This window comes from Agelaius phoeniceus, chromosome 14 (assembly GCF_051311805.1).
Source record: "Agelaius phoeniceus isolate bAgePho1 chromosome 14, bAgePho1.hap1, whole genome shotgun sequence".
In the NCBI taxonomy this organism is placed as follows: Eukaryota; Metazoa; Chordata; class Aves; order Passeriformes; family Icteridae; genus Agelaius; species Agelaius phoeniceus.
Genome location: NC_135278.1, coordinates 15,326,456 through 15,395,561, shown reverse-complemented (window position 1 = coordinate 15,395,561; position 69,106 = coordinate 15,326,456). Strand labels below are relative to the sequence as shown.

At 54.9% G+C, this 69,106-nt stretch overlaps 1 protein-coding gene across 1 annotated transcript; it reads left to right on the top strand.

Annotated features, from left to right (window-relative positions):
* Nucleotides 1-24,535: 24,535 nt before the first annotated feature.
* EFNB1 (ephrin B1) lies at nucleotides 24,536-68,309 on the top strand. Its single transcript, XM_054641400.2, has 5 exons — nucleotides 24,536-24,748; nucleotides 52,995-53,272; nucleotides 65,499-65,591; nucleotides 66,524-66,652; nucleotides 67,550-68,309. Exons 1-5 carry the CDS (start codon nucleotides 24,633-24,635, stop codon nucleotides 67,936-67,938), a joined length of 1,005 nt encoding a protein of 334 aa, XP_054497375.1. The 5' UTR covers nucleotides 24,536-24,632; the 3' UTR covers nucleotides 67,939-68,309.
* Nucleotides 68,310-69,106: the final 797 nt, after the last annotated feature.

The window sequence follows — 69,106 nt, the reverse complement described above, 5'->3', positions numbered from 1 at the left end:
GCCCAGGCAGGACCTTGGGAGTGGCTTTTGGTGGTGGCAGTGCCGGGGCAGGGAATGGGCAGGGAACAGGCAGGGAACAGGCAGAAACCAGGCAGAGAATGGGCATGGATGCCATGAGCCACAGACTTTTGGGAAATCCAGAGTCCTTCCTTTGGAGGGGACATGGGAAGCCCCAGCCCTGCCAGAAAGCAGCAGGGACAGCCCTGGACCTTTTCCAGCAGAGAAGGGATCCAGGAAAGGCAAGGCCGAGGGCAGGAGCCTGCGGAATGGGAGCTGCAAAGGTTTTTTCAGCCCTGAGGAGCAGAACCCGCCTGGAGGCAGGAGAAAGGACAGGAAACAGAATAGGCTGAGGCAAGGGTAGGGAACAAAGTCCTCCAGCACTTCAGAGGGAGAAGCTCTGCCAGGGAATTTGTGCCTCCACGAGAAAGCCACAGGCAAGAAAAGGGAAGGTGGGAAGGACACTGCAGAGGAGAGGGAGGATTTTCTGTGGCTGATTACTTTGGAGCCAGCATCCCTGTGAAGGAAATGCCAGGGGCGAGGGGCTGATGCTGCAGAGGAGAATCCCAAAATCATCAGCCCCAGGGGCCACCAGCCTCTCCAGGAGTGCAGGAGGATGGAGCAGCTCCTCTGCCAGAGCAAAGGGATTGGGCTGGGAAGTGGCCAAGGAAAAACACAATTGTTGAAAATGCCGATTCATCAACTTTGTCAGGAGCAGATCAGCACTATTTGCCTTTTTCACTGCAAAAAAAGAGAGAGAAAACCTCCCCAAATTATTGAACACGTTTTTCTGTCTTGAAAACCCTGAAATTAAACTTAATGACAGGAAAACATATTAAAAATAAATGACCATCGTGACTGAAACAAAAGCTTGGGAAAATACAGGGGGAGCACATTTGGGCTGTCCTGAGCTCCTCTCTGCAGATCTTTTCCCTGCCCCCACAGCATCTTTTAGCTCCTTTTTTTGAGATGTCACATCCCCAATGCCCAGTGTGGCAGCTGGGGATGGATTTGATGGAGAGGAGCCCATCCAAGAGGATGATGAGGACAAGATGGGGTGGCAGGAATCCACAAGGGATCCTGGATGGAGCTGTGAGCTGGGAATTTAACCTGCACCTCTTGACTCACTTCAAGCCAGCATTGAACCCATTCTGTATTCTGCTCCCAGGCTTCCCAGAGAGGTATTGCAAAGTCCTTGAGGCACAACGAGGTGCTAAAGTCATAATAAATAAGGTTTTAATTAAGCTCGAGGTCCCCAAAAAAGACCTTGGTGAAAGATGGGAGCAAATCCCACCGAGGGAATCTCAGCCCTACAAAGAGTGAGGCTGTGTGAGACCTGTAATGGCTCTACCAGAAGGGCTCTCCCTTGGACAGAAAGTGAGAAAAGATGCCTTAATTGCTAATCCAGAGGAATTCGGAGCCACAGGCACAATGTCCCCTCCCCAGTGCTGGGAGGATCAGCAGGGAATTCCTGGAATGATTAATCATGGGACAAACTCATTACAAACATACCGAGGTGAACCCAAAGACTGGAGGCTCCTCTGGAAAAGGGATTTTAGCAGGGGAGAGGAAGGGGCTGGAGCAGCTCCCAGCAGTGACTGCTCTGGGTGACCACGGTGGCCCCAAGGAAGGGCAGGGGTGGCATTTCCTGGCTGCTGTGGGGAAGGGCTGCTCCTAAGGGAAGATCCCCACTGGAACTCACTGTCCTGGGGGCTGGAGCAGGGAGTTCAGGATCTGGGGAGCTGTTGGATGCTCCACTGGCTGTGCAGAGTGACCACAGGACATCCCTGAGAGCAGGACATGAGTCCCTCATCCTTCTGTCCTGTGCGAGGGAGGGCACATCCCTGCAGGACCCAGGGAAGGGATGTGCTGGGGGGGTGAGGGCAGCGAGAGGGGCAGGAAACTCCAGTGCGAGCCTGCTGGGAAATCCAAGAATTATTTATGTTAGAAAGGATCTCCAGGATCATCGAGTCCAACCATAAACCCAGCACTGCCAAATCAGCCTCTTTGGGGAGCTGAAGGTGTCTGGAGAGCTGGGGGGCAGAATGAGGACCCCTAAATGCCACAACCCTGCAGCTGGGAAGTGGCCAGGGCTGGAAGGGAGGGCAGGACAGGCAGGGCTGGCAGGACAGGTAGGGCTGGCAGGGCTGGCAGGACAGGCAAGGCTGGCAGGGCTGGCAGGGCTGGCAGGGCTGGCAGGACAGTGGGCAGCATCCTGCCCCCCAGCCCGCTTGCTCAGCAGCATCAGTGCAGCCCCAGGTCATGTTTTCCCATCTCCACAGCGCAGCTGGGAGCCTGGGGAAGCTCCCAAAGCCCCGGGCCGTGTCTGGAAGCACTCGCTCAGCCGGAGCCCGGAGGATGGGGAGGGACGGGCGATGAGTGGAGCCGTTTGTGTGCTGGGGACGCTTTTCCTGACAGGAGCCGCTCGGGGGCAGATCCCGGTGTCCCGGGGATTCCTCCGGCTGCCAGGCCGATCAAAAACCCCTCACACCTCCAGGGGAGACGGCGGCGTGGCCATGGCCCGGCCCCGGGCAGCCGTGCAGGGCTCCTGTGGCTCTGGGGGTGTTCTGGTGCAGAGCTGGGGGATGTTCCTGTGGCTGGATTTTCTCCTGAGCTGGTGGGAGCAGCTGGTGAAGCTGTGGCCGCTCCTGTCCGGCTGCTCCGGCGTTCTGGAAAAGCCCCGTGGGGTGTCCCAGGAGAGGAGACCGGAGGGAAGGAGTGGTGGGATGCCCTGCATTCACTGAGGGGTGGGATGTCCCGACATTGAGATGGTTCGGGGGTGGGATGTCCCCACATGGAGGTGCCTTTGGGAGGCTGGGATGTCCCGACATTGAGATGGCTTTGGGGGTGGGATGTCCCCACATGGAGGTGCCTTTGGGAGCTGTGGTTTCCACACATTTCCCTGGATCGGGACAGTTGTGCCCCCGTGCGCTGACCCGGGGAGGCTCCGAGCGGCGCTGGGAGGGGCAGCGCAGGTCCCGATCAAAGCCGGGTCCCTCCCGCCGAGCCCCCAGCGCTGCCCCGGCCCCGGCATCTGCCCGGTAATGGCTTTCAGGTGTCCCACCGGGAACCGGGCAGGGAGGTTCAAAGGGAGAGGTTCAAAGGGAGAGCGGGGGCTCCTGAGCGAGCCCAGGGTGCGGCAGGGCCGGGGGCTGCAGGGGACAGGGACAGGTGGGGGTGTGACACCGGTCTGCCCGCCCTCCTTGTGGCACCCAAAGGCTGATGATGAAACCTCCTTTTTGCCATGGAAGAGCTTGGGTGGGGAAAAATTCAAATATGAATATTTTGGAGTTTTTGTTTTCCCCAATTTCACAAAAAAAAAAAAAAAAAAAGTCCTATTCCCTGCCCTCCCGATTTTGATAAAACACGATTTTCCTCATCTCATTTATGTGTAGGGGAAGTGTTGGCCATTTTCTGGCCAGTCTCACTCCCTGTTTTCCCTCCTCCCGTTTTTCCTTATCGCGGCTGGGTCTGTTCCCCACGTGCCAGGGCTGTGACATTGCCCCGAGGTGGCAGAACCCACACCAAGAGTGAGAAAAAGGAGGACATGAAAGTGGTTTTATCTCCCGGGATAGACATTAACGCCTTTCACCCCACCTAATGATGCTGTGGAGAGGAAAAACACAAGGAAAGAGCCCAGGAAAGGGGGATCCAGAGCTGCCGGGGGGAGGATGTGGATACCCAGGATGGGTTTGGGTGCTGCTGGATGGCGCTGGTCCCACTTTCCTGGCGGAGACTTTGGCATCCAGGGGCGATGGAGCTGATTTGGCAGCGAACACCTGCGGGGCTGGGCCAGGGAAAACAAAGGTGAGGTGTGGGATGGAGGGCGAGGGGTTCGCGGGGTCGGCCGGCTCCTTATCTCCCGCACTGTTTACTCCAGGATTAACCCGAGCCTGCAAGATGCGAAAGTCCAAGGAAAAGCAAGGCTGGGGTGGGATGATCGGGGGCCTCTCCCCCTTCCCCCGGCGGGATGGCCGCGCTCTCCAGGAGGGCTGGGGTTTAAAGTCCAGGCGATTGCAGGGTGATTTACGACTCATTATTCTCTGGTGCAAGAGCTGGTTAATGAGCAATCAGGGGTTGGGCAGGCGCGGGGGAAGGGGGGAATTGCGAGGCATTCCCCTGGGGAAGGGGCTTCTCTCCCTGGGGCTTCTCTCCCCGGGAAGGGAGCAGGGAACAGCGCTGGAAAGGCCGGGGAAAATCATTCCCAGTCCCCTCAGCTCAAGGACAGGGCAAAGAATTCCTGGATCTTTTCCATGTTTTACACACCCCCTGCCACCGTGTTTAGCTGTTTCCCCATTACTTTCCAATCATGCCAGTTATCAGGAGCCCATTTATCTGATAATCTGGGACTTGGAATTATTCCATGTTTTTGTAGTAGGTGATAACACTTCCCATCCTGCTGACTCCATCAATTTGTCTGGAATGGTGGGGACGGGCGCAGGAAGCATTCCTGGAGAAAAGTCTCCCAAACCGGGCCAGAACCAGCTGGATTATGGTAAAACCTGGAAGAGAGGGAGACAGCTCTGCTTCTCTCCTTGCTCACAGCCAGCCAGCCATTCCTGCCCAGCGAGGGCATCCCACTCCCAGCGGGGCCTTGGAAGAGTCAGGATGGAACAAGAGGATTCCCTGCACCCCGTGCCCTCGGGGCTTTGCCTGCCCTTCCCCACAGAGTGCGGCACAAACATCAGCAGATAAAAAATCCCACAAGTGAACCCCAGGGCAGGGAGGGAGGGGAATGGGAAGCTGAGCCAGACCAGCAATGCCTCGGGAAGGCGCCGCAGGGAATGGCTGTGCCTGGAGCATCCCAAATCCCTGCCAAAGCCCGGGCAGGAGTGGGGCAAGGCAGCCCCTGGCTGACCCCAGCCCTCCTCCAAGGATGGTGCATCCACCTCACTGGAAGGTTCTGGAGCTCCCATGCGCATTCCCAAAGCTTTGATTCCTGTCCGGAGCGGTCCCGCGGGCCAGTCTGTCCCAGCAGGGCAGGGACAGCCGGTCTGTGGCTCGGGGACAGGGCCCAGCATCAATCACTGCCCCGGGAGGGCTCCGACGATGTGCTGCCCACGGGTCACCGCCCGCGGCCAAAGGGCACTGCCCGAGGCTCTGGCTTTGCTCTGGGATAACAACAGCCCCTGCTCGGCTCATCCCACCTGCAGGGAGCGTGTCCATGGGGCTGGGACAGCCCCGGGGCTCCCAGCCCGGAGCGGGGGTGGGATCAGTGCCAGGAGGGATTCCCAGGGGGATTCACAGAGCTCCGGTCACAGGAGCCACCGAGCAGCCAGGGGGGATTCCCTGCCTGGGGTGCCTGCAGGGGATGCTCTGCTGGAGGTGTGGGATGCTCTCCCATCAGGAGTGCTCCCCTGTTCTTGTGGGATGCTCTCCCATCAGGAGTTTTGCCCTGTCCATGTGGGATGCTCTCCCCTCAGGAGTGCTCCCCTGTCCATGTGGGATGCTCTCCCATCAGGAGTTTCCCCCTGTCCATGAGGGATGCTCTCCCCTCAGGAGTTTCCCCCTGTTCTTGTGGGATGCTCTCCAGCCTGTCAGACACAGCTGGTGGGGCATAAGTTGCTTTTGGAGATGCTGAGCAAGTTCTCCCATCTTTCCCTTGCATCCCTGACTCCATTAAAGCACTTTTCAGCTCCAAGGTCAGCACAAACCCTCAGCTTCACTCTGTGTCTCAGCTGCAGCAACCCCAGCCCTGCAGCCACAACCAAAGGGTCTGTCCCAGTCCCTGGGGTGACAGTGGGGACACCAGAGCTGCTGCCACCACAGCAGCAAGTGGCTGCTCTGGGGAGAGGCAGGAAAAGCAAAGCCCAAATCCCAGATCCAGAGGCGCTGGGGGAGACCCAGCTCCTCCCTCCCAACCCCTCCTGTTTTGTCTGGGCTGCAGCTGTGGGGAACCAGCAGAAAGTGGCAGAGCAGGGACAGAGGGCCCAAATCTGATTTAAGTCGGTGCATTAGGCCAGGGATTATTTGGCTCAGGGGCTGCTGGCTGTGAGCAGGATCCCAGGGAAAAGCTTGGTTTGGGATGTGGGGAAGAGCTGCCACTCCCCAGGCCCGGGTCAGATACACTGTAATTAATATCAGCCAGGAATTAGGAGGGATTTGGAGGCAGAATGGCCTGAGACTAAGCCAAACAGCAACGTGATCTCAGCTTTGTCAGAAATCCCCTTCCTGAAGGACTGGTGCTCCCTCACAGCAGCGGGGCTGGGAGGCTGCCAGGAACTGTCCCCCCTGTCCCTGGTCATCCAGGGACCCTGCACAGGCCTGGGATCCCCCCCATCCTGCACCCACAGCCCCAGGCATCACCCACAGCGTCAGGAAAGGCTCAGAGCTCTCACATGGTGCTTCAGAAGCTTTTCTTAGTGGCCTCTCTGAAGTCCCCTCTGAGGAGGGCAGAAGAATCCTCTTCCTCCCCAGGGATCAGATATCAGGGAGTTAAGCAAGAAACAGGATCCAAATCCTCCAGTTCCTCTCCAAGCTGCCTCTTACACAATTGGGTGCCCCCAGGATGGTCCCTCTGTCACCCCTCACCTGTGACCCTGTGTCAGGTGACAGCTGGAGCATGGGAGGGTGGTGGCTCTTCTGTGGGATCACAGAGCTGGCGCTACTTTTGGGAACTTTTGGGCTATTTTGCCATCCAGGACATTGCAGAGAGCCCAGGCTGCAGGTCCAGAGGCAGGAGAGGAGAAGGAGGAGGAGGAAGGTGGGCGCTGGGGCTGCTTTACCCAGAGAAATCCTCATGTTTGACCCACCCACACTTTTGGGATCACTGTGGCATTACACCAGAGCAGGAGGAGAGGCCCTTCCTGCTCCCCCAGCCCTTGGCCCTGCTGCTGCTCCAGGGGCATCACACCCCAAACTCCTGCAAGATGGAGCTGCAGGATCAAATTCCAGGCCCGATTTCCACATCCTGCTCCTTGCACGTGCCCAGGTGCTCTCCCCAGAGCCCAGCAGCCCCAGCTCTCCCTGCCCTGGATTCTCCCAGTCCTTCCTCTCCACACATTTGGCCCAGGCTCTCTTTCCCTATGCCAAAGTCAACACAGCCATGGCCACAGCCCGGTGGTGGCAGTCCCCAGCAGCCCATGGACAGGTAGGAAATAAATAATGTCAGGAGATAAACAGAGCAAACACGGCCTGGGCTGCTGCGTTTCAGGCAATGTTTGCAGACCAGGTGTGTCCACCCCACCCTCCTGAGTCACCCTGAGCAGGGTGTGGCAGTGGGGTGGTGCCCTGGGGGCTCCCCAAAGCTCTGCTGGGGGTGCAGCCCCTGCTTTCCCCCACCTCTTCTCCTCTGTGCCCTTAGAGGGGCACCCAGAGCACCCCCAGGTCTGTGCAGGGAGCGTTGCCCCCTCAGCAGACCCCTCTGGTCCTTTCCATGGATCACCCTCACCAGGGTGGATGTCAGGAAAACTGGGGGCCCCACAGCACCCTGAGGATTCCCCAGGAGGTTGTGGAATCACAGAATGGTCTGGGCTGGAAGGAACCTTAAAGATGATCTTGTTCCAAACCCCTGCCATGGGCAGGGACAGCTTCCACTCGCCCAGGTTGCTCCAAGCCCAGTCCAGTCCAGCCTTGGACACTTCTGGATGCTCCTTCTGGAGCCCCCAGTGCAAGGTGATGTTTGATTCAAAGGAACTTTGTGTTCTTTGAACCAGGAACTGAGTTTCCAGATCATCCAAGAGGTTGAGGAGCATCTTTAGCATCTTTAGGTACCTCAGCTGGCCCTGGTGAACCCACAGCCAGCAGCAGGAGCAGCAGGAGCTGCCAGCATGTCCAGGAGTTGTGCCAGAGCAATCTGGCTTTATCCTGCCTTGCTCCCAGCTTTGCCTTTTCCTTCTCTCCTCACATCTGGCCACATGTGGCTGTGTCACTGCCACACCCTGAGCCTGCAGACTGTGTGCTCCCTGCTTCATGAGGGAAGGGCCTGAAGTGTGGCTCACACCCCAAATCCAGCCCTTGGTGTGGCAGTGACGGATCTCTGCATCCAACGGGGAGCTTGGAACGGGCTGGACCCTCTGGCACAGCCTCCAGGGATGTGCAGAGGGATCCCAGGAGATCCCAAGCTGCCCCATGGTCCTGCTGGGCTGGTGAGGGATGGCTCCTCTCTTCCAGGAGGGGTTTGGATGTGGCAGAGATGCTTCTCCTGCTCCTTCCCAGCTCTGCCTTGGCACAATTCCCACAGAGCTGGTGGGGCTGCCCTGACATCCATGGAGTGACTCTGCTCCACCACAGTCACATCCTGGGATGCTGCACCTCCACTCTCCATCGCGGTGGCTCCAGGGTGTGGCACAGCAAAGGGACACTTCCCTTCCTGCATCCTGGTTTGGGCTGCCTGGACAGGTTGGTATTTCATGGATGCACTGCAAAAGTCATAGCACTTGGGAAAACTCACAAAACAGGGCTGAATTCGTGAAAAAAAAAAAATCATTTGGGAAATTCCTTGAAGCATCATGAAGTGCAAAGGAAAAAAGTCCTGCAAAGCACAATGAAAATTCTTCTAAATCACCAGGACAATTTCTAGAATTCCTCATTTGAAGAATTTCTAGAAAAAGGCGGAAGAATCTGAGAAAAGTCCTTGGCTGAGGTTTCCTGGATGGAGAAGCTTCTCAAAAGTATTTGGAGAATTTCATACCGATATCCTAGACTGAAGAATTTCTTGAGAGCCCTTGTGGGAGTCTTGGAATTCATTGGGATGCTCCTAGACAGGTTGCAGATAAGGAAATGCCAGAAAACTTCCGGGAGAGAGAAAACTCACGGGGAAAATGGAAGACTCTGGGGAAGTTTGTATGTGGAGGAAAAGTCAGGGAAGCTCTAGGGCGTTCCTTGAAATATTTCAGATTGGAGAAGTCTTATGAAGCCCTCGAACATTCCTGGAAATGTTCTAGATACAAGTCATAGGAAATTCCTAGGAAGCCTTGGGTCGCAAGAAAGGAACGTGCCCTCCCCAAATTCACAGGACAAGACCCTATAGCAGCTGTTGTGCTGTGGATCCCAAGAAAGCTCCAGGAATTTCCCAGGAGGTTCCAGGTGAAGGACTCAAACATAGTGCCCACCCTGGCTCTCTGTACTTTCCATCCCAGGTCTGGCAGGATTTGCCTGGAGCTGATCCTGTTCTTCTCACGGATGCAGAGTTGTCCCTGCAGATCTGACCTCAGGGTGGTGAGAAGTCTCCACTGGTGACAATTCCCACAGCTCCATGAAGCCACTTGGTGGGAAAAGCATCAAATCCATTATCCAAGGATCCTGTTGTCAGTTTTCCCATTCCAAACCTCTATAACTTTGAGTTATTTGTCTCTTTATCCCCTTTTCCCCAGCTCATTTTAACTCTCTCCACACAGGTGTTATCCCAAACCCTGGATCAATGTGATCCTTTCCCCGACCATCTCCTTGTTCCCTGGCATGGATCCATCAGAGAGGCAACAGATGAAGGAAAAAAAGGACATTTTTCCTTTTGTTCTCTCTCCTTACTCCAAGAATTCTTAATATTCCACTTGCCTTTTTTGACTCTTGCTAATCATGGGAAGGAGGCTTTCAAAGGGGCTCGGCAGCGTCTCCGAGATCTCGTTAAATCCCAATAATTGCTGATACGGAGCCGCTGCGCGTGGCTGGGTGGGGGAAAAGCTTTTCATGTTCATTACTCTGCAATTATGAGCAGGGAAGTTCATCTGCCATTTTATTGCTCTGCTCCATACGATCATTCCATTCCCCTGCAACTCCTCGGTGCCAGGAGTAATTTGGAGCTGCTCCAAAGTGCTTGGCTCTGCTCTTCCCTCTCCTGCATCATTTTGGGGGGCACCAGAGGAGATTTCTGGCCAAACTCCTATGGGACCTTGTTGAAAGTCTTCTCTCCTGCACAAACAGGCTGTTCCCCAAATCCTGCCATCCTCAACCAGGGATTAAAATTCCCATTTATCCCTGGGCTGCTCTTGCCTCACCAGCCAGGGCTGAGTGACCTTGCAGAGACCTTCTAGAAACCCCAAATATTGCAACCTCTTTGCTCCAAGCCTTGTCCAAGGGCTCAATTACTCTAATTAAGGTCATGTTACAGCATGGCCGGTGTGGACACACCGGCCCCAGGACTGCCAGAGCTCGGTGCTCATCCCACTTTTCTCCTGGAGGCTGGAGACTTGGCAGGTCTCTATCCCAAGCAGTGCATGAGCTGAGTGACCTGGAAATTCGTGGACACCTTCAGCTGCTGGGGCAGGAGGGATGATCCTTAGAACCACAGAAACCCTCTGGGACTGTGCAGTCCAACCATGTCCCAGCACTGCCAAGGCCACCACTGACCATGTCCCCAAGTGCCACGTCCACATGGCTTTTAAATCCCTCCAGGGATGGAGACTCCACCCCTATGGCAGGGCTGGACAACCCTTTCCATGAGGAATTTTCCGTGATAGCCAAGCAAACCTCCCCTGGCAGGACTTGAGGCTGTTACATCCCTTATTCCCTGGGAGCAGAGCCTGACCCCTCTGACTGCCCCTTCCTGTTGTGCAGAGCCCCCTGAGCCTCCTTTTCTGAAAACCGAGCCCCCCCAGCTCTTTCAGCCACTTCTGGTGCTCCAGCCCCTTCCCCAGCTCCATTCCCCATCCTGGACATCCTCCAGCCCCTCCATGCAGCAGCACAAGAGCAGCAGAAGGTGGAGAGGGATTTGGGAAAAGCTCCTTGGACTTGACAAAATCTCTCAAGGTGCTGCTGATGGTCCTGGCTCCTTCGGCCAACACCTGCCAAGGTCGGACAACTGGAAGGAAGGGGGCGGCCAAAGGGCCTCTTTTGATCCAGATTTTCCCCTTTCTTGAGTGAGGAGTTTGATGGGAATTGGTTTAAAGTAAACAGAGGAGTCCTTGCAAGGCTGGCAGGATCCGCCGGGGTTGGCGCTGCCCCGGACAGGGAGGATGAGGCGTGGGATAATTCCCAGCATCCATAGGATGTTAGTGTTCAGACTTCATCAATAAGACTCTTCTCCTGCGGCTCCCCAAAATGTTTATGGAAGAGATACAGGAAGGGAGGAAGATCAAACCTGCTCTGGCGAGGCCTTGCTGGCTTTATCTGTGGTTTATGAGGTGACCAGACCTTGGCGGCTCTGTTTTAACTTGTTTTGATCTGGCCGTGCTTTATGACGATTATTCTGAAATGTTTTGACAGGCACGAGCCTCACCCGTCTGGGCCGCTCTGCTGGGAGTCCTGGGGCAGTGCTCCCACAGCTTTTCCATAAAAACCCAAAAATTCACAGGGGAAGATGATGCCCATCCCGAGGATGTGGCACTTGTGTCCACCTGGGAAGACTTGACTCGCTCATGGCCCTTCCCCCTGCTTGGGGTTTGCTGGTAGTGCCTTTCTGAACTTTGGGAATGGTTTTCCAACAGATGTTTGGGCTCTCATATTGCATTTTTGGTTTTTCCCCCAAAAGTCTCTCTCGTTTGCACACATTTAGTACTTTTAGTTAAAGAATTCCCAGCTGCAAACCACATTTCTTGGAGGATCATTCCTTTGTGTTTCCAGTGAAAATGGGAACATTTCAATAAATCATTCATGGGTTCTTTTTAAGTTTTTTTTTATGGCCAATACTTGGAGCTGCTGGCTGGATTTGAGGACAAGTCAGATGTGCCCGTCTGGAGGGTGGTGGGGTGAGCTGAGCTGGGCTCCCAAGGCCAGGGGAGATGTGGGAAGATGCCGGCGGTTCCCAGGGATCGGCAGGATTACATCAGAGGCAGCATCTTCCACACCTCCTGTTTACTGTCCTTCCAGCCAGGTCTCCATCTCGGAGTCCTCAGGAGCTGGAGCCTGGAAATAATCATGGAATCACAGGAAATAATCATGGAATCTCAGCATGGTCTGGCTTGGAAGTCACCTTAAATTCCATTGTGTCCCACCCCCTGCCATGGGCAGGGACACCTTCCTCTATCCCAGGCTGCTCCAAGCCCTGTCCAACCTGGCCTTGGACACTTCCAGGGATCCAGGGGCAGCCACAGCTTCTCTGGGCAACCTCCAGGCACTGCAAGGGGCTCTGAGCTCTCCCTGGAGCCTTCTCCTCTCCAGCTGAGCACCCCCAGCTCTCCCAGCCTGGCTCCAGAGGGGCTCCAGCCCTCGGAGCAGCTTCATGGGCTCCTCTGGACTCTCTGCAGCAGCTCCAGGTCCTTTTTGTTTTGGGAGGCAGCTCTGCAGGTGGGGTCTCACCTGATCAGGGCAGAATTCCCCCCTCCCTACTTCCCAGCCAGGATCAGCCCAGGCCTTGGGGGGTTCTGGGGTCCCTGGGGGCTGAGCAGGCTCCAGCCTGGTCCTGCTGGGTGTGCCCAGCCCTGCTGTGGAAGCTTGGCATTGGCTTATCCCTCTCCAGGATCCTGATTCCTACTGGGAATTAGGGATGTGCTGCCCTCAGCGTGGTCTCTCCTCTGTTCTCACCTCTGATGGACTAAACCTGCCCCTCTTTGCCCTTTGCCTCTTGGGGCAGCTCAGAGGGATTAGAAGATGAGGGTAAAATTGCCTCCTGCTAATTTATGCAGGATAGGCCCAGGTGGAAGGAGGATGGGCCCAGGTGGAAGGAGGATGGGCAGGCAGCGAGCTGAGGCCGTGTTTGCATCTCTGTGGGTGTTTTCTTCATTAAAATGCTGTGGGAAGAGGTTGCCTCGCCTGCCTCCGTGTTTGCTGCTCCTGAGCTGGAAGCAAGAGCCCTTTGTCAGGGAAGGAGTTTTGGCAGGAAGGGCTTTCCGTGGGCTGCCAAGGGTGTGTGGGCACTGGCCGTGGCTGTGGCTGCTGCCCATGGGTACCAGGGCTTTGGCAGGGGACTTTTGGACAGTGAGGGTTTGATTTGGGCCACCCTGATGGCAAACCTTGGTGTCCCTTTTAATGGCCAAAGCCCTTTCTGTGCCTGTCACCTGCATTTCTGAGCCCATCTCTCTGAGGAGCCCTCCATCCCCCTTATCTGCTGTGGGTGGTTACTGCCAGGAATTATCATCTGCCTCAGAATTGCTTTGATCTGTTGCTCCCGGAAAAGGAAAACACACGTTTTCTCTCTTTATTTTATTTTAAGCATCGTTTATCAGCATAGCAACACCTTTAGGTGAAGGGGCGTGTGGGCAGGGCCCCCAAACCTCTGAGGAAAAGGCTTGGGAGCCCCTGGAAGGATGGGATGGCTCGGGATGGGGGTGGAAGAGACCCCCTGTGCCCCCCAGAGCGAGAGGTTTCACAGAGCCGGGCATCCATCGGGCTCCTGATGCTCTCCCGATGCTCTCCCGATGCTCTCTGTGCCTCCAGGCAGGGTTTGCCAGCCCTGGACGTGCCTTGGAGGCAGCGCTGAGATGGATGCTGCTCACTGAGCTCCTTAATTGCTTTTAGTTGTAGACTTATTAAAGAACAAGATTTAAATAACGTCAGGGGGAGGAAGGAAAAAAACACCTCAATAAAAACAAGCTGAAGGAGAGAGAGGAGAAGCTTCCCGTGGTGCCGAGCGGGAGCTACCCGGGAGGAGTCATCAGCAAAGGCTTCCAGGTTTCCTATTTTTCCTCCAAATCTGCTTTGAGTTTAGGCAAATCCCCGAAGATTGCCCATGAATAGTCATGCGGGAGCTGCCCTTGCCTGTGCTCCAGCCGCTATCCCAAAAACCCCCAGATTCCTGGCAAAAAGGAGATGAGAAAAAGCACCAGCTTTTCCTTGAATATTCCTCATTATTCGGGCAAGGCTTGCAGACACTTGTGCTGAGATCTGATAGGAAAAGATTTGCCCAATTATGGAATGGAAACGGTCCCGGGGGTCGCAGCCAAGGGGGAGGGAGCGGCTGCCGAGGCTCAGCCCGGGCACGACGCCCCTGCCAGGCAGGGAGAGCTGCCCCTGCCCCTCCTGGCACAGCCCCGCGCGTGTGGGCGTCAAACTGAGAGGGGAAAAAATCATCCCGAGCACCTGGGGGAAATCCAGCAGCGAGAAGGAGCCAAAACACGGCGGGAAAGCTTCCCTTGATCACCCCTTGGTGTGCTCAGGGGTCGGGGAATGGGAGATGAGTCCCAGGTTTGCCCTGAGTGATGGAGGCAGATCAGAGGATTCACCCCAAGAAAACACCCAAGGAAGGGTGCTAGGAGAGGGACTCGTTGTGTCTCCTTGGGATGCTGGGATCACGGCAGGAGGTGGGATGAGGGTGCTCAAGGATCCAGCATGAACTGGTGGCTCTTGGCTTGTCCTGGGTCTCTCAGTGGGATGAAGGATTCACTCAGGGCTTGGAATTCACCCCAGATTGCCTCATCTTTGCTTGGTAGGAAAGACCTCTCCCCCAAGGAATTTTCCAGAAGTTACTCTGGATGTGGATGTTGGAATTTCAAATATCAAAGGAACAAAGAGCCCTGGGTCACGCGTTTCTTTCCACTGCATCCGGTAATTCCACCAGCCGTCCCCTTTCCCTGGAATTCAGCTTTTTCAGGAGGAAAATGGCTCAAAGAGGAGAAAAATGGCAAAAAAAAAGGGGGGAGAAGAATGAGATAGTGAATGAGAAGGAAATGGGAGAATGGGATGCTGGCAGGGCAGGAGCTCCTGCACCTCTGGAACCAAATGTTCCGGGTTTGGGGTCTCATTCCTCTGTGCTGAACCCAAAACTGCCTGGTCTGATCCCAGAAATTCTTTCACCCCCTGAAGTGGGGGGGAAAAAAGGAGAGGAGGGATGTCCCGTGGCTCTCAGAGGGGTCCCTTGGCTCTCAGAGGGGTCCCTTGGATGGCCAGGGTGTCCCTGTGGAGCCGGGAACGGCAGCCGGAGCCGGGAATGGCTGCGGGAGCAGGCGGGGAAGGGGCTCGGCCGCACGGGGCCGGTCCCTGCCGTAGCTGCAGCTCGTTAAAGTCTGGCTGGAGGCGAGAGAGATCCCTCGATAAAGATGTGAAGCGAAATCGAGGGTAAGTACAGTAATCTCCCAACTTCCCACCGGGGTGTGAGCGCCCAGGTTGTAAATAGGCTGGAATCAAAGACTCATAAACCATGCAAATTGCTCCGCGTGTGTTTGTCTGTCTCCTTCCCATGTCTTTGCCCCTCACCTCCTTCCTCTGAGTCTCTATCTCTCTATCTCTCCTCTTTCCATGAGCTCTGCTCTGCTCCCGACGAGCCTGTTCGGGCGAGGGAGGGACGCTTTAAAAGGCATTTTTGTGGTTCTGGGCAGCAAGTCAAAAAAAATCTGCTTTTTTTCCCCCCCTGCCACCCTTCCCCCCCCCCTCCCCATTCCAGACTCAGGGACACGTCACCCCAAACCTCCACAGCCATCAAAATAAACATTAATTAAGATATTTCCAGTGATCTTCACTGTCACAAATTACCAGCCCCACAAAAGTAGCGCTGCAACTGCTCAGGATGTTCAGTTTATCCCTTTTTGTGATTGCTGGGAGATAAAAGTGAATTTCTCCACTTTCCTCTTCTGCCTTTCAGCCCATCCTGCTCAGGGAGCCTTCAGCGGCACCACGGGGCTGAAAACATCCCCAAAACCTGCATGGAGTCCGGGTGGGAATCACAGAGCCATGATCCACCTAAAGGGGAGGATTACAGAGCCTTGTGCTGTGTGGGAAGCTGGGATCCTCTCCTGGGTGCTGGGGGGTGGGGATGAGGTGTGGGAATGTGAGGGTGCAGGGATGTGGTGGTGTTGGGATGCTGGGATTACGGGAGAAGGATGGCAGGGAATGCTGGAGGGCAGGGTGAGGGGATGCAGGGGATTGCAGGATCCAGGGAGGCAGGGGCACAGGGATGCAGGGGATTACAGGATCCAGGGATGCAGGGGATTACAGGATGCAGGGGCACAGGGATGCAGGGGATTACAGGATGCAGGGGATTACAGGATCCAGAGATGCAGGGGCACAGGGATGATGGGAAGCACAAGTGCAGGGGTGCAGATGTGCCGGTGTGGGGATGCAGGGGATTAGAGAGGAGACAAGATGCAAGGATGCAGGGGCACAAAAAGGGATTTAGGGGCATGTGGATTTGGGATGCAGGGGCACAGGGACACAGGATTGCAGGGGCTACAAGAGTAGGGGTGTGTGGGTGCAGAACTGAGGATGCAGGGATGCAGAAACGCAGGGATGCAGAAACGCAGGGATGCAGAGTGGGTTCAGGGCACGGGGATACAGGAGTGCAGGGCTGTAGGACTGCAGGAGTGCAGGGCACAGGGGTGCAGCAGTGAGGGGTCCAGGGGGGCTGGATCTCCCTGTCCCGGCTCCTGCAGCCGCCCGGGAAGCAGCGTGGGCCGCCCGGAGCCGGGGCTGGCAGGGCAGGGTGGGGAAGCAGGAAAGGGAGCCCCGCTCCTCCTCCCCTCGGGGAGAGCTGTGGCTCTCGGCGGGAGGCTTGCGAGTACACACAGACTCTCTGGAGCCTCCCATGTAAATCCTGGCAGGACGCAGCCAGCTCTGAGCTCATTCACGTGAGATCACCGGCTGGTTCGGGGCACGGGGTGGGGACGAGCCGGGAGCTCTCGGGACCCTGCCCCGGGGGCTGCTCGCCGCTTGGGAGCTGCGAGAAGAGCTCAGCACATCCAACCCCTCGCCCTACAGGTCCCTCATACAGCAGCACCGTGCCCGTGTGGCCACAGACAGCATTCCCCAACCTCTGCAGACAGCTGGCAGGAACCGGCTGTCACACCCGGGTGCTGGCTCTGATCCTGGGCATGGCTCGTGGGACACTGGGGGTGGCAGGTGTGACACTGGGGATGGCAGGTCTGACCCTAAGGATGGCAGGGCTGGCACTGGGAATGGAAACTTTGGCACTGGGGAACAGGTCTGACACTTGGGATGGGAGTTGTGACCCTGGGAATGGCAGGTCTGACCCTGAGGATGGCAGGGCTGGCACTGGGAATGGAAGGTGTGGCACTGGGGAACAGGTCTGACATTTGGGATGGGAGTTGTGACCCTGGGAATGGCAGCTCTGACCCTGAGGATGGTGAGTTTGACCCTGGGGATGGAAGTTGTGACGCTGAGGATGGAAATTGCGACACTGGAAGTGGATGGTCTCATCACAGGGATGGCAGGTGTGGCATTGGGAATGGAAGATCCGGACTTGGGAATAGCAGGTCTGACGCTGGGAATAGCGGGTCTGACTCTGGGGACAGCAGATCTGGTCCTGGGGACAGCAGATCTGATCCTGGGGACAGCAGCGCTTGGATTTTGCACCCCAGCCGAGGAGCAGAGGCCATGGCAGGTGATGGAGCAGCCCCGGGAGCGCCGATGCCTCGGGCACATCCCTCGGCAGCCGCGTGTCCCGGCACAGCCCCGGGCTCCCGGCACTCCCCCTGGGGCAGGACACAGCCCCGGGTCACCTCCTGCTCCTCTGCCACCTCCACCGCTTTTCCTTTGGTGTTCGAACCCTGCGGGAGCTTCGTCTGCCGCTGCGACTTCCCCCGGCCGCTGCCGCTCCAAAGAAAACAGATCCGTGTGTTTGAAAATCTCAGCTTACACAGCATTCCTCCAGCTTCTGCTCCTTTTTGGGGCTTCTCCTTCTTTCCCTGGCTCGCTGACCTGAAAATGCACTTTGTGCTTTCCCTGGGAGAGGGGGATGAGGAGAGCTCCGGCATAGCTGCATATTAAACCCCTCGGATTTTCCCGAGGTGCCGCCGCCGCTCTCCCGCTCCAACAACTTTTTAATCACTCGCCCCAGATAGACCCGATTACATTTATTTTTTTTCCCCCCTCGAACAAAACCATGGCGTTTCCTGTGCTCCTTTCTGGCTATTTAGGCCCCTTTCATGTCTCCCTGCCTGTGGAAGGACGGCCGGCCCCGCACACCGGGATAGCGGCGGGAATTGCAGCGGGAATTCCAGCGACAAGCTGCTTATCTTCGCTGCCAGGTCATTAACGAGCTGTGCTGCCTTTTGCAGGTCATTAAGAGGGATGTTAAGGAATGACCTCGGCAGTGTCCCCTTGGATATTTGGATATTCCCGCCTCCTCCAGCAAGCTCTGCATGAATGGATATATTGCTACCTCACATATATATATATATATATACCTCATGTATATATATAATTTATATAAACATGTATAAATATACATAAATAATCTATTAAAATGCAAAAATTCCTTTATCATACATAAATACATAAAAAATATATACACACATATAAATATATACTATATATATATATACATACACATATATAATACATATATACCCACATATCTATCTACAAAATTGCATCCATATATATATATATATATATCTACATATATAAAAATATATATATATAGACCCATTAATATATATCTATAGCTGTTTCTTTTCCCACCATATTCCCCCTGTAATCTGTAATGTGCCGTTCAGGGCTGCTCCTTCTCCAGCCAATTTGAGGCATTTTCCTGATATTTTCAACAATAATGGTCAAAGAGCTAAAGGCAGCTCCCTGGCACGGCTCACCCCCCTCACCTTTGCTCTTACAAGAGTGAGCTGATTCCCTTCTGGTGGGGTTTTTGGGATGCATTGCTTGATTTCCTGGGAATATCAGTATGCTCAGGACCTCTCTGTTGCCCTCTCTCCAAGTTTAGGGTGGCACCAGCTGCCTGACAGGGATTTTTCTTGTGGTTTTTGTTGTTCTTTCCCTCTCCCTTTGTCTTTCCCGGGGCACAGCCCAAGCCATGGGTTTGCTGGAGATGGGGAATGATGTGTCCTGTCCCAGAGAGCAGCAGGAATTCGGAGCCGGGAGGGAATTCAGCCTCTCTCACCCATTTCTGTGGCCTCATTCATTGAAGCCAATATTCCTTCCTTCCCAGAGGTCCAGAGGAAAGGGAGCTGCTCCAGTGAGGATGTTTAGGATTAAAACTCTACTCCAGTTCCATTAAAGCTCATGATTAAAGTGCTGGACTCCAGACAATGCTTCCCTGACTTCCCAGCTGCTCCCCCAGCTCCCACTTTCCATCTCCAGCCCAGCCCTTTTCAGCCACCTTTGAATTTTCCCCTTTCTTGCAGGGTTTTATTCTTTCTCTTTATTTTTTTTTAAAACCCCAAATCCATGAGTGGCCACTTCTACAAGTGATAAAAATCTTATTCCCTGCCTTTGGATTTTTTTTTCCAGGCAATTGTAGCTTGCAACACCTTAATTATCGCGGCTCTGAAAACCGGTTAAAGATTTTAATACTTCCTTCCCCAGCCTATTATGCAGCGACTTCTCAGCCCCATAAAATGTTCCTCTGGAGCCCCATGGCCTCGTGCTGCTGCATTTCCCTGCTCTATCCTTTCCCCATGGATTAAACACTCCCAGCTCCCCCTCTCCCTCTCCCCTTGGGGCAGGTGGGAAGCGCCCGGATTTCCAGGTGGAAAATGGGGCTTTTTGTAATTGAAATCCTATGACACAGCCAGCAAAAATGTTGCATCATTTTTAATCAGGCAGCACATCTGCAGAAGGTGCAAGATTCCCGGAGCCTGAGCGCGGGAATGATGGGATAAATCACGGCAAAGGCAAATCCTTGACATCACCTTCATTGCTGGTTTTGATGCTCTGATTTCTCGGCTTCCCTGGCACCCATCCTGCCTGGCTGGCTGGTATTCCATGGGTGCAAGGCTCTTTGGATGTCTCCATGCATCCCAGAAAAAAAAAAAAAATCTTTTTTTCTTTTTTTTGGTTTGGTTTGGTTTTTGTGGGGGTTTTTTGGTGGTTTGTTTTTTGTAAGGTTCTTGTCGTTTGTTTTGTTTTTTTGTTGTGGTTTTGTTGTTGTTTCTTTCTGGTTTGTTCTGTTTTTGCTTTTTGTTTTATAGAAATTTGGGTTAATCACGAATTTTGGTGCCATCTCTGCAGGGCTCCTTGGAAAAGCACTTTCCAGGGAGAGGGGCTGTGCCTCTGCCGGGCTGTTGGGATCCACGTGCCAGCCCGGTGGGATCTCATCCCTTTCATCCTAAAAAACACTTAGGGGGAATATCTCCCTGGTCCCACGGTGCCTGTGGGATGAGAGAAGTTTATTCCCCACCGATGTTTTATTTAGGTGAGTTTTAAATAACTCCAGCGCTTTCCTGGGGGAACCATCCCCTGGATTTCTGCACTAAGCACTTTTTCCTGGTGTTCAGCCGAATCTTTCTTTCTTTTTCTTTCTTTTTTTTTTTTTTTCTTTTCTTTTTTTTTTTTTTTCTTTCCCTCTGTTTTATCCCATTTCTCTCTTTTTTTTTTTTTTTTTTTTTTTTTCAGCTCAGAAATTTTTCTCAGGTAATTTAAATGTGAAGTGGCTGTGGAATACATTGGGCTGCAGCTCATCACTTGATGAGGGGCTGATTGGGCTCGGAGAGACTCTGCCAGCAGGGAGGGAGGTGGGAGAGCCGGGAATTTTGGGAATGATGCCGGGTGTCACCGGTCCAGTCCTTTTAGAATGGAGCAGGTAGGGGAAAATCGCCCAGATGACACCCAAAAATGTTTTAATGAGGTTTCAAGGTGAAGAGAGAGGAGAGGGAAGCCAAGAGTCCAGAATCCATAGGATGTGGGAAGGGCACAGCAGGAATTGTGGGAAGGGGGCATGGATCGGGGACGAGGCAGCTCCTGGGCCCCCAAAAAGGTGAAGAATTTGGGAATTGAACAATGTCCTTTCTTGCCCCTCACCATTTGCAGGTGAGGACTCTGGGGGAGCACCAGGTCTGTGGGTGGCTCTTGGATCCCTCATGGAATGGGAGCCTGGAGCAGCACCCCAGGATGGAGCTGTGGGGGAGCTGAGTCCCCCAAAACTCGTGACATCCACATGGGAATGTCCATGGCAGCCCCAGGAAAAGGGAAGGGAGGTGGAAATCCCAGTAACTCCTTATGGAAGCACAAGGATCATCCACCGTTCCTGGGATTTTGGGCATGGATGGGGTTTGTGGTGCCCTGGACCTGTCCAGAGCCCCCCAGGATATTGGATCCCTTCCTTCTCCCATCTGGAGCCCAGATCCCGGTGTCAGGGGTGCACCTGAGGCAGGGAACCATTTCCCATTTAATTTATTGGGTTTTTTTATCCCTGACCCATCCAAGGAATCGCCCTGGTTGTTTGCCACTGATTCCTTCCCGTGGCTGGGTGGGAAAATCGGGTGCTCCGCTTCCCTGGGCAGGTGTTTCCTGCTGGGACAGCACCAGGAGGGCTGGGAAGGAGTTTTCCCACTCTGCCACCCCTCCAAGGTGTCCCACTGCCCGGGGTGAGCCCTGCTCCAGTTCCATGGGGCCTCTCCCACCTTGAAGTGTTTGCTTTGGTGTCCCTGGCACATTCCAGGAAGGGCAGAGGCCACAATCCCGTGTTTTCCTGGTGTGCCAGGTGTGGCTGTGCCAGGTGTGGAACTCTCCATGGAGAGGTGACCTTTGGAAGCTCCTGCCTGGCTCAGTTGTGCCTGCCTCACCTGCTCCTTCCCCCATCCCAAGGATCCACATCCCCCACTGGGGTGAGCCCACGGGGTCTGACCCCAAAGTGTTCCCAAAGGGATCCTGGAGGGATCCTGTGCCCTCCTGGCCGGGGTGGGGTTGGGAATCGTCCTCCTCCTCCTTTCTAAAGGATTCCCGGGCTCCCGAGCCCCACCTGAGCCGGAGCCGGGAGAGCGGCATCGCCATGGCAACGGGGGCTGCTGTCAGCGCGGGGATGGAGGGGCAGGAGAGCGGGAACGGGCGGGGAACGGGCAGGGAACGGGGCAGGGAACGGGCAGGGAACGGGCAGGGAGAGCGGGAATGGGCAGGGAACTGGCGGGGAACGGGCAGGGAACGGGGCAGGGAACGGGCAGGGAGAGCGGGAATGGGCAGGGAACGGGCAGGGAATGGGGCAGGGAATGGGCAGGGAGAGCGGGAATGGGCAGGGAACTGGCGGGGAACGGGCAGGGAATGGGGCAGGGAACGGGCAGGGAGAGCGGGAACGGGCGGGGAACGGGCAGGGAATGGGGCAGGGAACCGGGAACGGGCAGGGAACGGGCAGGGAGAGCGGGAATGGGCAGGGAACGGGCAGGTGGGGAACGGGCAGGGAATGGGCAGGAAATGGGCAGGGAGAGCCAGGAACAAGCAGGGAGAGAAGGAATGGGCAGGGAATGGGCAGGAGGAGAAGGAATGGGCAGGGAGAGAGGGAATGGGCAGGGAATGGGCAGAGAGAGCCAGAAATGGGCAGGGAAGAAAGGAATGGGCAAGGAAAGGGCAGGGAATGGGCAGGGAAAGAAGGAATGGACAAGGAAAGGGCAGGGAATGGGCAGGAAATGGGCACGAAACTGGCACGGAACGGACAGGGAATGGGCAGGGAATGGGCAGGGAGAGAAGGAAATGGGCAGGGAAGAAAGGAATGGGCAGGGAAAGGGCAGGGAATGGGCAGGGAAAGAAGGAATGGGCAGGGAAAGGGCAGGGAATGGGCAGGGAAAGAAGGAATGGGCAGGGAACAGTTAGGGAGAGGGCAGGGAGCAAGCAGGGATACAAGGCCCCTCTCCCAGGACATAACCAGGTGCTCAAAAATATTGAAAAAAAAAATCACATTTTTGGATGTTTTTCTCATTCCTCAGGTGTTTCCCTCTCCTTTGGATCAGGATGGCTCCAAGAGCCCAAATCCCGCTGCTCCCTGTGCCCAGGGAGCCCCACACCCCATGTGCCACCCCTAGCTTGGGGTTTTCACAGAAAAGATGGAAAAATCACACTTAAACCCTCCAATTTTCATAAATGTTGGTAATATGGAGCCAATTTGACCCCGATTGTATAATTTTTTTTATTATTTTCTCAATAGAAATGGAACAGACTCTGCCATTTTTTTTTAATTTTTGAGCTTTAATTTGAATTATTTTAATAAAAACCGAAGGGACTCGGGGGGGTTTTGGTTTATTTTTGTACTCTAGAGTGACTTTTTTGTTTGTTTTTCAATTTTCTCAACACAAATGAAAGTGATGCCAAAATTTGTTGGTTTATTTTTGTTACAGAAAGGAACTGACTTGAGGGTTTTTTAAAAAATTTCCTTAATAAAAAGTGAACAGACTCAGGAGGGGGTTTTATTTTATTTTGTTTTTATTTTATTAATAGAAATTAAACCAACTCCAAAGGGGTTTATTATTGCTTTTGTAATAGAAAGTGAAATGACTCCAAAGATTTTCTTAACAGGAAGCAAATTAATTCTGGATTTTGGCTCCTCCCTCCTCATGGCCCAAATAAAAAAACATCAAAAATTACAAAAACTCCAAAAATTCCAGAATGCATTAAAAAATTGCCACAGAAATAAAAACCCCACTTTAAATAAAATTTTAAAAGAATCTCAAAAGCCCTCAAAAATAGAAGAAATTTTTAATAGGTGAAAAAAGAAATTAAGGAAGAAAAGCTCCAAACAATTCTGGAAATGAAAAAAAAAATTAAAAAGTTGGAAAAAAGTTCAGAAGACTTAAAAAATCAAGAAAATTTGGAAAAACATTTAAAATCTAAAAAACCCCCTGAAAACCATCCCAAATCTCCCAAACCTACCCCCCCCCAAAAAAAACCCCAAAAACTAAAAACACCAAAGGAAAAAAAAATTTAAAATCAAGAAGATTTAAGAGACTTAAAAAAATGTAAAAACCTTGAAAGAAAAATCTTCAAAGAATTAAAAAGAAAAAAATGGCAAAACCTTCAGAAAAAAAGAAAAAATCAGAAATCTGGAAAGCTACATTAAAAAGTTTAAAGAATCAAAAATTGGAAAAAACTTAAAAACTGTAAAAAAGTGAAAACTCCTCCAAATCTTAAAAAAAAACCGGTAAAAGGAAAAATATTTTTAAACACTTAAAGATGTCTAAAAGTTTCAAAAAAATCTTTAAACAAAGTAAAAAAAAGTCAGAAATGGCTTAAAAAAACCTCAAAAAAGTAAAAAGAATTAAGAAATCTTTTAAAAAACATAAAAAAATTAAAAACTGAAAAATGCTCAAAAAATTCCAAAAAAGTAAAATATTTAAAAAAAACTTTTGAAAAAAGCCCCAAAATATTGAAAGATCTTTACAATACCCTTTGAAAAAAGTAAAAATATTTTTTAAACTTTTAGAGACCCTCCAAAAGGTTGAAGAAGCGGAAAATCTTTTTTTAAAAATGAGGAAAAATGAACAAAAACCCTGGAAAAAATAAAATAAAATAAAATTTGAAAAACTTTATTAATTTTTTAAAATTAAAAATGTAGATAGCCTCCAATCCGCTGGAAAAGCAGCCCCAAAGCGGTGGAATGCCTTTACCCCCTCCCAGCCCGGGATTTTTGGGAATTTTTCGGTCCCGCCGCCGCTCCGGGCGTGGCCGGCGGCGTCCGCTGGGGGGCGCTGCAGGATCGCGGCTGAACGGGAGGGCGAGGCCAAGCGCGGCGCGCAGCGAGGGGGCTGCCGGGCTCGGAGGGGATGGGGCCGGCCGGTGCTGCGCCCATACCGGCGCTCTGCCAGCTCGTCCCCAACGCTGTCGCCTCTTCACCTCCCCCCGGTAACCCGGTAGCAACGGCGGGCAAGCGGGGGGGGGGCATTAAAAAAAGTAAAAATCCTCCGCGCTCCCCTTAAGAACCCACAATGGGCGTGCCCTCCCGCAAGGCCCCCCCCGCTCCGCTCAGCCATTGGCCGCCCGTCCGGGCTGTCCGCGCCGCTGCCTGCGCGGAGGGGTAGAGCGGCTGCCGCGGCGGGCGGCGCCTCAGTCGGTGCGGGGCGGGCGGAGGCGGCGGGTGGGGAGCGGAGCGGGAGGAGGCGGCGGCGGAGCGTGATGGGCGCCTGACGCCCGGCCCGTCCCGCCGCCGAGGGACGATGGCGCGGCCCCGCGGCGGGCGGTGGCTGCTGGGTGTCCTGCTGGCCCTGTGCCGCCTCGCCGCGCCGCTCGCCAAGAGCCTGGAGCCGGTGTCGTGGAGCTCCGCGAACCCCAAGTACGTGCGGCGAGAGAAGGGGGGGGGGTCGGGAGGGACGCGCCTCGCACCCCCCGCGGGGAAAAAGGCACCGAAACCGCGTCCTAAATGCGGATTTAATGGAAACAGCGAGGTTTTTAAGGTAAAATCGCGCCTGGAGGCTGCGGGCGGCGGACGGAGCGACCCCCGGCTGAGGACGGACCCGCGGCGCCGCGCTGCTTTTCGTACCAAAAAAACAAAAATCTCCTTCCCTTTTTTCCCCTCCGTTTTTAACTATGTTTTTACTCCTCGCAGCTTTTCCTCTCTTGAAATCCGTTTTTGTTTTTGAAAACCACGTTTTGTTTCTTGATTTTTAATTTTTTTTTTTCTTTTTTCACGCCTCGTTTTTTTTTTTTTTTCCTCCCCCGGATCGCTGCTTCCCTCCAGCGTTTGGATTTATTACTTTTTTTAAAATGATTGTTATTATTTTTTCTGGGTTTTCTCATCCGAAATCAGCCGCGGAGGAAAGCGAGGGGATTCGTTCCGCCCCCACCTCGGGCTGGGTCCGAACAAAGCGGGCGGTGGGGCTGCTCCGCCTGTAGAGCCACCTAAATTCTATAAATTTATATATTTTTATATACATCTTTGGATATGGACGCGGCTGCCGTGCAGGAACAATATGAAGGGCGAGGAGGAGGAGGAGTGGGGGTGTTTGGTCGCCCCTACGCCGGGGCTGGTGGTCAGGATGGGTCGGTGGCCCTTGCTCAGCTTTATCTTGTAGATCATAGAATGTTTATTTATCTTACTCCTTTCTCCCTTCAAAAAAATTCCTGCTTTTAGCCTGCTGCTATTTTTTTTTCCCCCACCACGCTTCTCAAGGTAAAAAATAACCCAAAAATAATCCAAAGAGTTTTTGAGGGTTGGAAAGAACTGAAACAATTTGGACAACCTTCCTGCCTGGACACGTATTCCAACCAAATGTTTATTTGCTTGGTTTCTCGGTGGGGAAAAAGGAACTTTGCAGGCACACTTTGCGCGTCCCCAGCTCGGGCAGTGCCGGGACGGCGGCTCCGTCACTTCGTTCTCCTCGGTGTGTTTTTCCTTTCCTTTCTTTGGGAGTTGTGTCACTTGGCTGGGAGCAGAGAGAGCCTTTTCCCTCAGGAATTGCCCTGCTGGATTCGTGAGCTTGGTGAGGGGCAGGCAAATTGCTTCCAGAAAATAGAGTTTTTATTTGGGAAAAGGCAGCTGGAGGTGGAGGCAGCTCCGGCTTGGTGCTGGAGGATGCCATGTCACCCCTCTTCCCTTCCTTTTCCCTGGTTTTCCTTAAGCTACTGAGGACTGGGAAGCTGGGAGGAGGCCGTGGCCATTGGCTGGCACAGGGGTGACAATCCAGGACTTCCCCCTGAGCCCTGGAGTGGTGGCCTTGGAGATGGGGTGCCCAGAGAGAACTTGAGGGGTTCCTTCGTTTTCCCAAGCTGGGAGCTTGGTGGTTTTCTGTTCCCAGTTTTTGGGGCTCAGCAGTTTCTGCCTTTGGTTCACGCCTAGTTCAGAGCTCAGAGGTTGTTCAGGTTTGGTTTTCCCCCAGTTTGGCTCTCAGTGGTTGCCCACTCTCAGTTCCCCTTGAATTCAGGGGTTGGAGTTGTCCACCTTGGTTTCCCCCAGCTGAGAGATCTGAATTTGTCTGCCTCCAGTTTTCTCCCAGTTTGGAGCTCGTTGGTTGCCCACTCTCTGTTCTCCCCAAATTCAGATCTTGGTGTTTGTCTGCCCTCAGATCTCCTCCAGTTTGGAGCTCGGTGCTTTTGCACCCCCAGTTCTCCCCAGTTTGGAGCTTGTTGCCTTTCCTCCCCCAGTTTGGAGCTTGGTGCTTTGCCACCCTCAGTTCCACCCCGCTTTGGAGCTCAGTGCTTTCCCACTCTCCATTCTCTGGGAATTCGGAGTTTGGGGGTTGTCTGCTCTCGGTTGTCCGTGGATTTGGAGCTCGGAGGTTGTCTGCCCTGGACCCAGCTTTCTGGGAATGTGCCATCCCGTGTGGGGCTGCTCCTGTGGGTGCTTCCCCATCCCTGTATCCCCACAGGGACAGGAGAGAGTGAGAAGCGCCTGAATGTCGGCGTTTCCACCCAGAAATGGCTCTGCCGGGACATGCACAGGCAAAACCCATGGAAGTGTTTTGCCTCAGTGGGGACTTTCGGGGCCTGGCCGTGATCCCACTCAGATCCCTCCAGTCCGTGCCCCTGTGGAGCAGCCCCGGATCCTCGTGTCCGGGATCCGTCTTTGGGATCCGTCGCTTTCTTTCCCAGCTCCAAGCTTTGCCGGCTGCGTGGCATCGGGCAGAGCCTCTTCACGGCCGCTCCCAGCAAACCCAGCTGAGGAAACCAGTCTGGGGATTGTGCTGGGCAAAGTCCGGCTCCAGCTGGAGGAGAACTCATGCTCTTGGTTGGAATGGGATTATCTTCCAGATAGATCCATAAAAACCCTTCGCCACTGTACTTGGGCTTCCAAGCCCCTTCCTGGGGCAACGCCGGGGCTGTGCCAGCCCCCATCCCATTCTGCTGAGCTTTAACTCTTGTTTTTAGAGTAAAGAGAGCTAAAGCCTTTAAAAATAACATAGCTAAGTGGAATTTTCCAATGAATCCGAGGAGCAAGCGTGGCGCTCCGGGCCCGGCCAGCCTCAGCGCGATTGCTGTAAATAAGGAAAATATTTTCCTGCCCTTTTTGGGCAGCTGGGAGCTGTGGGCTCCCTCTCCACCAGCGAGTCTGGGGCTCCTGGTGTTATCAGAGGGATGCTGATAACACATCCGATAGATGGAATGATTTCCTAATCGAGTTAAGTCAGGCTTAAACTGTGTGCTGCATTGGGAAGCCCAGGTCGGCTCCTGGGTGTGTGTCCCAAAGCCAGCGGTGAAATCATCACCCACTTCCCACTGTGAGGATGCTGGGTCTTGAAAGAGAAAAAAATAGGCCTAGGAACGGTTTTGTTGGAAAAAGTGATAATTGTCTCAAACCTGTGCTTGGGATGAGCTCACCCTCTGAGTGAGCTTTCCCTGGGATGCCTGCAGAGCCCTTTGGAAGGGGGCTTGGAGGGGCAATATGGCTTTAATTTATTCCATCGTGTCCAAGGGGGGCTTTGGGGAAAGTGCTTCTGGGATTTACTCGCCCCTTTGCTGCGCAGCCGGGGGGCAGTGGGAGCGTGCTCTCCTTGGACAGCCGGGAATTGCCAGAGGAATTCTGGCTAAATCCTTTCTCAACTCCCTCGGCTGTAATTTGGGAGAAATATTGACCCTGGTGGGCTCCTGTACCGGCCGTTAAAGGGAAACATTCCTAATAAAATATGGTTTGGAAAATTCATTTCAGGCTGGAATTCGCCTCCCCAGAAAGTATTTTAATAAGGAGGTGGGGGAAATGGGACACATCATCCACGCCGCTCCGGAGAACGCCTCCTTTCGCCTCTGCTTTTCCCTCTTCCCCTTCCAGAAAGTTTTGCTCAGTTCCAAACTTGTTAAAAACCAAATAAATGCATTTATTTTAGAAAAAAAAAGGTGAGGGAAAGAGGGAAAAAAAACCCAGACAAAAGTCTAATCCTTCGTGGTATTTTTATTCTGCCTTTAATGACATGATGGTGTCCCATAGAATTCTGTCAGCGCTGGGGTTGAAGCCTGGCAGATCTTTGCCTCTTTTAATGCTGTTTTACGAGGGACAAAGTGCTTGTGGGAAGGCTGTTTCCGAGGGGAAAGGCTGGCCTGGAGCTCTGGAGCAGGGGGCTCGCACTTGTCAGAGCAGATGGAATGGAATTACGGGAGCCGTGGGCGCGGGAGGCGCTTCGCAATGTCAGGATTTAGGCAATAGGGAAAACTCGCTGCTTATTTTTAATTAAAAGTCGTTTCTGACTTGTGGACACTCCCCCTTCCTGAGGCTGAGAGGTGGAGAACGATTTTAAACTAAAAAGATGGGAAGTTTAGGTTGGATATTGGGAAGAAATGCTTGGCTGTGAGGGTGGGGAGGCCCTGGCGCAGGTTGCCCAGAGAAACAGTGGTGGCTGCCCCAGCCCTGGAAATGTCCAAGGCCAGCTTGGATGGGGCTTGGACCAACCTGGGCTAGTGGAAGGTGTTGCTGCCCGTGGCAGGGAGTGGGCCTGGATGGGCTTTAAGGTCCCCTCCCAAACCATTCCAGGATTTTTGATTCTGTTTTCCCATCAAGAATCCCATGGTCCCTATGTGCACCCTGGCCTTTCCAGGGCTTTGCTTCATCTCCGATGGCTGGCTTGGGCAAAGCAAGCCTGGACAGCTTGCTTTCCAGTTGGAGTTTCCCTTTGGAAGGGGGGGAACCCTTTGCAGGGTGCCAGGCCTTTGGGAGCCCTCCCAGCTCCTGCTCCCCACAAGGCAGAACCCCCGTGCCCAGCCCACGTTTCACCGGAGGCGTTCTCCCTCTGCCTGTGCCGGGGGAAAGGAGCACCCAGGGCTCCTTGCGGGTCGTTTGGGAATGACTTCATTAACTTAAATTAAAAAAAAGGGAAGGCAGGGCTGCGGCTCTTGCAGTAGCAGGGTAAATACCGCTGGATTCCATAAAATGGATTTAACTGCTTCCTTTAAAAGAAAAAAAGAGCCGTGATGGGGTGGCTGATTGATTGTAAAAGGAGCCGGAGCTTTCTCCGGAGCAAAACAGCTGCTGCAGCTCCTTGGATCTGCCTGGCAGTGGGGCTGGATGGGGCTTCCATGCCAGTTCTGCCTGGGAAGGGCTGGCAGGGGCTGCTTTCCTCCACTGCACCTGAGCTGCCGTGTTGCTTTGGTGTCTAAGCTGTTCCCTTGAATCCTCATCCCAAACAGGCTGGATGTGGCAGGGCTGGATGTGCCTGTGCCCTCAGTGGTGTGGTCAGGTGGGCTGTGTCCTTCTGAGCAGCTTCACGAGGTGTTTAGGGGGTTCCCCCAAACACCTTCACTGGGGGCTCAGGGGTCCCCCCAAGCCCTGTCCATGTTTTTAGAGATCATGGATGTCACAAAGAGCTGGAGTGCACGAGTACTCCCTTGCATGACGTCCTTCAGGAGCTTTTTGGATTGTCCCCTGTAAACCAGAGGCTTAGCAGTGGGGATGATCCCTTGTTTCCCTGTAGGATTTGTATGTCCCAGCTTCCCCCCAGCTCTTCCATAGCTTTGTGCTCGCGGCCCCTGTGGCAGGGCACCCTGTCCTTGGCACAGCAGTGGCCGTGCTGCCGGGGAGCCTGTCTGCTCCAAGGAGCGCTGGACTCCAGTGGGAAAACATCTTGGAGCGATCAGTAGCACATGCTACTTGGAGTCTGGCAGCTGGAATAGGGTGGGGAGAAACAAAGCTGATTCCGTTCTGTCTCTAATTAATGATTGCTGGGATCAGGGAGCAGGAGCAGGACTCGCTCGGCGCTAGGCGCTATCGCGGCGTCACATCTGGGCAGGAATGCGCGGCTGGGCTGTGGGGCTTTTGTTGTGCAGGGCTGAGGGAGAGCCCAGCTCCTTGCTGCTGTTTCTCAATGCTTTTCCCCTTCCCATCCCTTGCTCTGGGTCGGGTGGCGTGGCAGAGAATCCTGCTCTGGAGAGCAGGAGGGATGGTGGTGCTGGTCGTCCTGCTTGTGGAGAGAGTTGGTGCAGTCCTGGCATCCTTTGGGAGGGATTTTCTTGCTCCTTGTGGGTTGTTTCTTGCTTGATCACCAGCTCAGAGCTTCGGGGTCCTATCTGTTGTTGAACCCTGCTGATCTGCTCAGGGCTGTGCTGGAACCTCTGGATTGCATCTCCAGTTGGAGCATCAGAGCTCAGCTCATGGCTGTGCTGGAGCCTTGGGATCCTGTCTGTGGTTGGAGCAGTGGTGCTGGGCTCATGGAGTCTCAGGATCCCATCCCTGGTTGGAGCCCCAGTGCTCTGCTCACGGCTGAGCCTTGGAGTCCTGGCACTCCTGGCTCCCCCAGCCTGTCCAGGCTTGGTCCCAGAGGAGTCGGACAAGCCAGGGCTAAACGTCCTGCTTGGTGAGGCTGGATTTGTACACAGTGGGGTTTTCCTGGCCCCTGCCCTTCCGTGGAGCAGGTTCTGCTGGAGCTGGAGCGGAGGCTGCGGGCGGTCTCTGGAGCGCAGCTCGGGGGCCTCCAGTCCCTCCCCCCTGGAGGATGAGGGGACAGGTTTGGGGGGTTCCTCGTGGTGTTGCAGTGAGCAGTGGCTTCTCTGTGAGCTCTCCCTGCCGGAGCCCCCGGGCGGGATCTGAGCCGGCTCAGGTGCCGGCGTGGCAGTGCTGCCCCGGCCGAGCCGAGCTGAGCTGAGCTGAGCAGCTGCACTTCAAAAATGCCAGCTATTTATAACCCTGGCTCGCCTGCTCGGGAATAACCTTTTCCTACCCGCAGCCGGCCCTTCCCAGGTGGGCTGCTTGCCCTTTCTGAGGCCATGGGACCCGGCTTTTCCAGGGGGGCTTTGTGAGGGCAGAGCCGGGGATTTGGTTGGTGTCCAGCCATGAGCTCCTCTTGGTGTTTTTCAAAGGCTCTATCGCTCTGTGGTGCTATGCCTGCACAGAGGTCCACATGTGTCATGTCTGCTGGGGCTGGGCTGTGGTGAGAAGACTGAAGTCACCTGGTTTAACAGGGATTGGCCCTTGCTAGTGCCAGCGTGGAGGTGCCAGACTGGGATATTTGGGATTCACTGCACAAGTTGTCCCAGCTCCTTCTGTTCCAGCACGTTCAGGTCAGAGTTTGGGAAGTTCAAAGCCCTGGAGTGGGTGCCCTCCTAGTTGGGGGTCCTGGCTGGTTTTGGTGGCACCCAGGCTTGCGTCACTGCTGGTGATGGGGCATGAACATCCCACTTCCCAGCAATCCCTTTCCTTACCCCTGGCATCCTACCAGGATGAGCCCAGCCCTGTGTACCAGCTGCACTGCCTGGCTTTTGCCATTCCACCTCTTCTGAATAGATACTTTGGGAAAAGCAAAGTGCCTTTTCATGGCTTATGAGCGATAAACCCCCTTACACCACTCCCATTGATCCCAGAATGTGTCCATGTTTTCCTTCTCATTAGGCTGGGCAGCGTCTGCGGTTGCTCGCACAGGGCTGAGGTTCGGCGCCGTCTCCTCTTTGCCACTGATTTTTCCCTTTTAATGGATTTCTGAAACGCGGGAGCACGGCCTGGTGTGCGGGTTGGCAGGCAGGGCTGGCAGCCTCGGGATGTGGAGGGATGCAGGGATGTGCTGGTGCTGGGCTCCGTGCTCTTTGTCTGGGCTTGCTGTAGTATCACAGCCAAACGCGAGAGGGAGGGACGCAGCCCCCTACTCCCACTGGGATTTTGGGGGGCAAATCCTCTGTGGGGTTTGGAAGGGGCACCCCCGTTAAGGCAGCGTGGGCGGTGTTCAGGGGTCGGGCGGCTCCCGGTGCCGGCAGGGATGCCGTCGTGCCTTGCCTGCGGCCGGCCGGGAGCATATGGAAAGGATCTGGGTGTAATATCCCGGGCTGCTCCGCGGCTTTGCTGAAGAGGCCACTTCAGCAGGGGACGCGGCGTGGTTAGTCCTCCCAGCTGACACATCCCAGGCCTTCCTCCGACTTGAAAGAGCTTGAGTTCGCCTTTGAATCTGAGGATTTATAGCCCTTTTAGGCCTCTCCAATAAAAGCACTGCTCCCTCCTCAGACAGAGCCCACCGTCTCCCTCCTCCGGGCTCATTATCCCGGGGATTTGTGTTGCTTGCTCTCGCTCTGTTGTTCGCTACTGCCGCTTTCTTCAGATGTGTGGCCGAGAACTTCAGAGCAGAAAAGCCGAGCTGGAGTGGCCATGGGGCCCGGCCTCGCTCCAGGTTGGAGCAAGCATGGATCTACATCCAGTGGTGTTCCAGAGAGAACCCTTATCTGCTGATGATCCCCTGCAATTGGGGAGCAGCAGTTCCTCTTTGTTCCCTGTGTTCCTCAAGGATTGTGAGCAAACCAGGATGAGCTCCCTTTGCATGGAGAGCTTCAAGCGAGTGTCTGTTCCATATGTCCATCCCATCTTCCTCATTCTGGCACATGTAGATGTTGGAGCACCCTCAGCCCCACAGATTTCTGCTTTCTAGAGGCCCCTCAAGCCTCAAACTGTTTAAAAGGAGGCTTAGGAAAGAGGCCAGAGAAACGACATAATAATTATTGTATTACAAATTGTTTCCTTTAATGGGCCCTGTCGGATCGCTCAGTCTGCTAAACACATTGTGCCCTCCCCCAGCCCCTTCCCACTGCTCCAGCCTCCCCTTGAAACCCTGGTTTCAGAAAATTCCTCCTGGTGAGGAGCTGGGGTGGTGGGATGAGGGATGGGGCTGTGTGTGCATCCACCTGCTTCCTCAGTTCTCCACTTGTGAGGGGAGATGGGGTGGCTCCACTTCAGAGTGGGGATCCTCTCCCTGCAAATCCCTGCCTATTCCCCATGCTCCAGAGTTTTGTACTACCCTGAATGTTGCATATTCCAAGGGCTTTTGTCTGGTGGCACCCTCAGCTGGTTCTCAGGGCTCGTGGACATTGACTCAAAAACCTCTTGCTGTGCAAGGGCTCCCTCCCTCCTGTTCTTTCCTGGCGTTCCGGTGTGTGCTGGCAGAGGCTCCCAGGCAGCTTTTTGGCAGCTCCCAGCCCCGAGGGCTGTGAGGTGTAAGCAGAGGAGCCACCAGCGGCTCTGTGAATTTTTTCCTTGCCCCCCAAAGAATGAACGTGTTGGAATTGGGCAGCAGGTTACGTTTCTTCAAGGCCAGGCAGCAAATATGTTTTAAATTTGGCAGCCGACAGCGGAGAACGGGTGGGAGAAATTTTCCAGGTATTGCATTACACTTTCCCCTGAAAGGGCTCTGCTTTGGGGCTGGGGATTAAAGGGAGGAGAGGAGGGGGACCCTCTCCCTTTCACGTACTCGCAGCCCTGCTCTGAGGGTGCTGGGACTGGGGTGCCCTCCCTGGGTGCTGCCTATCCTGGGTGATGCCCGCCCCGGGTGATGCCCATCCCGGCTGAGTCAGGCCCTGCTCAGGGCAGAGCTGTGCTGCGGGGGATGATCAGGATTAATTTTTGGGCTTCCTCCCTCTGGGTGCGATGGGAAATTTCCAGCGTGCTCTGGGCACCGCCCCGGCCTGCCGGGCTCTGCCTGGCCCCCCTCCTCTCCTCTCCTGTCCTCCTGTGATGTCTTTAATAAATGCTTTATGCAAGAGCAGACCTGGGATCCACTCCCAGCACGGACCTGGGGCTCAGCCAATTAGTCAATTATTTCAAAAGAAGAAATTAAAAAAAAAAAAAAAGATGAAGTGTTATTTTTGTAAGGGAAGGTCTGGCCCATGGCTCAGCCAGCAGCCCCTCTCCTATGGGAAGAGCTGGGGTGGGGGAAGATGGGGAAGCCCCTCCCTCAGTGACCACCGCCTGCAGTTGCTGAATTCCCTGTGTGCCTCTTGTGTCCCCCCATGTCACCAGGACAGGGAGCTGCCCCTCGCACCAAGCAAGGAGAGGGTGTCTTGGCAGCTGCCTGTGCCCCCTGCTCCAGGCTGTCCCTCCCAGCCTGTCCCTTGTCCCTGGGCAGTCAGGTGGGTGGTCCATGAGTGTCCATCCCTGCCGGAGCTGGCACTGGTGCATCCCATTGTTCCCAGCTTCCTTCGCAGCATGTGAGGAGGAGGAGGAGGAGAAAGAGATGCTTCCCCAGGAGGTGGGAAAGGCTGTCCCAGTGCTATTGGGGATGCACAGCCCCCTTCCCTCTCACTGGGCCAAGGAGGCCTGGCTGGATTGGGGTTTCAGGAAGGCGCTTGGAGGTGTGAAAGGCTGGAGGCAGTGGAATTTCCCCTTCAGCTGTGTTTGGGTTTAAGATTTGTATTATTCTTCTTTCATGGAAATTTTGTGAGGCTGAGATCTGGCTGTGCATCCCAGCTGGTTTGTGCCCCCTTTTTCCTGCAGCCCCCTTTCCCTGTGCCCCCCTTCTCCTGCCCCCCATTAGCAGTGCCTGCACTCAACTAATTACTGAAATAATTGAGGCAGCAACATCCTGGCAAAGCAGTGGAGGGAGGGGAACGGGAGAGGAGAGTCCCTTGTGCTTCCTGGACCCCCAGCCCTCTCCCACTGCTCCATCCTTTGAGCTTCATGCTTGCTGCTCATTTAATGGCAATAGAAGAGCTTTTTCCTGTTTTCCTTCTTTTTATTTCATTTCCCCGAGCTACAGGAGGACTTGCTGGATGTAGGGGATGGAGGAAAGCCTGCTTGTGTTGCCTTGGCTTGGCATTCCCTACCTGCAGTGAGTGGTTCTGGGATGCAGGGATTGTTGGGGGGTGTCCTATAGGAGTCCATTCCCAGGAGCAGCTCCCGACCCTGGTGAGGTTTAATGCTCAATTCTGCTTTTGATCTCTGCTCTGACTTGGTGAGCACTGGGTGCTGTTTCCTAATTACCCCCTTCATGTGGGGCTGTGCTGGCTATTTGTGTTCACCCAGTCTCTCCAGAAGAAAAACCCACCCTGCGAGGGTGTGTGCGGGGTGGGGGAGCCACGTGCTTTCCCAGACCACGGAGGAATCCTCCGGGCTCTCCATATAGCCCTGGGTGCTCCCACCCACGGCAGGCAGTTTCATGCTCCCTGCCTGGTTTCATAACATCCAAGAGAGGCACGAAAGTCTTCATGAGCCACCTCCCTCTGCTGTGTGTGGAGTTTGTGGGCTCGGAAAGGTGGGCAGGGGTGCCCCTGTTTGAGGTGCTGGGGATTTTCTGGATGTGCCAGCCAGCTGAAAAAGCCCTGGTGCCCATCAGCCAGCCATTGGTGGCTGGGTTTTCCTTTTGGGGTGCAATCTGTACCTTGTCCCTGAGCATGGTGTGGGATGAGGACAATGCCAGGGAGAATGCAGGGACTATCTAGCCTGGGGAGGGGGTGTTCAGGGTGCTGGGGAAGGGTTGTGGGATCCTCCTGGCTCCTGCTCTCCTAGACAAGGCCTGTTCCTCCTTGTTTTTCCTCTTTGAGGATGGAGGCACGTGGGTTGAGGATGGAAACACATGGTTTGAGGCTGGAGGCGTGTTGGTTTAGGATGGAGCACATGGTTTGGGGATGGAATTGCACGGGGTGCGTTGGAGGCATGGGGACCATCCCACAGAGCTCCCAGAAGTTAATCCATGCCTGTAAAACAGTTGGAGGTTTTTTGGGGCATCAAACTCAGAAGTACAGTGTTGAAAGTGCTGCAGCATCATACCAGGGCATAGGCAAAAGAGGCAAATTGTTGTAGTCCTTATCTGAGTGGGCTTCTTCCTGAAGGTGCCTACAGGTGCCTGTCCCTGCTGTGCCCAGTTCTCCTGTGACCTGGCAGGAGGAACCTTGCCCTCCCTGCTCTCCATCAGGAAAGTCTCCACTGCCTCGTTGGGATGAGGGATAAAATCCCTTTCCTGGTTTATGACAGAGAGATTGCTGATACTGGGCATGGTTCCTTACAAAAGGAGTGGGTGACAGATACAAGAGTGCTGGGATAATTGCTTCCAGATGCTGCCTCCCCTTGTCTCCGGGGCTGTGTGTGTTCCAGCGTCCTGCCAGCTCCAGTGAGCAAAACCAGGGAGTCATCCCAAAAAACAGAGCTGGCTGGAGCAGTGTCAGACAGCTTGGAACGCAACGACTCCTGATGTCACCCAAGCTTCTGGTGGCCACTGTGATCCTGTGTGGCTGTGGAAGCAGGTTGGCTCGCAGGGGCTCTCCCAGTTCTGCTAGCCCCTGAGCTGGGGCTGCAGGAGGAGTGCCGAGTGCTGAGGGACTGGGATGTGCCCTGGAATTGGCAGCACCGGCTGCATTGTGCACAGCAGGCGGCTCTCCCGGATCCTGCCTCCCCTTGTGCCATAAACACGGCATTTTTGGCATCTGGGCTTTCTTGCAGAGAGCCTGCTTGCTGCAGCAGCATTAATGATTATTTATTGGCTCTTAATGCCAAATAATGTCAACATCTGGCTGACGCAGCACATGCAACCCTCATTCCGTGAGGCATCTCCGAGTGCTCAGCGTTGGGTTGGCGTTGGGTTGGCGTTGGGCTTGTGCGCTTTAGGAATTAGAAGGTAGCAAATGGTGGGGTTGTTTGGATACTCCCCTGAAGGGACAGATTCTTGAAGGGCTTCGCTGCTGACCTTCTCCTTAATTGCTGCTCTGCGGCGCCGGCAAGACCAGCTCAAAGGGAGCAGTGAAGCGTCGGCACCGGCGCTCGGCCCAGGGCCCTGTGAGGGGAATGCTGCTCCCTCCCTTCTGCCAGGATGGTGCCTCTCTCCGTGAGATTCCCTGTGCCTGGCAGCTCAGAGCTCCACTCATAACACCTGTGTTAAGGTTTCCATTCTAACCTTTGTATACACCAGCAGTTGATGCAGGATTTTTCCCAAGGTAAATCCAGCTGATTATAAAGGTACCAGGGCGGAAAAGGGAGGAAAATGGCATTGCCATTCTCACTGATGGACACAGGCTTTACCTCCCTGCAGCTTTCCCTGCTTTCAGCCCCAGACAGAGCTTGGAGGGAAAGAGAAAGGAAAATGTGAATGGAGGAAAATTTACTTCTCCTCTGATTCCTGTGTGGCTTCTGAAGGTGAGAGTTGAGTCACTTTGCCTGGAACCAGCTCAGCAATTCCACCTTGTCCCCAGAGAGTGTCTGAAGTCACGCAGGGAGAAATAATGCTGGGGGTCAAAAATAGACGCTGACAATAGGACGGGAGGACTGGAAAAGCTCTGTGTCAGGCAAGGTGGACAGAGCCTGGTGAACGGCATTGGGATTGTGCAGTGCTAGTGCTGGGCTTTACTGGGTTAAACTGCACTTAAACCTCATTTGCACTTGGAGCCTGGAGCAGATTTCAGTCTTGGGTTTTCGCGTCCATCCGGCAGGCTGGGGAAAGCACTTCTGCTTTTAAGGGGCTTGGAGAAGTGAGGGAAGGATGTGGCACTGCTGGGGCCAGGGTTGCGGAAGGAAACAGCTCAGTAAATCCAAATTGCTGGAGGAGGACAGGTAGGACAGGGCTGGGGCAGAGCAGAGTCTGGCACTGGCACTGGCACCTGTGGAAGTGTTCCAGCTCCCGTGGCATTTTAAAGACTCATCTGCAGAGTGAAGCGTTTATGCTCGATCCACTTCATTGCCAGTTGGGATGTGCAGTCATGACAAGCCCAGAGCGCTGTGTCGGGGTTTCCCAGTGCCACCAGTGTCCTCGGTGCTGGGAGCAGGGTGTGCATTGCTGCTCGGCCGGGACAGCAGAGTGGAATGGTGGCTCCTGCAGCCCTTGCTCGGGGCTTTTGTCGAAGCTCTCTGAAACCGTCTGTGGCCACCGGAGCCTGAGCAGAGCCCCGGGCGACAGCGGAGGCTGGGGCAGCGAGTCCCCGGCCCCGCGGAGGGGACACGGCCAGCGCCGTCCCCCGGGGCGGCCGCCAAGCAGCAGGCGGGAGGAGATGGGGTCACAGCTCCCGCTGGAGCGGGACCAGCAGCGATTCCGGCTTCTCTCTTAGTTTCCAGCTCTTTTCTTTCTCTCCTGTTCCTTTCCCGCTGGCAGCGCGCTCGGCCCGCTCCTGGTGCTGCGAGGACAATGGGGCTGCGAGGTGGGGCGGGAGGGGGACGGAGATGAAAGGGGAAAAGTAAAATCGAAGCATGTCTGGAAGGGCATTTTGATGTAAATGGGACTTTTTGATAGACTTTGAGAGACACCGGCAGAAAGGGCACCGGCCCCCTTCGGCGCGCTGAGCTCCGGGCTCAGCTCTTTCATTTCCTCAGGAAAAGGGCATTTTTTCACCTCCTGTTGAGTGCGGCCACGGTCCCTCCTGGTGCTCTCCATCCCCATCGCTGCCCGTGTCCTGCTGTGGAGCCCTGCGTGCATGGCTTAACTGAACTCCAACAACCGGAGCTCCTGTTCAGATGGTGAAAGCAGTGGCTGAAGCTCAGGAAAGGGAGACGGCTGCTTGCAGCCCATGGGCGGCCGGGAGGGCCCGGCTCCATCCCACCTTCCTCCCCCCGGGCAGTTCCCTGAAACCTTTCCGTCCCGGGGAGGGCGCGTGTTTGATCCTCTCCCGTGCTTTTGATCCCAGCCTTTGTCCTTGGCACCGTCTCGCAGCTCTCGCGTGTCGGTGGAGATGTGGCCTCACCGTGAGTCATCCTCCTTCCTTTCTGCTGCTGTTTTATTTTTCCCTTTTCCTTCTCCTAAGAGAGCACTTAGTAAAAGGAAGCAGCGCATTCATCCAGGAAACGGGAGCACAACAAACGCCTGCCGTTTATCCTTTCAAAGGCGTCTCCCTTGAGCTGTTGCTGCTGCTGAGACAGGCTGAGGAGAGAGGCAGCTGCTGGTGGGGGGCCCGGGGATGCTCCCCTGTGCATCATCCCTGGTCCCTGGTCCTGCCTGGCCGTGGGGAGCCCTCAGGGGGTCACCTTCCCCTGTGCTGGCAGTGGGGAGCCCTCGGGGGGTCACTTTCCCATGTGCTGGCAGCTCCTGACCCTGCCAAGGTGGGAGGAGGAGAAACGAGGACAGAGCTGCTCCCTGGAGAGAAGTCTGACAGGTTGGGGGGCTGGGAGGGGGGGCCAGGAAGGTCGGTCGGAGCTGGCATCCCTGTTCCTGTGCCGGCACTGGGGAGCCCAGGAGGAGCTCTGTCACTTCTCATCTCGGCCTTGTCGCCTGAGCCCGGGGCTGGGCTCGTGTCCTCCCCGCACCTCCCTGCTGCTGCCTTCACTTGTCTCACACACCGAGCTGTCAGCAGCCCAAAATTTACTGCTGGCATAAACCCATCAAAAAGCCAAACTGTTGGTCGGTAAAAATGGCAAAGCAATTGCAGGGGAACTTGTTTCTTCCTCTGACAACTTCTGAGTCAGTCCTTTAATCTCTAATCTAGGTTTATGGTCATTTTATTGAAATGCTGGGCTCTGTGGAAACCTGACATGTATGACCATCATAAACCAGGAGTTATGGGAGCCCAGAATTGCCTTGATGGTCTAAGTGTCTGCAGGAAGCATTTTTAAAATCCGTAATTGGGATTTATTGGCCATTGTGGCTCAAACTGTCAGGAGAAAATAAAATAATCAGCCTGGGATTTTTTTTCCTCTTCGGCTTTTGAGTCTTTCCACATATTCTGAAATCTTTTGGTACTTTGCTTCTGTGTTTAATTCCCTTGTAATGGCGGGATGTGGATGTGAGGAGGGAGCCCAGCCCTGTGGGTGCTGTGGCTCCCATCCTGGCTGTGCAGGCTACCTGTGCCCTCCTGCCTCCGTGTCCTGTCCCATAGGATGGCTGGGATCTCATCAGTGTCCCACGGGATGTGGTGGTCATGGACATACAGGGGATGTGGATTTGGATATGTGGAGCAACAGGTGAGCCTGGAGGAGGCCTCTTGGCTGGTTCCTCATGTGGGGTGGCTGGTTCGATGGATGAGGAGATTTGTGGGTTGGTGAGGTGTTGCTGGAGATGGACGTAGCAGGAAGCGTGTGGTGGGCTGGCACAGGGAGAAGAGACACTCCTGTGCCCTGCCAGAACCTGTGTCAATCAAAGTACCCATTGCCATGGACTTAAAACATGCCAGCACCAGAGCTTGAGGCCAGGGGCACATTTTGTACCAGCAGCCCATCCAAGGCAGTGCCATGGAGGCGGGCTGGGCCATGCTGGAATGGGCCAAGCCCCACTTGGTGTTTGGCAAACCTCGGGAAGGACCTTGGTGTTCCATCTCATGTTCATTCTTTTTGGATATGTGAACTGACTCATCTTTCAGGGTTTTTCTTCCCAGTCTGTGAGTGACTCCTGTGCTTTGCCTTATGCGTGTCTATGTCCAGTGGGGCATGGACTCATCCAGGCTATGGATGGCTCTCCTCAGTGCTGCCATTCCCTGGCTTGCTGCTGCAGGGTGCACCCGCCAAAACTCCTGCCCCTTCCCCGTTATCTGCCTTTCCCAATTTTCTCTCCATTAACTTGCGACCGCAAGCAACATCCAGCAGTGCCAGGTCCAGAGTTACCCTGGAATAATCTGCTGGGCTTGATAAATATCTCTGCTTCTGTTTTGTTTAACAAATATCTCCTTTAATGGCACAGCTTTTTGTTAAGCTTCCTCGCATTATCATCCCGCTTAATCATGCAGGGTGACTTCTAAAAGTACTTTTTTAAAAAATGCCACTTTTTATCCAGGTTTTAAAATTGAAACTCATTTTTTATCCAGAGGCAGGATATAAATGAGTCTACTAAAATTAGATTAATCCTAATAAGAATGTCAGTTATCATTTCTGAATACATTAATTTTTTTCTTAAAATTTTACATGCCTCTTTAGCTATAATTGCTGGTGTAATTTCTTACACAGACATGGTGTGTCCTCATGGTTGACAGAAATACTTAATGCAATGTCGACACCGCACTAAGTTCCAAATTAGTGCGTCGCAGACACTGCCAACGGTTTGAACTTTCTCCTTAATAAGTTAAAAAAAGAGAAAGGCAAAGAAAAAAACACCTTACATGCAAAGAAAGACTTAAATGGATTGAGGAAGTTGGAGTGAAGTGGGATAGTTGGAAGCTAGAGCCCCATGAAGAGATTTTCTGGGAGAGGGAAGCAGGAAAGGGCTGGAGGAGCTGGAGGTCAGGGAGGAGATTTGGGGTCCAGTGAGGGGTTTGTGGGTTGAATCCTGGCAGCTGCTGGGCAGGATGGAGGAGCTGAGGGTCAGGGAGGAGATTTGGAGTCTGGTGAGGGATTTGTGTGGGTGAGTTCTGCCAGGGGCTGCAGGGCAGGACGGGGAGGACCCACAACAGCACTGGTGCTGCTCACTTGGAGTTTTTCCAAGCCCCAGGGCAAAGGACCCCCCTCTTCTAGGGGCACCCCAAAACCATCGCTCCAAGGTGGGGGTTGGTCTCTGCTGTCACAGCTCGGTGGGTTTGAGGGTTGCTCTGTGTTGGGAACTGGGAACTGGGCTGTGCCTCAGCAGGACAGACAGACACCAGCCTTGGAATGAACTCTGGTTGGATTGGTGGCATCAGCCCTCTCAGGCTCTCAGCGTGGTGGCATGGCTGGGACGTGGCCCCAGCCTGGTGGCACACACACTGAGTGGGGCGAGGAGCGCTGCTGGGAACGCTGGAGCGAGCGGGATCTTGGGACAGGGCTCTGGGGGATCACATCTGGCAGCAAAGCAGGGGGGCAGGATGTGGCTGGGGGAGACTTTGGTCTCTCCTGCAGCTCTTGCCAGTTTTCTTCCATGAGTGTGGGTGGCAAGGCGGAGGATTTCGTCTCGGGGGGAGGATTGGGAACACTCCCCGTCCGCAGGCAATTGGAAACTGCTGGCGCTGGAGCGGGACAGGCTGGGTGCTCTGCCCTCCTCCTCCCCAGGCCCAAGGGCTGGGTTATTTTTAGGTTTAAACATGAGCTTTGCTTAGTGCCTTGTGAAAGCTCCCTCTGGGAGCGGGAGCCGTGTGTCCCGGCGGAGTCTGGTGACGTCCTTGGAGGTGGAAAGAGCACCAGTCCCGAGATGGGTTCTGGTTCCTCTCCTCTCCCATTCCTGGCTGGAAGTTGTACACTGGATTGAAGTTCAGCTGTACATGTAAATCTGGCCTAAAAATAAAAGCAAGTACAAGCCAACTCTCTTTGTACTGGAGGAGGGATTAAAACCTGACACTCCTGTGCTGTGCTGGCCTGTCTGCTGGCCCTTCCCTCAGCTGCTGCTCTTCCCTTCAGACTTCAGCTGGGTAAACTGGGAGCAATGGAAGGGCTACTGAGGGGGAGCACAAGAGTGTCCCAACCCCTTCCAGTGGTGAAACCTTTAGGAGGGTCTTTTTGGTATAAATATGGAGAAAATTTGGGCTGTTGTTCCAGAACAGGACCTCACAGTAAAGAGGGGTGTGGGCAGCACTGGGAACAGGTTCTGGGGAGAAAGGGGCAGTTTCTGCCCTGCTGAGTGACATCCAGAACAGGACTGGAGGAGGAGGCTGGATCCGGCTTCCCTGCAGAGCTGGCTCTCCAGGCTTTGGTGATGGCTCAGTTATGTGCAGGAGGACAAGAGAGGAGAGAACAAATGAACTTTTGAGGTCCTGTGACTCATCTTCAGCTTTTTCTCCTAGACCTAACCCAGCCCCATCCACCCCCGTGGAGCAGGGCCAAAGGTCTGGAGCAGCTGAGTGCAGCAAGCCAGTGGTGGGATTGGTGTGGGAGTGAGGAGCATGGGGTGACCTGGTTCAGCCTGGAGAAGGGAAGGCTCTAGGGAAACCTTGGAACCCCTTCCAGTGCTTAAAGGGCCTCTAGGACAGCTGGAGAGGGACTTTGGATGAGAGACAGGACAAGGGAGAATGGCTTCCCACTTGCCATAGGGCAGGATTAGATGGAATTTTGGGAAGAAATTCTCCTTGTGAGGGTGGAGAGGCCCTGGCACAGGTTGCTCAGAGAAGCTCTGGCTGCCCCTGGGTCCCTGGAAGTGTCCAAGGCCAGGTTGGACAGGGCTTGGAGCACCCTGGTGTAGTGGAAAGTGCCCCTGCCCATGGCAGGGTTGGAACTGGGTGGTCATCAAGGTCCCTTCTAGCTGGGCAGCTGTGGGCAGATGTGCACATGGCCTGTGTTGGGATGGGGGTTGGGAAGCTCTTAATAACCCCCGGTGCCGGTGGCAGCCGAGCAAGTTCCCAGTAATGACGCTGGTGCTGAGGGCTGGTGATTTGCAGCTGCCTGGGAAGATGGCGCTTCCAGACGGGAGCCAGGGCTGGAATGCCAGAACTCGTTTGGCCACTCTGGGAGCCGGGGGATCAAAGAGGCCCGGAGTGAGTCAGGGCGGCGCGGTGGGGGTGACGCTGCTCCCCTGGGACCAGGGGCTGGCAGGGCTGCCGAAACCCGGGAGACCTGTCAGGGCAGGGCAGGGCATCCCACAGCTGGGATGGGGAACCCTCCGCAGGGTTTGCTCCTCCCTGCCCAGTTCCTAACGTCGGGATTAATCCTTGAAACCGCAGCATTGCATCCCCAGGCTGAGCCAGAGCCCCAGGGACCTGGGTGGGTGCTCTGGAGCTGCCTCCCAGCCCTCAGTAGGATCTCCAGGGATGGAAAACCAAGCCCTGGGACACAGTGAGGGGCTTCTGGGAGCCAGGGGAAATCCAGGAGACCTTGTGGTTTCTGCTGCTCCCCAGGACATGTGTGGGCTTTATTTTTCTGGTATTTCTCAGAAAAATGGGGTGGCTGGTGGCTCCTCTCCCTTGCTTTGGAGGAAGCAAAATGAAGTGGGAAGCTGAGGGATTTGGGGAGCCCTCTTGTACCCCTTGGAATGCAGCAGCAGGAGCACTCAGTTAGTGTCCCGTGGGGTGTTTTGAGACTCCTGGCTGCAAACTGTGTTTGTGGGGTGCCAGGGTTATGTGGGGTGTCAGGTCCTGGGGTTCAGGGAGGATGGGGCTCTTTCTCTCCTAAGGCCCAACTACCAGCTGTAACTTCAGCTCTTGGCTCTTAGCTTTCTGTTCTTTTTTTTTTCCAACTGAGCTTGAAAAGCGAGAGGTGGGAAGAGGGGGGATCTTGGAGAACACCGGGGTTGCTGTCAGGTCTGATGTGCTGAACCCCCCACCCGCCCTTCCCTGTGCCCCCAGCCCTGCTCTGGGGAGGGGGGCCTGCAATTTGCCTCCGTTCTGTCCCGACTGGGGTTGATCTGCATGAGAATGAGCGGGGCTTGGCGGGGAGGGCTTGTCTTGGGTTCCTTGGGCATATTCCTGCTGCTTTCCCTTCCAAGTGGGCGCCCGGCCGCCGCCACAGCCCCTGCCAAAGTAATTCTTTGCTTTGGACCGGGAGACGAAATCTCCTCCGTTTTATTTCGGAGGGGTCAGGGAAGGAGTGGGAACCCCGCTGATCCAACCGTGTTCCCTTTTAACCTGCCTCTCCCTCTCTCCCCCGTCCCGGCCCCCCGTCCTCCGGATGAGCGGGGCTGTAGCCAGGGCACGAGTGGCCAAACTGAAGCCGGAAAACACACGGAGCCGAGCGGGAACATGAGCTGTTTCCGATGGATCATTTAATATCTGCAGCATCCCGGAGCTGGGACTGCGCCGCTCCTGGTGCCGTCAGGGTTTTGTGATGCCTGACGTGTGCTGGGCTCTGTTGTTCTGCCTCCGTGTTCTCCCCGTGGGTTTTAGGTGGTGTTTTTTGGCATGGGGGTCACGGTGCAGCCTCCAGCTGCCAACCTCTGTTGGGGTAGGGATTGGGGTGCGGGTAGGAGAAGGTGAGCGCCCACTGCCGCCACCGCCCAGCCTCATTGTCTCACTTCTCTCTCCATTCCTACGCCAATTAAAGCGCCGTGTTGCCATTCATGGCCCTTATGGTTTTGTTCAGTTGTCTGTCAGCTCTTGTCAAGCCCTGTCCCCTTCCCCTCCCCCGTTTCCAAAAACAAAACCCCTGACAAACCCCCCTTTGAATCCCCTCTTACCTCACTCCCAGCGTGGGGCCCCATTGCCGGGGGATGCCGGCGGCGGCGGCGGGGAGACCGCTCCCCACGCCGCCTTTGTGGGCCGCCGCCGCCCCCCAGCCCTCGGCCTCCCGCTTCTGCCAGCATTAATTAGATAACTCGGCCCCTCTTGATTCCTCCGAGGGGAGAACAGGACGATCCGACTCCAGGGAGAAAATATGGCTTTTCTTCCTTTTTATTTTTTGGCCGAGCCCTTGGTTCCGTCGCTGCTGGAGGTGCTTATTGTGCTGGGAAATAACGGGTTTGGGGGGTGGGTGTGTGACAGGGGTGAGCCCGCGGGACTCCCGGTGTTCCTCATTCCCTGTCTGGACCCCAGGCGGACGTGGGCGGGAGCCCGGGGTCCCCCGAGCCCACGCCAGCGGCTGCGGAGAGTGCTGCAGGTGGCAGCAGCAGCCTGCGCCAGTGCTCTGGCCCTAATTAAATCGACTCCAAAATCCCTCAATTAGCAGCAGGTTTTGTTTCCCCCCCTCGCTAGGTTTGCACTGAGATATTTCGGGTGCAGCGTCTGAATGCATGGAGTGTGCGCGGACTTGGGAGGATGGAGCCGCACATGGCTGCTCTCGGCAGGCCCGGCTGCTGTGAGGGCTGGGAGCCTTCCCTCTCCTTCCCCTTCTCTTCTTCTTCCTCTTTGGGGCATGAGGGTGGTCAGCAGCTGTTCCTGGAAGTGATGGACTGGCATCAGGATACATCCTGGCCGAGCTTGCAATGGGACAAAGGAGAACATTCTCCTTTTGTGGGTGCTGCCTTTGGTGGTGGTGATCTGTCATCCTCCTTGGGGCTGGTGGGGAGTCTGGCACTAGGATACTCTCCCTGGCCATGCTGTAATTATGGGGATAGCTCAGGGAGAAAGCCCTTCCTGCAGCCCTGCTGTGGCCCAGGAGGGCTGAGTCACTGGGGCCAGGGATGTCACCAGCTGTGGTGGCAGCTGCTGGCTCTGGGTGCTGAGGTGTGGCTGGCATCCTACAGCATCCATACCAGATTTCCTGAAGCCTGCTGACCTGTTCTGCCAGCATCCTGATGGCTAGAACCCTCTTCTGCTCTTGGCTGGTGGTAGGAGAAGAGGTCTAGACTGCAGGAGGGGAAAGCAGACCTGTCCACAAGCTACGGGTTTGCAGTTGAAACCAGGATCCTGCTCCTGACTTCCTGCTTGAGAAACCCAGCAGTGGTGGGTATTTTCCTGAAAAAGTGGGCTCTCTGGTGTGTTCCCCAGATGTTGGACAGTGGCTTGGTCTTCAAAGCTATGGCAGTGACTGCAACATGTGAGCAAAGCTCAGGGAGCTGCAGTGAGACATTCCCTGCTTCCCCCATTCCCTGAATCTCACCTTCCCCGCTTCCATGACTGCTCAGGGTAAGCAAGGTGCTCTCTCAGCCTTCAGTGTTTGAGGCTGCCTGGGGAGAGTTATGGTCCAGTGTTGAACATGAGGCTCCTGTTTGCCAAACCTCTGTGTGAAGCATTGGAGTGGCCTCTTGGCCATTGCCAAAGCATGGGAATCCCCAGGGCCACCGGTTTCCCTGTGAAGTGCTGGGAGCCACGCTGTGACTGGGGCTGGTGTTTGAGCATGGACAGACCACACTGCCTTGGGCATCACCCCCTTTCTGGGCAGTGAGGGGCAGTTTGGGTTTGTTTTCCCCTGCACTTGGTGTTTCCATCCCTTCCTTCCCATCCCAATGCTGGCTTGACCATGACCCAGAGTCGGTCACAGTGCGGAGCTCTCCGGAGTGTCTGTGCCAGGGGGACACTGGCTTGGGCATCTTGTAACTTCACCTCAAAAAATGTCACCCCTGGCACCCGGACGTGTGGGGTGAGGGTTTACCAGCTTGTGAGGAGCCTCCCAGCTGGCAGAGAAGCAACAAAAGGGTTTTGGGGAGCAGCAGAGTTGTAAAATGGCATCCCAGAGCTGGGGGGGTCGGTGAGCGTTGCCATGGAGACCCGTTTATGCCTCACTGATGCGTCGTGTAAATCCGTTTGGAAACGAGAAGGGCCTTTTGTCTTTGGAAGGGTTGAATGGGCCTCATTAAACCCGAGATGAGGAAAAAAAAGGGCCTTAGAGTGTATCTGGGAGGGGGACTGGACAGGACGGCCCCAGGGGGGGCTCAGCAGAGGCTGTTCCCTCTCCCAGGATGGTGAGGAGCTGGGGGGGCTGGAAGGTGAAAAATATCTCCTTGAACAGCAGAGACCAAAGGAGTGGAGGAGATATGAGCTGCTTTCAGATACCTGGGATTGCTGGCTCTGTGTGGCCACCTCGGCTCCAAAAGGATAGAGCAGAAATAGAAGAGGGCTGCTGAAGGGCAAGGAAAATAATTATCCATAGATTAGCAGGGGGAAAAAAGATGGCAGGCTCTTCTAAAGGAGACTAATAATAGAGGAGCACATGAAAGGAGTGGGATCTGAGAGCGTGGGGGTTCGTGTGCTCCTATTTACCCTCTTGTGGTGATGAGCGGTGCAATGGACGAGTGAGAAGGCGACAGATACAGAGGGAGGAACCTTTTCATTCCACTTGTAATTAACTTCCTTCCACGGAGTATCTTTGTTCCCAAGAGCTGAATGGGAGTCAAATAGGAGAAAGGGGCTGTGCCTTTGTGTACTGGCACCACTTCGGGGAAGGGTTGTGGATGTTGCTGGTGTGCTGGGATCAGGTGGGCCTTTGGGATTAGGTGTAATTCCTCTGGTTTGATTGTTCTCTGCTCTGGAGAGGTGAAGTGAGGTGGGTGGGGGCTGCTCTGTCTCACTGATACCTCCTGGTGTCAGCAGGAGAACCTCTCCCTGTGACAGGGGGTGGCTGATGTTCTCAGCTCAATCTCCCTGAGGACCATGTGGTTGTCCCTGTCTGGTAATGCTGTTTGATCTCTGATGTCCCACTTCACCTAAATTAGGTTCCAGTTTTTACTACTGATCTCTTAATTCTCTTTCTTGATGAAAATTCAGATTTTGGCAAGGGCATAGGTGGCTGGATGTCACCAAGGGAGCTGTGGACGAGCTGCACAGGGACCCTCCAATGGCAGGAGTGTGATGTGGCTCTGTGACATCGGGGTATGGAAAAGAGCTCAGGGAAGTTTGGACAAGTGAGGCAGAGAGGGCAGGATTGGATCTGTATGTGGCTGGGCACCAGCAAATCGCAGGGTTCAGGAGTGTTTTTCAGGATCCCACACCCAGTTTGAACATGGAGCTTTGGATTCTTTACTGGATCTGGCCCTTTCCCATCCCTTCCTTGAGGAGATTCCTGGTGGGTGGGAACTATGATCCATCTGGAAGGACTCACATGCTCTGTTGGTGTGGAGAGCTGGGCCCATGGGGGCTTCAGCTGCCCAGACACCAGGAAAACCTCCCAGCTCCTGCAGGTCTCGCTCTGCCAGGCACTGTCAGCCTTCCCTGCCAGACGTACACGTCCTCCATGGAAGATGCAGTTATTTTTGGATTTCTTTGAAGCAAACAGCATTTAGCATATGTCATCTTATATGTATGTCAGCATCAGCGTTAGGACATCTTCTCCAAGGAGAAGGTTCTTGGGAAATGTTGTTCTGTTTCTGCCAAGCCTGAAATCATGTGAGGGGCATTGTATGCTGTGGACGTGGGGAAAGGTGATGCTGCCCCAGAGATTTTGTGGTTGATGTGGTGCAAGGAGTGCTTGGATCCAGGGGCAGAGCAGTTGGAAAATATGTCAACCTATTATTTAAAAAAATTGTATTTTTAAGCCATTTTTTGGTCTTCCCTAACAAAGAGGTGAGGGACAGTTGGATTTTAAGGTTCCAGATGACTTATCTGCAGGACACTTGTGTCTATGGGATTGCTGGGAATGTGTTGGCTCATCCATGTCTATCCATGTGTGCCTACATGGAGGAGAGGTGCCTGCATGGGAGGGGGTGTGGAGGAGTGGGGTATCATTCCCAGTATAACTCCTGATCTTGCTCTGGCCGACTTGCTTGGGTTTCCTCCTTAGCTTATTCTTCCTCCTGTCCCAGCAAACCCTCTCTGGGATGCTTGCCTGGCTCTTCCAGCAGGTCCCACCTCTAGCCCCTGGTCGCTCCATCAGATCCTATATTTTGGACCCCCAAGGGGAAGTGAGGGGGGCTCTGCAAGGGATTGGGGGCCCCACCAGCAGCCCCCCAACTCAGGGCAGAGGAGAGGCTGCACTTTAATCCCATCTCCCTGCTCCGGCATCCCGGCATCCTGCTGCCAACAGAGCTCCCGTTGTTTACCCAACTCAGAGGAATCGGTTTACAAGGCTCACAAATCCCCTTTTCACCTTTCCCATCAGAAAACACCTCCCGAAACAATGAGGAAATTGGACGCTGCCACCTGATCGCTCCCAAGGAACCTGCGGGGCCGGGAGCTGGGGGCCTGCAGTGGCGCTGGGGATGGGGACGCCTGCCTGGGATGGCCGGGATGGTCCCCTGGCTCTGCAGGTGGGCAGCCACGGATGCCACCCAAAAATCAATCACCTCAGGGGCTTTAAGGGATGAAGCTGCAGACCCTCTCCACCTGCTCAGCTGGCAAAAAAATACTTGTTTTAAGCTTTAGTGGCTGTGGTTAATCATTCCCACCCTCCTGGACACCAGGAGAAATGATGCTGGGATGTTACCTGTGAGCTGGTGATGGTGCCAATCCCAGGATCCCAGAATGGTTTGGGTTGGAAGGGACCTTAAAGCTCATCCAGTTCCACCCTCTGCCATGGATAGGGACACCTTCCACTATGCCAGGTTGCTCCAAGTCCTATCCAACTTGGCCTTGGACGCTTTGGGGATGGGGCAGGAATAAAGCTGGAGCCATTATCTTCCTCCTCCTGCGTGTTGGGCAAGGTAGAGGAGAGGGTGATTCTTAATGCTGAGAGTTGTTTCAGCCTTAAGGTTGAGCTAAGTTTTAGTTTTCCTCTTTTTTTTTTCCCTTCCCACCTTAAAACAGGGAAATCAAGCTGTGTTTTCCAGAGGAACAGCAGATTCCCTCTTCCCTCCCTGAAATTACAGTGGGTGCTCTGAGGGCACGATGAATTTCCCTATTAATTTAAGAGTTGCTCTGTTCACTCCTCCGGGTTAAGATAAATCTGAAGACATGTCCTTGTGAAGACAAGTCAAGAGTGTAATTCCTTTTTGTCTTCAACCATCCCTTGGAACTAAAATACCTCGTCTCCAGTACTGGCTGAAATCCTGTGTTCAGGCAGCATGTGACAATTTTTGGACGTTTTTTTCCTCTCCTTTTCTTGTGATAAATGTTGCTTTTCACCATGTATTTTAAAGGAGAATTTCCCAGAGAGCCAGCCTCTGGCATTGTGGGAGCTATTGTTGGTCTTCCCTAGGACGATCATCACAAGCTGTTCTTGTGACAAAGCAGAATTTTTGGGAGAAATAAAGATCTCTGTGTGTGGTGAAAAGCTGGAAGAGCTGCTTGAGGGGTTCGAGATACATGCCTCAGGTTTATATCCTCTCCTGTGCTGCCCAGGCTGTCATCTGGAAACGGCCCTGCTGTTAGAGAAGAGGAGAAATGGAGGAGAAAAAAGTCAGGAAAATTGGAGGACATAGGGAAAACAGCCTGTGTGCAGGTGGGGAACAGCAGTTGGAGGGAGCAGCGCAAAAGCTCCATGCACAAAGAAGTGGCTCTGTCTTGCTCCATGTTTGTGTGGATCTGGAAGATGTTGAGCTAATTCCCAGAAAGCAGCTGTGTGCTTCTGGAGCCGAGACTGAGTGTGGAAAGGATTTGCCTCCTTGTTTTATCCTTACATAAACCTAAGGTAGGCCTTGGTCCTGAAGTTCCTGAGATGAAGAGGTGCCAGCAGGATGTGGTACTGGGAGGTTCTCAGCTCCCTCAGCTGCTTTGTGGCCCCTCCCCTGCTTACAAATCCATTTGGCCTGATCCCAACAGGCTGGTGGCCCAGGGACCGGTTGGTTTGCAGGTGTTGGCCAAGGTTTTGGCCACAGAGGTGTGATAGGTCCTCCTGGTATGGAGATGAGGGTGGATAGGAGCCTTCTTCTCCTGCTCCGGCGGTGCAAGACATCTGCTTGACTTGTTTGTGGCTTCCTGTTTGGCATCTTCTGGGCAGGAGGGAGCTGGCAGGAGCTGAGGAGGGAGCTTGAGTCACTCCAGAATCCTGTGCCAGGAAGCCTCTGACTCAGCCCAACCGTGGAGAAAGGAGTGTGGGATCCAGCTGCCTCTCGGGGTGGGAACCCGTGCAAGTGTTCACTTGCGCTGCGTGTCTGCGGCCAGGCGGGGAGGGAGGGACAGGGGCAGCTCCCGCCTCCTGCTCCTGCTCCAGCCTTGCATCAGGGCTCTGGCCGTGGGTGGGGAAGCCTTTATCGCTCCCAAGCCTTTGGAAGTGCCTGCTGGCCACTGGCCAGGTGACCTACTTGGTAGTGTGAAGCAAAGCATGGCTCACCTGACGGCAGTGCCTGGACGGAGGCGGGCTCTGCATCCCACCTGCATTCCTAAAGACCCTCCAGGGGCCAAGTTACCCACTGTCTCCTGGTCACCATCTGCATGAATCATGGCTTGTACAAAATTCCCTGCAACCTCACATCGCCAAGGTGCTGCTGTGCCACTGGTGCTGGGGTTGGGATGATCCCAGCTGCCCTGTTGTGCTGCTTTGGGTGCTACTGTAGCTGATGTGGAGCTGCAGCCAGGCAGGGAGGATGGACCTGTGACCCCTCTAAATCCAGCTTTGTCATGAGGCTGTGCCCGCCATCCCTGTGCCATGCTCTGGGTGCCTGAGATGCTCCTCTGACCTGGCAAGCTGCAAGTGAGGTGCAGATGATGTCTGCATGTCTGCCCTGCTACTACAGCTGGCACTGAGCTCCAGAGCTTGTGCCAAGGGCACTTGGGGGTGCGTGGGCTTCAGCTCCGCCTGCCTGCTCCAGCCCAGCCTGTGGATCTGCTAGGCTCCTGCAGCCAAAGGCCTGGTGCTGGTTCCAGCTCTGTGGCTTCTTGCTAAGACTTGCATGGAGCCACAGAGCAGGTTGGTCTTGTGTGTTTGATCTTCCTTCCACGGAGCCTGCAGCTCCAGCCGGAGCAGCTGGCTGGGGGAGAAGGTATCCTGGCCCCATCCAGTCTCCAGGGTGGGCTGGCACAGGGATGGGCTGTGTCCGACAGCAGAAGGGGAAGCGTGGCCACGCAGCCTTGGCAAAGTGCTCACTTTGCGTTTGCCGTGCCCAGATTACGTGAGGGAGTTGCAGCACAGATAACTCTGCAGGAAAATCCATTCCCACCTTATCTCCCATCAGGAACGTATTTAGTTGCCTACATCAAAGTAGATGATCTGCTGCTTCCCTCCTTGCTGCCCTAATCCTTTCCTTCACGCTGAAAAAAACCTAATCAGTGCCTTGCCCCACCATAACGAGATCCGAATGTTAATTATCAGCATCTTGCCTTCCTACCCTTCCCAATGCCCTGCCTTCCAGCCCCGAATAGCTTTCCTCCCTCCTTGCTCCTCTCCATCCGGTCCTCCCACGCTCCTGGGCACGCTGTTGAGCCTGGCTCAGTAGAAGTTGTCCTGCAGGATGCTTCCTTCCCTTCCATTTAAGGACAGGAATTCCTCAGGGAGCTGGGGCGTGGACGGGATCCCTCCCTTCACCCCATTGTCAGGACTTCTCCCCATGCCTAATTATTGCCTGTCCCTGCAGGAAGCTCCTTGCCTGGCCGTCGGGCAGAGCCGCGGCGTCTCCCAGCCCTTTGTGGGAAGACTCATTCCCAGTTGGATGCCAGGCTTGGGGCTGGGAAAGGTGCCCACCCTTATCATGGCTGGCGAGCGGGACTGACCCAAGCCAGCCCTGATTTTGTCAGCAGGAGCCTGTGCTGGCTCCATGAACAGGCTGAGTTGGTGAGGGAAGAGGAGAACTTGTTTTTGGTGTCAAAACCTGTCTTACAGAGGGGGAGCAGCAGAGCTGAAGCACAAAAATGGTGTCAGATTGGGATGGGCTGGGCTGATGTGGCCTCTGCTCCAGCACATGGTAACCTCTTACCCTCCTCTCTTCCAGGTTCATGACTGGGAAGGGGCTGGTCATCTACCCAGAGATTGGGGATAAACTGGACATTATCTGCCCCAAGGCGGAGCCGTCCAAGCCTTACGAGTACTACAAGCTGTACCTGGTGAGGAAGGAGCAGGCGGATGCCTGCAGCACCGTCATGGACCCCAACGTGCTGGTGACGTGCAACCGGCCCGAGCAGGAGATCCGCTTCACCATCAAGTTCCAGGAGTTCAGCCCCAACTACATGGGCCTGGAATTCAAGCGGCACCAGGATTACTTCATCACATGTGAGTCGCCCTCCTCTTTCTCGCTGCCAGTCCTGGCTCGGGAGGGCTCGGGCGCCTGGAGAGTGTCACCAGGCGCTTGTGTGTGACTTGGCCGGTGCAGAGAGCTGACATGGATGGAAAATATGTCCCGCTGGATGGGAGCAGGGGGAGGAATGTGTCACTGGCCGAGTGGGTCACCAGTCCCTATCTGGCTGCTCTGCTGTGTCCTCTGCCCTGCTCATGGCTGGGAGCAGGAGCACATCCCCATCTGGGGTTGGCCCTGGAGTGCTGTCATGCCTGGAGCCTATTTTTTGCTGCCATCTTTGCTGGAAGTGTTGTGGGGTTTTGCTTTGGGGCTGGGGAGAAAGAGGAATGGTGATGCTTGTCCTTATTCCTGGGTATTGCCTCCAAGAGTAGCAGCCCCAGCACAAGGAAGTGCTGGTGGTGTCCAGTGTGTGATATGATCGAAATGGCTGAAAAATTCTGTACGCTGGCTTGTTCTGTTTGTGTCTTGGTGCACCATGGCATTTTAGGGAGGGGAGAGAGAAGAGGCTGGAATTTTCTTGGAGCCTGTGGTCTGTGCATGCAGGGGATTGCTGCACAGAAATCTATCCCCCTGTGCCTGCTCTGGTGTGGATGGAGAGGGAGCTCAGCCGTGTCTGGGCAGTGCTGCCAGCTCTCTCTTTGTCCCCTCCCCTCCTCCTCAGCCTGGCTGTCCCCGCCTGGCTGGGTGCACTGCAAAGGGCACGGTGGCCACGGCTCAGCTCCCCTCGCTGCGTGCCGTGGGCTCTGCGGCGAGCGGCTGGCACAGGGGTCACTGCCTGTGTGGGGGCGAGCTCCCAGCCGTGGGAGCTGTGTGTTCCTGGCTGGAAACAGGGTATTTTTAGCCTGGAATCTTTGGGAGGGGGCAGCAAGGCCATGGCAGGCAGTGGAGACGGGGGGGTTGTGCTGTAGCATGGTGCTGTGGTGAGGCTGCTGGTCTGGATCTCCCCAGCGAGCCTGGCTGGGGCTATTGGAATCTTGCTGCAGAGTAATTTGGGATAAACCTGATGCAGAGGAAGCAGCCGGGCCTGGCTCTGGCAGGTCAGCCTTGAGCCCTCATCACTTCTGTCATAGCAAATTTTGCCCGGTGGTGACAGGGGCTCACAGGGGGCTCTGTTACCTGTGTGGCCGTGGAGATGCCAAAGTGGCTTCTGCATGGTCAGTCAGGGAAGTTTCCCTAGCAGGAGGGATGACAGCAGGGACGACCTGGCACTACAACCTGCAGAGCCAGCTTGGCTCGGTGCTGGCAGCGACCGTGGGCTCTGCAGGGCTGAGTCACTGTGGCAGGGCCAGGCTCTTCCAGAACAATGGTCACTGTCACTGTCCAGACATGGGGATGTCTGTCCTGTGTCACTTGACAGGCACCAGCTGCGAAGCCATTGTGGGCAGGACACCCTGGTTCCAGTCCAGATGCCCCAGATGGGCTGGGGATGCCAAAACCTGTGGCACAACTCCCACATAGGCTCCCATCTCCCTTAGCACAGCTGCATCAGCCTGGTGGCTCTGGGATGGCAAAGTTCAGCCCTTCTGCTATCCTTCAGCTGATGAAAAGCTTGATTGAATATAAGCTTTGCCTGCAGTGGGCAAAAATTTGGAAGAGAAGCCAAAGTGCCAGACTTGGGTCAGCCAAGCATCTTGAAGCGCTTGGTCGGTGGCTCCTCTGTGTTTGGGGGTCAAGTTCAAGCACTGACATGGTCATCAAGCTAATGAGGGCTGAAATTGGGGTCCTCTGACCTACAGCCCTTGGGACTCTCAGGCTGCAAAGAGCCCTCAAAGACAAATAGGCTCCCCAAAACGAGCTCAGGAGGTGAACAAAGCACCGAGAAGAAGAAATCTGGGATCCCTCTTATGGTAACCAAGTCCATCAGGAAGGTGGAGGCAGACAGATTTACAGCCTCTGAATTACCCAAATTTTAAGGAGCTGTTTTGCATTTCACACGAAAACTGAAGTGAAAATCAACCTCCCGGAGCTTTGGGAGGTGCTTTCACAAGCGGCTGCCGGTGCATTGCCGACTCCAAACGCGGCTCCCGCGGGGCCCCTGCAGCTTTGAGCCGATGCCAGCTCCCCTGCACGGCTGCCAGCACACCTGGGTCACTGCTGGTGACCGGCTCCGGCTCGCTGCGGATCCGACGGGACATGCAGCCGGGATTTTGCAAAGATGGCATAGCCCAGGTTGGGAAATCCCGGCTGTGCGTCCCGTTGGATGTTGGGCCGAGCTTTTTAAACTCATTTTTTAATATAAAATCCTATTTATCCTCTTGTTCCTGGTTTCAGGCTGTATAGGGATGCAGCGAGCGGGGTGCTTGGAGCATCCCTGTGGGATGCCCCCCCTCTCCTCAGGGGGCCGGCAGTGCCCTCTGCCCCTGCCTTGGACCGTTTCTGACTTTAATTTCTCTTGACTCCTCCAAGCTTTGATGCGAAACCCCTCGGAGCTGGGAGCTGCCAGCTGAACTTTGGCCCCTGGGTGGGCTGAGGATGCTCCTGTGATCTGGCCATACCCTCTGCTGAGCAACCCCAGGAGTTCTTTCTGCCAAGAAATAAAATAGCCAAAAAAACAAAGTCAAAAGTCTCCTGAGCAGACCACCCACATGTTGTCTTTTTTTTTCCCCCCCCAATTTTTCTCCCCTCCCTTTCCCCAAGCTTTGCCTGGACACACAAAAGGGTTTTTTTCTCCCTTTTCATTTCTAAGCCGGGGAAGCAGTGCTGGAGCCGAGGGGAGCAGGGCGTGTGCCACTCATCCCCCACCTTCCCCAGCGGCTGGAAAACCTCCTCACCGGAGCTGGGGGGCTTCCCAGGGTCCCTCTATTCAGGACTGCTCCTTGCCATTGCTTTGGATATGCCAAGCCTTGTTTAGGGACACTTTTATCATGGAGGGACACGGCCCCAGCCCTCGGCTTAGCAATGAAAAGGCTTTTGAAAGCTGCTGTTCCCTGTCCCCATCCTCTCTGGAGCCTCACACTGACCCCCTCCACACCAGCTCCAGGCTTTCCTTAAAAGCATCTTTGCTCCTGGGGATGGATAAGGAAAGGTGATGCTTATTTCTAAAGCTTTCCATAATGAACAAGATGCAGCAGCATCTGCCTGCAGGTCTACACTGGAGACAGAGGCTGGGGGGGCATGAGGGACTCCAGCAGGACGTGGGCACCATCCCCAGGATGAAGTGCTGAGAGGGTGAAGGAGATGGGAATTTGGGAATTGTGTGTTTTATATCATGATGCGCTGTGGGTGTTTCCCTGCTTGCCTTTGGTGTCTTGGTGTGATTCCCTGTCCCCAGTGTCCTGTCCCCTCCCTTCAAAATACTTCCCATCGGAATAACCTCCCCCCTGCCTGGTGCCTGCACTCCTGGGATGTCGTGGGCAGCTCCAGCCCCACCATGGCTTATCCAGCCCTGCAGGTTCAGCTCCCTGCACCTCCCCTCCTAATTCACTCCAGCTCCTAATTGCGTTTGCTGCTCCTCTTTGAACTTGCTCCAGTTTTACTATCTCTGGTAATGAGGTGCCTGGATAGAGATCCATTAATCCCCATGTCCTGGCAGCAGGGTGACGTGAGGAGGAGCTCCTGGAGTGGCTCCCTGCTATCCCAGAGCTCTGGATCAGACAATCAAAGAATAGTGTGGGTTAGAAGGAACTGTTAAATGTCACCTAGTCCATCCCTAGAATGTCTCATCCCTGGAAGTGTTCAAGGCCAGGTTGGATAAGGCTTGGAGCAACCTGGTGTAGTGGAAGGTGTCCCTGCTCAATGCAGGGATGGAACTGGATGGACTCCCATAGTTCCCAGCTCCTTCTCTGGTTTTTGGGGCTGGTGGTGGTCCTGGCAGCCCCTTCTGTGTTCATTGGGGTGTAGAGACCCCAGGCAAACCTCGCTCAGCCTCAGGGTGCACTCCAGGCAGCTGTTTGCAGATGTGGTGGTGATGGTGCTGAGGTGTTCTTCCAGGTGTTCTTCCTCAGTGTCCAACCTGTCCCATGAGCCTCTTTAAAGCACAGAGCCCTTGTTTGATGACAACGCTGAAGGAAAAACAAGGTCCTAGTAGATGCTTCCTCATAAATCCGACACATTTGCTGTTTATTGTGAGTCCTTAAGCCCTTCAATCCATTTTTGGTGTAATAATGTCCGTAATCCAATCCAATGCTTTTTGGCAGCGGGATGCAGTGAGAGCGGATCTATTACCCTGAGTGTTGTGTTAAAGCCCTTGTCTTGCATTTCTGTTTTTAGATGCAATTAGTCTTAACCTGGCAAGAGTTATTTGTTGTAAACCATCGCTGCTGCTGCGATGTGGCTTCGTCCCCGCGCCACGCTCCGTCAGCGTTTTCCTGCAGCTCAGCATGAGGAAGGGGGTCACCTATACCCTGCCAGCTGCCAGGATCATCCTTCCTTGTCGGGAGCTTTTTTGGGACACGTTGCCATACTTGCTTTTCTGGCTGTGCTCCTCCAACTTCCGTTGGTTTGGGAAGCCTTCAGCCCATGCCAGTGCATGGGTGCAGAGCCGCTCGCACTTCTTCCTGCATTCCTTGGGATTTGATAATTCCCTCCCTGGTTCCTTGGGCTGGGGGCTGTGCCGGGGGGGCTTTGTCAGCCTGCCAGCTCTTTGCTGATGCCATTTGAATGTGGCCACTTTCATGTGCTCCTCATGCTCTTTCCCACAACTTGTTTGGTGGAGGGGAGTTGAAAGCCCAAGGGCCGTTTGATGCCATGATGGGAGCTGTGAACTTGTGCTGATAAAACTCCAATTAAGTGGCTTCCTCATTCTTCACCCAAAGGGGCCCGGCTTGCAACACACCCAGGCCAAGCAGAGCCGGCCTGGTGGCATCCATCTGGTTTTGGGGCTTTGCTCCTGCATCCCCATTCCCATCCCGCTGGGAGCCGCTGGCAGGGGATGGTGATGCCGCGTGGGAGCCGCTGGCCAGACACAAATGGCTCTAACGGTGTCCTGCTCCCGACTTCAAAGCCCGGGCCCTGGCCATGTCAAACCCAAATAATGGCCCTTAGACAACACGCGGTTCCTTGTCTTGCAGGCTTGTCTGAAGAGCGTGACCACAGTAAATGTGATTTTGTTGAGCCCTGTCCCTTAAGCCTCTGCCTCTTTTCTCTTCTCCTCCTCCCTCCTGACCTTTTCGGCTCAGCGCTGTCCCCGGACAGCCCCTGGCAGCTGATCTCATGGCTCAGCCTTTCATGGCCCTAATAGGGATGAAAAGCCCCCTCAGAAAGGGCCGGTGTCCCAGGCCCGGCCGGGAGGTAAATACCCCGTGCTTTGATCTACTCTGGGGCCAGGGGGCCCTGCCTGCCACAAACCCCTGCCCAGGGGTCCCTGCCTGCCATAACCACCCACCCAGGGGTCCCCATGCCCGCTCATCTCCCTGGCTGCTGGGCAGCCCAGCTCGGCCTACAGCCCTGGCACAGCTCTGGAGCTGGGCACTGGGTCCTGTCTGCCTGGGGAATTGGGCTGGCTGCATCCCGGGATGCTCTTCCCCAGGAGAAATGATTGGCAAGAGCATCTCTGTCATTGTCACGACCCCTTTAACATTGTCATGACCCATTAGGAGAAAACAAAACATGTTTAACATGCGACAATAGAGATGGCAGAGGTGGCATCTCCCCCTGCATCACCTGCCTGATCCTGCTCTGGTGTGGTGGGAGGCTTATGCCAAAGCAGGTTTTTTGGTGCATCCCATCTTCCCTTTCCTCACCCTGGCTCTTCCAGCCCCTGCTCCTCCTGCCATGTCTACAGCAAATCCCAGGGCATCTCCTGGAGCTGCAGCTGCATGGATTGTGGTGGACCTGGCTCTTCAGTGGTGGTCACCTCTGAGGACTTCCTCTGGGACACTGGAAGCGATTCAACTTGGCTGCTTTTGGATTAACCATTGAGTAGGAGACTCTTAAGGCAGAAAGAGTTTTCAGCTTGAGGAATTGAAACAATTCCTGGCATACTGGTGTGGCTGGGAAGCTGTGCATGGATAAGTGCAGGCAGCTCCTTCCTTGGCATATTTTTTTAGATAACCATAACCTCAAGACCCTCTCCCTGGGCTTTTCTCCTGGGATTCCTATTGCAGTCCACTGCTCCTGTAGTGCTGGGAAGAGGCTTGTTGGTGTTACTGCAGCTCTGAACTGGTGTGGAGGGGTCTGTAATGGTGAGTGCTGGGCGTGTGATGGTAGGTGCTGGGATGTGGTGGTGGATGCTGGTGATGGTGAGTGCTGTCTGTCAGACCAAGGGCTCACTGGGAGCTCCAGGAAGCACCATCACTCTGTCACTCTGTCAGCTTCTCTGTCCCTGATCACCTGAAGTTTTCTCTGAGCCCATGGGAGTGTGGATGGAGCCTGAGCTCAGGTGGGCAGCTGGCATCGGCCTTGCAGCTAGGGGATGGCACTGTCTATCTCCATCCTCTTCCCAAAGGATTTCTCAGTCATCTCCCAGAGGTTTTGCTACCTAACAGGAGAGATTTGCACCCTGTTAAAAGGCAGTAAGTGGTTTCCTCCCCTCCTGCTCCCAGCAGGGCCCACATATGACTCTGGCAGAGCCTCAGGTGGGGAATTATGTGGCACTTTCATCCTGACCTGTCTCCAGTTGCTTGGAGTGACCACAGAGACTGCACAAATCACCTTCCTCTCCCAATGATGTGCAGGACTGACCTGAAGAAAAAGGGTTTATTTAGGGCTGTGGTCCCTGAGCTGAGCAGGAAGCAGGATGGACACTGGGATTTTCCTCAGCTCTTCTACACAGACAGTGTTGATGATAAAGGGCTTGAGTGAGTCACCAAGCTGTGGTCCTGCAGCCAAGATGTGCTTTCCAGCCTGGATGAGGTTCCCTGCAATCCAGCAGTGACTCTTAATTATGATACTAATTAGAGCTGGTTATAATTTTCCACCAGAAAGCTGTTTTAATGGGAAATTAGCTCTTCACTTAAGCATTACTTGGTTAAAGTGTCTTTTTCCAGTGGATACTTCAGTGTTTGCCTGTTCTCCCTTTGCCCCAGGAAAGAGTGGGAGAGAGTGGAACTGTAGGTGGTGAGGATGAGTGTGGTGAGTGGTGTCCTCCCTTCTTCTAGCTGTAACTGTGTGTGTCCTCTGCTCTCTATAAGGAATGGGGCTAATTTAACCCTTTAATTTGATTTTGGGGGTGCTGACCCTGGCCAAGGAGAGTCAAACCCCATCCCACACAAGCCCCACATAATGCTTTTCATTTCTATTTCCAGCAGTGCATTTGAACTGGGGATTTTCCCACTGTGTTTGCTGGAGCAGGGAGTGTGGGGTGGGGTGTCCAGATTCCCAGTTGCTGCAGAGACAGGCTCCTCACCTGCCCTGCACAGCTGTGGGGATGGACACAGCAATCCCCATTGCTCCATGGCATGGCAGTGCCCTGATGGCAGGGAGGAGAGCAGAGGGGCCCTCCCGCGGTCAGCAGCGCCACTGGAGCAGCCCCCAGGCCCTTCTCTCTCCATGCCAGACCCTGGGGCAGCTCTGGAGCAGCTCTGGAGCTGGCAGGAGTGGCTGTGAAACCCAAGCCTTGCACCTCCTGCGCCGTGCGGGGACGGGACAGGGCCGGGCTGGCTCACGCAGGCATTTCAGGGGCTGCAGGGCCCCTTCCCGGCGCAGCTGCCTCGGAAAGGCTGGGAGAGGGCTGGGAGAGGGCTGGAAGGCGGCTGCCGGCCCCGCTGGCAGTGTGACAGCGTGGGGTGGGCTCCCTCCGCACAGCCCCTGCCCCGGCGCTGGCAGCGGCCCCAGCCGGAGTGCTGGAGCTCAGGAGAGGGGCTGGGGGATGTGTGCGGGGTGGGGGCTCGTGTCCCCACAGTGGGGCTGGCTAGGAAGTGACACTGACATTAATATTAATATTACCAATAATGGGATGCCCTGAGCCGGAGCTGCATGGCCCTGATGTCTGGGAGAAGCAGGAGGAAGGGGAGGAGGAGGAGGAGCAGAGGCTCTAACCAAGCTGTGCTCCCCGGCAGCCCCAGGGAGTTGGTGTGCAGTGGAGCAGGCGGGTGCCTCTGCTCGGTGACCTGGAAGTGGCTCCGTGTCCCCTGGGGTGCCAGTGCTGGTTGGGATGGGGGGGAAGGAGCTCAGTGCCCGTGGTGGTTTGGGCTCCAGTGCAGCACCTCTGTGTCGGTACTGAGGGGGTGTAAAACAGCTTGAAAGACCTGGAGAGGGGAGGTGGCAGGAGCTGGGATTTTATTTGAAGTGCAGCCTGCTCGTGGATTCCTGCAGGGATCTCTGACAGTGTCCGAGCACATCAGAGATGTGGGAGGCGCATCTCCAGGGTGACCTGTAGGGGCTTCACCTGTGCCAGGAGGGGCTTTCAGCCCCGGGGTGTCCAGGCTGGGCTCAGGCTGCTCTGCAAGCTGCCCCTTGCCCCCGTGGTCCTGGCAGGACCGGGGTCAGGCTGTGGGGCACTGGTGAGATGCTGCCACCGCTCCCAAAGTGATGGAAACACGAACCTCGTGCAGGTCTGGGGGTGAGGGGGTGCTGGGGATGGCGGCCGGGCTGCGGCCACGCCGTGCCTGGCTGGGGCTGGAGCAGGGCTGAGCTGCACAGATGGAAGAGTGATTAAGAGCAATAAAAGGAAAGAGACTTGGATTCGCTACAGTCTCAGCACATTAATTGTGCTTTGGGGCCCAAATCATAACGCAGCCCTGCTAGAGGGAATCCAGCAGAGAAACCAAACATCTCGCTCTGGCCAAGGCTGACCATTTAAGAGACCCTTGCCTTCATCTCTTGCCAGGTATTACTTCCAGCGTCTCCCATCTGCCAAAACCCGAGTTCTCCTTTGAAATATTTTTAGGGGAGGGAGAAAAGCTCTGGTGACACCGAGTGCTGGCGCTGAGGAGGCAGCAGGGACAGCACATGGCATTGCTGGCTTGGAGACGGGACCATGGGGTTGTTGGGGATCTCAGCCATCTGTCCCAGCTCCATGGTCTGTGTCACTGGGCTGGGTGGGCGTGTGGGATTCCAGGAGTGGAGGTCCTGCCTGGCTTCCATGGTGGCTGAGCATCTCCTCTAAATTGACAAGCAATTACATGGTTAATGGTATCACTGTTAAATCCTCATCACTCAGCAGCCCGGGGCTTAATGCTCCATTAGGGCAGAGGCATCTGATGGCTCTCTGGGCTGGGAGCAGCCTTTGGAAGTCAGCCTTTGGAAATCACTGACCAGAGGTTACTTTTGCTCTCCCAGTCTTACAGCCAACCTTTGAATCCATCCAAAATGGAATAAGGCAGGAAAATGCTCCTGTGTGCTCAGTGTTGCTGGGTCTGGCTGGACTGAGCGTTGCTGGTGTGGCATGGGGAGGTGACAGTGTTGTTTGAGACCTGCCATTTCCTATTCCATGGCTGTGCCCAGCTCCCTGCCTGGCTTCCTTTGTTGTGTCACAGCTCTGCCTCCTGCTGCTGCCCTGCAGCTGCCTCTCTGCAGCTCGGGGCTCTCCCAGCTCTCCTGCAGCCGTGCCTGTGGATTTAACACTTTCCTCTGTGGGTTGCTGACTCTGGATTCCATCGGCAGCTGAGGATTGGTGGTGTCACCACAGCTCACCCTAACCGTGGCAGTGAGTGGCACAGGTACCTGAGGAATCCATCAAGAGCCACCCAGATCCCGGTGTGGATCCTCTGGAGCTGGGCTGAGCTGAGCCTGGAGCCTTCTGCTGGAGCTTCTTCCACTGGGAAAGCAAGAAATGGAGCAGGAGGAGCAGCTCTTCATCGCTGAGCTTCACAGGGCATTGCACTGGAGGAGCCTTTCCCAATGGACCTGCTGCTCTCACATCACCCTGCCCTACATGTTCACATCCAACTCTCTGGACTCTGCACCATTTGGATGGATTTGGGGATTTTGGATTTTGACTTTTGGAAGCCCAACCAGCTGCATGGAGCATCCAGCTTCTCTCTGGCCCATTGTGGATTTACACAGAATGTGGAAGCTCATGTCCTTGGTTCCAGAGGCCATTCCAAGACCATCACTGTGGGTTTTACAAATGTTTTTCCCTTTTTTGTTCCCTCAAGCAACTGATTCATTTTTCCACGTGGTTCCCTCTCAAAGCTACTTTCTCCCTCATCACTTCCATGGCTAGAACAAGAAGAAACTTTGTGTCCAAGTGTGGGGTGGGAAGAGGGATGCTCAGCTGTGTCCCTTCGTCCATCCCTGTGGCTCCAGCTGCCATCCCTGTGGCTCCAGCTGCTCCCTCTGTCCTCTTTGGACCTTTAATATTTTTTGTTGTATGTGGATGGAATGTCTTCATAGTTATTTGGAGAAACTGCTGCCTTTGTGGAGTCTTCTGGTTTCCCCCACTTGAACCGCGCTTGCTTGTTACCACATTTTGTTACAATTAGTTAATTATTTATAAATCAGATCTCCTGAGGCCTCACAGGGACTGGTTTTTACAGACTGCTGCCTTCTCCCTCGATGGATGAGTCTCTTTGAGATGCAGCAACCCGTGGCATGGAGCTGGGAAGCTGGGAAACAATTCAAGGAGCTGCTTCAGGGCTGTGAGCTGGGATGTACCTGCTGATTTCACCCCCAAACCGGCACCTCCGGCCTGGGAGAACTGGGCTGCCGAGCCTTCTGCTGGAGTTCACTCCTGATGTGTTTTTATGGGGAGTCTGAGCTCAGGTCCATCCTGTTTGGATTCCAGAGAACTCGTGCAGGCTGTCAGGGGCGTTTCTCCACATTCCCAGGCATTTGCGTGGGGCTTGGTGCTGACAGTGCTGCTGTTGGAAGGGCTGCCAGCAGATCCCAGCTGGATGCACCATCCCAGCTGGATGCACCATCCCAGCTGGATGCACAGCTCCATCCCGGGAGCCGCTGGCAGGGGGGACCCCACTGTGGGAGAGGTGTTAACTCAGCAAATGGCCCAAGGACTTTCTGATTAGGAAAACATTTGCTGGAGTTTCAGGCAAGTGCCTTGATTGCACAGAGGTGTTTGGAAAGAGCTGATGGACTTGGAGCCTGCTTCCTGGAGGGATCTGGGTGTGCTTTCCAGTTTATCCCAGCGTGGAGGCTCATGGAGGCACCCAGCCTCCTGCTGGGTGCCTCATTGCTGTGTACTCCAGCCTCTTCCTGTCCCCTCACCAACACCCAGCAGGGTCCAATGGATTCATCCCAAATTTCTGTCAGTCACCTGCCTTCCCAGACCTGCTTTTTTGCAGGATGGAGGCAGGAATTGGGCTGCACAGGGAACCTGAAACCCTGGGGCTGAGCTTTGACTTGAGGCTCTGGGAAGTGTTGGCTGCGCTGTGCTGGCCAAGTCCTGCCTTGTGTCTGGAAAATTATCCCTGGACTCCATGATTCTCCATCACATTGCCTTCCCCAAGCTGTTGCTGAGCTCCTCCCAGGTTTCCCTGCTTCCCTGGGTGAATTGATCCCTGTGGTTAGATTTGGTGGAGCACTGGGATGCTTTGTGTCTGCCGTGATGGAGGGAGGTGATGGGGTGGGAACCATCCTGGTCCCTGGGCAGATCCAGCTCCATGCCAGGCACAGTGCCCACATCCAGGCCCCTGGTGGGGTCAGAAACCAGTTTTTTGAGTCTGTTTAGCAGAATCTGCCATTTAGGTGCTTAATCCTGAAATCCTTGTGTTTGGGTTTATTCTCTCTTGTGTCCCCCCTGCCCTGAGCCCTGCAGAGGGCTGGAGGATGGGGGAGGATGGGGGGAATCTTCCCTGTGCTCCCATGGGATCCAAGGGCTGAAAACTCCGTGCCGGCTCCAGCGAAAAGTTAATGTGAATTTAAGTGACTTCTGCCCTGCAATTAGAGCCCCCGGAGTCCGCTGGGGCTCTGAGTTTACATTCTTCACTGAGGCACAGGGTGTAATTAGAGATGTATAATTTAAACTGTGCATATGCAAGTGTTCCCATTCTGCACCAGGAGCAAAGGAAATTATCCAGGAATTAAAGGGGGAGGAGGGTGCAGGCATGGAGAATGGCTCACTTGTGTGGATGTGGCAGTGAGAGGAAGCTGCAGGGATCATGTCCTCACTGCTGCAGGCACATTTGGAAGGAGCAGGAGCTGGGAATTCGGAGGGCTCTGGATTGGGGTGTGAAGATGTGGCTGTAATGGGGAGTCAGGAGTGAATCCCTGGGGTAGGAGGTGCCAGGGGATAGCTGGGACCTGCTTGGCAGTGCCAGGGACATGAGGACCTGCACAGTAATGCCAGGGAACAGCAGAGAGCTGCCCAGCAGTGTCCTTCCAGCTCCTAGGAACCTGTCTAACGTTCCCTCTCTTTTCTTGCAGCCACTTCCAACGGCACTCTGGATGGCCTGGAGAACCGGGAAGGAGGGGTCTGCCAGACACGCTCCATGAAGATTGTCATGAAAGTGGGGCAGGGTGAGTCCTCCTGTTCCCTGGGGTCTCCTGCTGCCCCCTGAACCCTGCTCCTCTGGGGGATGTGGGAGTTCAAGATTCCAGGGAAACTGAGGCCAGGCCAGCTGCTCCTGGGAGCACTCTTGGGTTAGTTCAACAGAATTTCATTTTTAGGACCTTTCTTCCTGCCTTTTTTCTCTTGCCAACATGGCGCATGTGCGGAGCACTGGGATTGAAAGGGAGCGATTGTTCCTGGTTACCTCGTGGGCCATATCCCAGTGGGAAGTGAGCTCAGCACAGGACCCATGAGCCCCGCAAGTGTCTCAGGGGGCTGGCACAGGCAGTGCCCCTGTGACTTCCTGGGCATCCAAGGGGGGATTGTAGCTGGCCAGGCATCAGGGATTGAGCTTGGTGGCTCTCAGCTCTGGAGGCCACCAGGCTGTGGGGACTCTGGTGGCAGTGGGACAGCAGGGATATCACTATCTGACTCTTCTTCTGGAGTTCCTGCTCCCCACCACCTCCATCCCAAGCTGCTTCCCAGCCCCATTGATGCCTCGGCCTCATTTTAGCCCCGACTCGGATGCGCAGCTCCCGATTCTGCTTCTCATTATTGTGTTTGCACGTTGGGGCCAATATTTATAATAAACAGGCAAAGCTGTGCTGCAGCCTTGGCCTCCTGCCTGCCCTTCCCTTCCTTTCCTCCTGCTGCCCGAGCAAGAAACCTGTCCCAGCCCACGCACGGGAGCTCTGAAAACAGCAAACCAGGGAATTAGGGTGGGGACCTGCTTCCCACAAGCCCTGGAGCAGCTCAGCCTTGCTCTGCTGCTCTCGGCATCTCCCAGTGCTCCTGTGCCCCATGGGAGTGGCTGACAACTGGGGGCACTTCTTTAGGGGGGAACAAGCTGCTGCCTTCCAGGTTGGACCAAGGCTTCTCATCCATCTCTCCCCTTTCCCAGATCCCAACGCGGTGATCCCAGAGCAGCTGACGACGAGTCGGCCGAGCAAGGAGTCAGATGACACTGTGAAGGTCGTCACGCAGAGCCCACGCAGCAAGGTCCCGGCAGTGGAGGAGCCTGGCAAGCCAGGTGGGTATTCAGGGATCCCCAGGAGAGGGATGGGGCCAATGAAGCACCTCCAAGTTCAGCTTGTTGCATGGATTCCAGGGATACCAGACTCTCCGGATCTGGGAGCTGGATGGGTTTGCTTTAAGTGTTGTGCTCATCTCTGCTGTCCTGAGCCCAGGCTGCAGAGCAGCTTGGGTTTGTTTCCCCAGCTCCTGGCAGAGCTTGGCAGAGAAGTGCTGTTTCAGCACTCTTCCTCCTCCTCCTCCTCCTCCTCCCATGTGTTCTTCACAGCACATCTGAGAGGGCTTGGAGAAGGTGAGGTCCTTGGGTGTGAGAGCCCTTTGAAGGTAGTTTCCTGAGTTCCTGACCCCTCTGAGAGCAAAGTGGAATCAGATGAATCTGGGAAGTTTTTCTTTTCTTCCTGCCTGGATCAGCCTCTAAGCACTGCCCCTGTAGGGGGCTGCAGCTGCCCCGGCCCAGGGGTCAGTAATTGGAGACTGGGGGCTCTGGGTGTCAGAGTCCACATCCACCAGGGCATCCTGGTCTGGAATGGTGTCACCTGGACACAATCAACACTCTGCTCCATAAGCTGGGAGGTGGGAAGGGGAGCAGTGGTGCAGGATGGGGAACAGGGCATGTGGTGCCCCCTCTGTGGATGCCTGGGGCTCCTGCCTGCCCTGCCCAGTCCTTCCCAGGGATGTGTGGGTCTGACTGGGGTGGGAAGGTGGGGAGCAAGTGCTGTCCCCTTGGAGGTGAGGGGCTCCCCTCCTTGAGAGCATGGCAGGAGAATTTTGTGCTGAGTTTGGGGGGCAGAGAGGGGCTCCAATGAGCAACTCATCCTCCTGCTCCACAGGTGTGATGATGGACAGAGCACACACCTGGCTGCCTCTCTGACCCCCATCTCCCCTTGCCTTGCAGGCTCCGTCAACCAGGACGGCCAGGAGACCCAAGGTCCCAGCGATGGCTTCCTGAGCTCCAAGGTGGCCGTGTTCGCGGCCATCGGCGCCGGCTGCGTCATCTTCATCCTCATCATCATCTTCCTCGTCGTGCTCCTGATCAAGATCCGCAAGCGGCACCGGAAGCACACGCAGCAGCGAGCCGCAGCCTTGTCCCTCAGCACCTTGGCCAGCCCCAAATGCAGCGGGAACGCGGGCTCAGAGCCCAGCGACATCATCATCCCCTTACGGACTACAGAGAACAACTACTGCCCGCACTACGAGAAGGTGAGCGGGGACTACGGGCACCCCGTCTACATCGTGCAGGAGATGCCCCCGCAGAGCCCAGCCAACATTTACTACAAGGTGTGAGGAGCAGCCTGGGAACGGCCGATGCAGCAGCGCGGGAGCGCCGGGCGCAGGGCTGGCGCCGCAGGGAGGAAGCGAAACGTTCCCCCCCGCCCCGGCACGGCGCGGGCAGCGCCGGGAGCGGCGCCGGGGAGCGGAGGGCTCAACGCTCACGTGCTGATTCTCCCCTTTGTATTTAGTTTTGTAGTTCTCAGCTTTTGTAATCCCAAGACTCTGAGGGTGAGCCTTCAGCCTCCTCCTCTTCTTCTCCAGACTGTGGCCGGCCGTGGGGGGCGGGCGCCGTGCCTTTCTGTGCTCGGGACACCGCTGGCAAACCCGGAGACTCCACCTCCCCTTTGTGGTTTGGGATTTCCCCGCGTCACCCCTCCGGGCCTGTGGGAAGTGCCCGCCAGCACCGCAGGGTCCCGGAGCCTGGAGCAACGCCGGGGCCTCGGTCCCAGGAGCAGCGAGCGCACAGGGGGATGAGGAGGAGGAGGAGGATGCTTTGCCATGGTGCCAAGATGCAGACAGCTGTGCAGGGAGGAAGCTGGCAAACCCGATTTACTACTACTACTATTATTATTATTATAATAATTATTTTAATTTTTTTGTAACATTTTTATTTTTGTGAATTCCGGGCGGGACTCCGGCCCGCCACCTCTGGGCACACGCCATCACCTCCTTCCAGCACGTCATCCTGCCGGCCACGGGGCAGATCCCGCTCCTCCCACTGCCCCTGGAAACTTTTGTGTTCGTAGCTGTTGACTCTTGTTTTAGTCTCTTTATAAAAAGAAAGAAAGAAAAAAAATTTCTATCTCCACCCTGTCTCAAGCATTCAGTGCGCGAGGGGCTGGACACTGCTCCTGCCCCACGCGGAGCAGCCGTGGCCTGGCAGCTCTTCCCGACCCCTCTGGAGCATCCCACTGTGGAAAAAAGCCTTTGGCTTTCCATCGGGCTGGGGCTGAGCCTGCTGGAAGCAAAGTAGGGGGTGGCAGGGGGAAGCTGCAGCCCCCTCCCAAGCTGGGCATACTGCAGGTGGTTGTCCTTGGAAAGGAAAACTGGAAAACAAAGGTTCCCAACTTGCAGCTTGTGCCAGGAGTGTCAGAAGGAGGCTGGTGCTTGGGATTGGAAGCCCCCAAGAGGCTGGAGCACCAAGCTTGGCTTGGTTGGGAGCTGAGCCAAAGGCTTTTTC

What these genes read in the sequence shown, in the direction of transcription:
- EFNB1 (XM_054641400.2), top strand. Translation starts at nt 24,633, where the DNA reads ATGGCGCGGCCCCGCGGCGGGCGGTGGCTGCTGGGTGTCCTGCTGGCC. An exon ending in CCAGGATTACTTCATCACAT is followed by an intron (nt 53,273 to 65,498) that starts GTGAGTCGCCCT and finishes CTTTTCTTGCAG; the next exon opens with CCACTTCCAACGGCACTCTG. An exon ending in GGAGGAGCCTGGCAAGCCAG is followed by an intron (nt 66,653 to 67,549) that starts GTGGGTATTCAG and finishes CTTGCCTTGCAG; the next exon opens with GCTCCGTCAACCAGGACGGC.